The 70,081-nt window shown below is 40.4% G+C and overlaps 4 protein-coding genes across 5 annotated transcripts; 1 reads left to right on the top strand and 3 right to left on the bottom strand.

The window, feature by feature from the left end:
• Nucleotides 1-10,938: 10,938 nt before the first annotated feature.
• Nucleotides 10,939-14,984, bottom strand: LOC146638620 (uncharacterized). The gene is made up of 9 exons (XM_085370112.1): nucleotides 14,903-14,984; nucleotides 14,041-14,154; nucleotides 12,281-13,957; nucleotides 12,077-12,176; nucleotides 11,836-11,984; nucleotides 11,634-11,746; nucleotides 11,460-11,549; nucleotides 11,232-11,354; nucleotides 10,939-11,142 (listed from the first exon to the last, which is right to left on the bottom strand). Exons 1-9 carry the CDS (start codon nucleotides 14,982-14,984, stop codon nucleotides 10,939-10,941), a joined length of 2,652 nt encoding a protein of 883 aa, XP_085226238.1.
• Nucleotides 14,985-15,601: 617 nt separating this feature from the next.
• On the top strand, nucleotides 15,602-17,110 carry LOC146638619 (putative glutamine amidotransferase-like class 1 domain-containing protein 3B, mitochondrial). Its single transcript, XM_085370104.1, has 5 exons — nucleotides 15,602-15,649; nucleotides 16,121-16,233; nucleotides 16,367-16,538; nucleotides 16,625-16,826; nucleotides 16,918-17,110. Exons 2-5 carry the CDS (start codon nucleotides 16,126-16,128, stop codon nucleotides 17,108-17,110), a joined length of 675 nt encoding a protein of 224 aa, XP_085226230.1. The 5' UTR covers nucleotides 15,602-15,649; nucleotides 16,121-16,125.
• Nucleotides 17,111-22,104: 4,994 nt separating this feature from the next.
• On the bottom strand, nucleotides 22,105-23,500 carry LOC146638618 (uncharacterized). Its single transcript, XM_085370097.1, has 6 exons — nucleotides 23,371-23,500; nucleotides 22,909-23,161; nucleotides 22,738-22,829; nucleotides 22,490-22,629; nucleotides 22,291-22,395; nucleotides 22,105-22,191 (listed from the first exon to the last, which is right to left on the bottom strand). Exons 1-6 carry the CDS (start codon nucleotides 23,498-23,500, stop codon nucleotides 22,105-22,107), a joined length of 807 nt encoding a protein of 268 aa, XP_085226223.1.
• Nucleotides 23,501-26,682: 3,182 nt separating this feature from the next.
• On the bottom strand, nucleotides 26,683-33,051 carry LOC146638617 (uncharacterized). 2 transcript variants are annotated; one of them, XM_085370089.1, is made up of 7 exons: nucleotides 32,838-33,051; nucleotides 29,024-29,174; nucleotides 28,457-28,600; nucleotides 28,145-28,273; nucleotides 27,794-28,024; nucleotides 27,416-27,544; nucleotides 26,683-27,040 (listed from the first exon to the last, which is right to left on the bottom strand). In XM_085370089.1, the coding sequence occupies exons 1-7, from the start codon at nucleotides 32,993-32,995 to the stop codon at nucleotides 26,813-26,815; spliced, it is 1,170 nt and encodes a 389-aa protein (XP_085226215.1). In that variant the 5' UTR covers nucleotides 32,996-33,051; the 3' UTR covers nucleotides 26,683-26,812. The 2 variants fall into 2 exon arrangements, with proteins under 2 accessions (XP_085226215.1, XP_085226218.1); XM_085370092.1 differs by having other exon boundaries at nucleotides 27,416-27,541.
• Between the last annotated feature and the right edge of the window lie 37,030 nt (nucleotides 33,052-70,081).

The following is a 70,081-nucleotide window of genomic DNA, read 5'->3' as shown; positions in this document are numbered from 1 at the left end:
GTGCGCTGTTGATCCTGTGCTGCACAATAATGTTTAATATTTAGTATTTACTGTTATATTCACATAGATCATCGCGATGATGTTGTTTATTATATTGCTCTTTTTTTCCTGCTTGTTTTCTCTTTTTTCTTTTTCAACAGGTGATCCAGGTGATTGATATATGTATTTTTTGTCTGTAAAAAAAAAAGGTATACTATCCACACAAACATATTATAATATAATTAAGTATAAAATTATATATTATATATTATAATAATATAATTGTATACAATGTAAGGCCAGAAAAGACAAATACATTAAACCAACCTTAATAACAGGTTGGAAATGCGACACTGTCCAAATAAAGGGTCAATATCTTTGTTAAAGATGCAAAGAAAATAAAAGAAAGATTGTTTTAAAAGTCGAAATACGCCAAAGAAAATGTGATTAACACCATAAATCCAAGCAATCCAAAGAAAAGCATTTTAAATCTATTTTTTTCTTCAAATTTTTTCCTTCACTATTTTATTAATGAAGTGTGTTATACTTTTACTCTAGGTTCACTAGAGTTTAAGCTGAGGACAAAGGCATCGAGTCATTTTCGGATGCACCTTATGTAAACAATGCCTTCATGCATGCAGTCATTGTACACTTTTCTTGTCTTTTGTGGAAGCTCATCTTTCAGAAATTCCCTTGAAGGTATGCGCGTGCTGAAGATTGCATACCACACCTCGTTTTAAAACACAATTCTTCTTTTGTTCACTGTATTGTGCGAACTTCCTTGCGGGTAGTTGAACAGCCTCAGTTACTTAAATTTTCCTCACCTGTTGCTTAATGAAGGCTGAATAACAATTTAAATGTAGGTGACTGAAAATAGCTTTTACGTATTATCAGTAAACGTCATGTAATTTCTTAATTTAATCAAAAAGTTATTTATGTAATATTTGGCTTTGTGCTCTTTAAAAGAACACAAAGGTGCATTGTGCAGTCCCACAGTCTTCCTCTAAAGGAAATTTAGAACCTTGTTTTTGTTGAAGTAAAGTGTTGTTTTTATTCACGTCAAATAATCTTTCGGATACTGTGTCTCATCTTTGTATCTACGAGGAAACACTTGTCAAGGAAGGAGTGTACATACTCATGTCATCTCCTCTATCATTATCTCAAACATATATTGAGCAAAGCATCTTTTTGTTTAGAAAAAGAATGCAGACTCACAAAGAACAAAGACACTGTTGTACTAAATGAGTAAATTTGTTACCAGGAACTTATCAGGAACAGTTACTGTGAAATTCTTTCGCAGCTGTCACATCGCCATGGCCTGCAGTGCATCCGAACAGTATTCACGGCACTTCACTTGTTGTCAATTGTGTTTGTTATACATCTTCTCAAAGTCCTTGGGCCACAGGGATATCAGTGACAGTAAAGAACATCACTGGATTTCCTGTTGTCAGCATATACTCACCAGCCAGTTCATTAGGTACACCAGTACAGTTATAATAATAATAATAATGGATTGCATTTATATAGCGCATTTCGAGACCCTCAAAGTGCTTTATAATTCATTCACTCTCACGTACTGGTGGAGGCAAGCTACAGTTGTAGCCACAGCTGCCCTGGGGCAGACTGACAGAAGTGAGGCTGCCATATCGTGCCATCAGCCCCTCTGGCCATCACCAGTAGGCCATCACAAGACGAATTGCCAACTCTTGAGCCACGATCGCCTGATAGGCTGGTCTGAGTATTTCAGAAAGTGCTGATTTAGTGGGATTTTCCTACACAGTCACCTTTAACGCTAACAGGGAGCAGTCTGAAAAGGAAAAATATCCAGAGGCGAAAGTTCTCTGCATGAAAAAGCCTCGTTGATAGCGGAGATTAAAGGAGAATGGCCAAACTGCTTTGAGCTGATAGGAAGGCAACAGAAAATTTAATATATATATATATATATATATATATATATAAACTGTGCAGACTACCATATTTACATTTAGCAGGTTAAGGTGAAATAAATTAGATTTGGAAGCAACTTTTCCAATTTTCTTACTGACTAAATGTTAGAAGCATAACAGGAAGCTGAGGTTTGTCTTTATGGCCTCATAGTCTTTATACATTCCAGTATTCTCTTTTATGGTGCTGTTACTTCAGCTGCTGTTTTGTCTCATAATTTTTTATTGTAGGGAGAGATTCATAGATCATTATTTTTGAGCCATATGTGACTATTTTTTTAGCCATGTTATGATACATATATCCGTGTCGCCTCACACTATATTTTTCCTCATTTAGGGAGAACTTTTATTGAAAGAATCAAAAAGGTATTTCCCAAAATACACTGCGATCTGCAAAGCCTGTGGAAAATGTTGTACAGAGGCTTATCTGGTCACCACTTCTGGCAGCGTTGCACAGGAAACTGAGGTTACAGTTCACACAGACTTAAAAAAGGATGACAGAAGATTGGAAAATGTTGCCTTATCTGATGAGTTTCAACTTTTATGAAGACAAAGTAACAATCAGATGACTTGTGAAAAAAGACACATCACTGGCTTTTTTACAGTGCAATTACAAATAATCATGTAATGGTCAGTATAGTGGTTAGTTAGGAGAACGTGTCATATACAACAATTATCAGCATAACCAGTTACTGTTAATCGAAAACATTGCACCACACCAAGAAGAAATATTGTCCAGATACGAGTTTGACAGCAAGCCAAAGCTAACCACAAAATATGATAAGAAAATATTCTCAAGTGTCCCTTCCTTAGAAAGAAATGTAAAGTCTTGTTTTTATTCACGTCAAAGAATTAACCTCATCTCATCTCTGTATCTTCGAGGAAACACTTGTCAAGCTTGCTGTAAGGAGTGTTCATAAGGAGTCATCTCCTCCATCATTATCTCAAATACAGAAAATGAATGCAGACATACAATGAACAAAAGAAACTGTTGTAATAAATGAGTCAATTTCTTACCAGGAAGGAGCAGTTACATTAAAAAGCTTTCTGTTTCTGCTTTCTGTCTTTTTGTTAAAAATGTGACATCAAATTCATTCTACAAACAATACTACATAATCGTGAACGAGAATGAGTCTTTTTGCGTCAAATTCTTTCCAATAACCTATACATTATTATATTGCATTGTGTTGCACAGGATTGTTTGTAGTTTTAGGTGAAAAATGATTTTAATCCAATTTGGAATAAGGCTGTTACATGACAAACTGTGGAACATGTTACAGTACACATTTTGGATGCACAGTTTCTCTTTTCCACAGTTTCATTAGATAACATTACAGGAAATTACATCAAAATATATATTTTTAAATGCTGTTTTGGATGGTCTTCGTTTCAGACCCCCCCCCCCCTCCCCTATTAGAATACAGCTTAAAAAACAGAAAAGCTGGGAAGGCAGTGAAACAAAGATACATATTGAGCAGAATATTACGAATGTTTGCACATGCACATATAAATAGTTTGACACGATTACTGCTGTGTCCACACCTAGAGGTATCTGAGACTTTGGGTGGGAGCTTGCTCTCACTCTGCACTACAAATTTCCCATCATAAAACGAGTCAAGAGGGAGTGTTGCTGCTCAAACAAGGAGGAAAGTACTGTACGTTTCCTGGTTCCTTACCCCAAATTAGGTAACTGGTTGATTGTACAGTCACAAAGTTCCTATAGAGAGTAGATCACCGAGTATCGCTTGAGTTATTGTGCTAGGTAATTATTTACAAGTAAGGAAGTATTTAAAACAATTCTGATTTGATCTAAATTGCTGAGAAGCATTCAGGAAACAGCCGTGTTTTCCTCTAAACAACTACAACAGCTGGTTTCATTTCGTCATGTTTTTTCTTTGTGCTTCTTCGAGCACTTTCTTAGTTACATAATTTATATTTTTATCTACATGACATAACAAATGCATTGCTAATCATAATAGCGAAACTGCCGAATTTCCCGCCAAACCTTAGCTTAACATTTTCCTCATTCCAAGGGCATCAAAGGTTATTGCAGAGCATCCAGAAATCATTGGCAACACTTCCCTTATTCTACATTTTATCATGTTACAGCCTTATTGAAAAACTGATTAGACTTAGTATTATTATTATTATTATTTTTTTACATCAAAACTCTACAAGAGATTGCTTGACATTCTTTCAAATGCATTAAAAAAAAACAAAAAAAAAACAAAAAAAACCCCCGATTCCTGTAACTGCCAGTGAGACTTCTGCTCCGCTCAGCAAGTATTTTGGCCCACTCCTCATAAGCAAACTGGCCCAGTTGTTTCCGGTTTGAGGGGCGCCTTTTCCAGACTGCATGTTTCAGCTCCTTCCAAAAATGCTCAATAGGATTGAGGTCAGGGCTCATAGAAGGCCACTTTAAAATAGTCCAATGTTTCCCTCTTAGCCATCCTTCGGTGTTTTTTTTCGCTGTGTGTTTTGCGTCATTGTCCTTTTGTAAGACCCATGACCTGCGACTTAGACCAAGCTTTCTGACACTGGCCAGCACATTTCTCTCTAGAATCCCTTGATAGTCTTGAGATTTCATTGTACCCTGCACAGATTCAAGACACCCTGTTCCAGATGCAGCAAAGCAGCCCTAGAACATAACCGAGCTTCCCCCATTTTCACAGTTAAGACAGTGTTCTTTTCTTGATATGCTTCATTTTTCCGTCGGTGAACATAGAGCTGATGTGCCTTGGCAAAAAGTTCAATTTTTGTCTCATCTGTCCACAGGACATTTTCCCAGAAGCTTTGTGGCTTGTCAACATGTAGTTTGGCATATTCCAGTCTGGCTTTTTTATGATTTGTTTTCAACAATAGTGTCCTTGGTCGTCTCCCATGTAGGCCACTGTGGCTGAAACAACGACGGATGGTGCGATCTGACACTGATGTTCCATGAGCATGAAGTTCAGCTTGGATTTCTTTCTGGGCTCTTCTGGTACCATTCGGAATATCCGTCTCTTTGATCTGTTGTCAATTTTCCTCCTGCAGCCACATCCAGGGAGGTTGGCTACAGTCCCATGGATCTTAAATTTCTGAATGACATGTGCAACTGTAGTCACAGGAACATCTAGCTGCTTGGAGATGGTCTTATAGCCTTTACTTTCAACATGCTTGTCTATGATTTTCTTTCTAATCTCCTGAGACAACTCTTTCATTTGCTTCCTCTGGTCCATGTTGAGTGTGGTACACACCATGTCACCAAACAACACAGTGACTACCTGGAGTCCTATAGGCCCACTGACTGATTACAAGATTGCAGACACCTGTGATGCTGATTAGTGGACACACCTTGGATTAACATGTCCCTTTGGTCACATTATTTTCATTCCTTTCTAGGGGTACCATCATTTTTGTCCAGGCCTGTTTCATGCATTTACTTTTTAAATAATTCAGTTGAAGCATGGTTGGAAAGCAATGTCAAACTTTCATTGGTTAAGATTGGAATTTTTTGTTTATTATTACTTTTGTCAAATTAAAGTTATTTCTGTGACCATTGTGAGTTTTTCTTTCACTGACTGAAGGGTACCAACAATTTAGTCCACGTCTGTATATATTGAACTGTTGTTGTTGTTGTTACCTTTGCTTCACTGTAAATAAATCCACTGTCTTCTTCAAAGGAGCCCTGCATACGAGTCCTGTCTTTCCACATCAGCCCTGACAATCAGCTTAACATTTTACCCATTCTCAGAAGACTCCTCAAAGGCTACTATTTGCTCTCGTACATGCAATATGTTTCTTTGGTTTCTTTTGTGTCAGTGATGTTAGTCACCAGATACAGAAACACTATAAAGTCACTGCATTAAATTTAAATCATTAGATTTATGTTGCAAAACGACATATTTAACACAAAACACAAAACTTCCTAAACCTAACAAAGCAGTTTTCAGTGACTAAATAAGGCCATCACTTCATCTTTTTTTTTTTTAACAAAGTAAAAGACTTTGAGTGTCCAAGCCGGAGGCCAGACTTGAACTGATCGTACATCTCTGGTAAGATCTGAAAATGGGTGAAAAGCTATGCTCCCCATCCACCTGTTGGAGCTCGAGTTTTCTAAGACTTTGGGTGGGAGCTTGTGCTCACTCTGAGCTACAAAATTTCCCATCATAAAATGAGTCCAGGGGGAGTGTTGCTGCTCAAACTAGGAGGAAAGTGTAGTGAGGGAAAAGCCCGCTGACACCTGTACGTTTCCTGGTTCTTTTTTGGTAACTCGTTGATTATTCAGTCACAAAGTTCACATAAATATTAGATCACTGAGAATCACTTGAGTTAGTGTGCTAGTTAATTATTCACAATTAAGGAAGTATTTAAAACAATTCTGACTATCTAAATTGCTTAGAAACATTCAGGAAACAGCCGTGTTTTGAAGCACCTGAGCTTCAAAACTGAGCTCAGGTTCACCCTGTTTCCACTGATCGTCTATCAGATGTTTCTACGGGGACTGGAGTCCATTTGTGCTAAATTCAGTGGATACGACATGATTTGAAAAGGCACACACCTGTCTATGTAAGTTCTCATAGCTGACAGTGTATGTCAAAGCACAAACCAAGCCATGACGTCCAAGGAATTGTCTGTAGACGTCCAAGACAGGATTGTATTGAGGCACCGATCTAGAGAAAGGTACAGAAATACCAATCTAAGCAATCAGGGTAGAAGGGTCTAAGTCAGGGAGGGACAAAGGAGAACCTTCCAGAAGGACAACCATTTCTGGAACACTCAGGCCTGTATGTATAAAGTATGTATAAAGAGTTGCTTATTAATACACAAGTACACTTGAATTGCATTGCACTATTCTGAAAGTAGCATGTCCATACCTCTGTAAAAGAGGATACACATGCCGAGCTGGAACACGCCAGCTGTCCACAGCCAGGGGACATGACCGACAGAGAGCTCAGGGACCACACCTAGCAGGGGAGGGGACAGGCTAATACAGACGCAGATAATAAATTCATCGCCAAACTCACTGACACGGCATCATTACACCCCTGGTTCTGCTCTGCTTTCAGCTCAGCTTTCTTCTTCGCACCTGTTCCAGGAAGTTCCACTTTACCGTGAGTGATCACAGACAGCAGACGTCCAGAACCAAAGTAAAGACACACCAGACAGACAAGGAAGTAGTTAGCAGCTGTGGCATACAGGCCAAAACCTACCGCTGTCAGACCTGCGATCTGATGGGCGGAAGCTAAGGAGATACCAACAGCTATGAGAAAGAGAACTGCTTTCTTTGCTACAACAGCAGCAATGCCTATGATGAGCAAGGCCAAGATAAATGCCGCAAGGCCTGGGACAAAAGCGAATCTCAGCTGTGTGGGCTGTATGACCCTCTGCCCTCCCAGGATATACACCAGACCAGAGCCACACCACAGAGCAGAAACAGTGAGACACAGGGTGGAAAACAGGCGGCCGTGGGACAGACTGTGATGGATTCCTAAGAAAAAACAGGACAGGGTCAGGAGAAACACTTACAGCTACATGACAACATGCAATAATAAAACTCAAACCTAAACAAACCTGAGTAAGCCAGAAGCGCTGCAGTGATGAGAAGCAGAATTCCCAGTGCAGTGTGGGGGACCAAGTCTTTTTCAGGAGTGCTGCCATAACCATTCACCAAAAGCAGGAGTGAACCTGTAGGATAAAATCACTGGCTTTATCTTTATTTCTCATCTTTACCGCTTTATTTATTTATTTTTTTACTTAAAAAAAAATCTGTTTATTTTTGGTTAAGTAAAATGTTTTTTTTTCACATCTATTTTTTTAGTTTGTTTTTTAAAGTTAACTTAACCTTAAAAGGATCGTCATAAAATATTGTTTTATTATTATAAAACAATATTTTATGTTTATATAGCTTCAAAACTGAGCTCAGGTTCACCCTGTTTCCACTGATCGTCTATTAGATTTCTACGGGGGACTGGAGTCCATTTGTGCTAAATTCAGTGGATACGACATGATTTGAAAAGGCACACACCTGTCTATGTAAGTTCTCATAGCTGACAGTGTATGTCAAAGCACAAACAAAGCCATGACATCCGAGGAATTGTCTATAGACCTCCGAGACAGGATTGTAAGGATTGTATTGAGGCACCGACCTAGAGAAAGGTACAGAAATACCAATCTGAGGAATCAGGGTAGAAGGGTCTAAGTCAGGGAGGTAAGCAAGAACCCAGTGGTCACTCTGACAGCTCCTGCACTGCTCTGTGGACAAAGGGGAACCTTCCAGAAGGACAACCATTTCTGGAACACTCAGGCCTGTATGGTAAAGTGGCCAGATGAAGCCACTCCTCAGTAAAAAGCACATGACAACCCACGTAGACTTTGTCAAAGGGCACCATGAGAAACAAAGACTGAACTCTTTGGCCCAAAAGGCAAGCGTCATGTCTGGATGAAACCTGGCACCACTCATCACCTGGCCAATACCACCTCGACAGTGATGGTGGCAGCACCATGCTGTGGGGATGTTTCTGACATATTTAACCAAAAACACAATACTTCCTCCTTCCACAAATTTCACCAGCAGGGCACAACCTGCTGTCTCGTGATTGATAATCTATGCACTCTTAATGCAGTTTTATATGATGAGTGTCTTTTAGTGTCACAATATTACTGCTGCATCATAGCACTGAGGTTTTTTTTTTTTTGAGACTTTAGGGCCATCCACTCACTGTGTTTAAAAAGCCGTCCATCATCAAATAAATCCAGAGTGCCTGTTGATGCTCAGAAAAAGTGACCTGTATATTTCCTGGTTCCAGTATCAGGTAATAGGCTGTTTACATGGTGACAAAGTATGTATAAAGAGTTGCTTATTAATACACAAGTATCACTTGAATTGCATTGCACTATTCTAAAAGTATTTTAAAAAGAGATTTTATTTAGAATTTGCTTAGAAACAGGAGTGAGCTGTGTTTACCTCTAAACAAAAAACGGTTTCGTTTCTTCACGCTTCTTCTCATAAGACTATATTAGATGCATCATGACATTTTTTCCATTCCCAGGTTGACAATGAGTATTGTTTTGTTTCTTTCATGCAATGCATTCTTTTGTGTCAGTGATGTTTTTCAGCTACTGTCACCACGTTATGCTTATGAAAGACTGCTTGGCATTGAATATATAAATCATGAAGTTAATGTGAAACATTAGTATTGGGAAGGGAAATATTTGAACCAAAACTACAAAATCTTTGTAGTTTTTAGTGCCTAAATGTAACCAGGTAGATTTTGATGCCTTGACTTGATCAAGTTTGCGAACAGACAAACATTTCTCATGCAGAACACAGTCTGCTGTCTCCTGACTGATAACCTGGTGACTATGCACCCTTAATACCTTTTTAAAATATTTAAATATTTCTAATATTGTGTCCAGCTTTTAATTAAGGAGTAAAAACAGTGGTATACTTGGAACAGTTAACACGTTGATGTTTTCACTTCATTTAATTGACTGGATAAAATCAGCTTTTACAGACAGAAAACAATTTCACAAATGGTTGGATCCTCTTTTTTTTTGAATGTCTGAAATCCGTCCACCTACTCTAACTTGCCAGATGTTTGCTGATTATATATATTTATCTGTATACATTTGGATGCTAAAACAAAGAAGCTGCAGAATAACTTTAGGCACAATCGCAAAGTCACAATTTGTATTTAAAATACAAATCAAGTAAGCTGTGCCTTGAGTCAAAGCTTGTTTGGTAGATTTTAGACATATTAAGTGCAAGTTAACTACAGGTTAACTACAAGTTGTACCAAATTAAGATCTGAGGACTCTCTTTATACCTTTAAAGATAAGCTTAAACAGAAGAGCTACCTGTGCAGGCTTGCTTCTGTTTAGTTTCATCCATTCATGCCATTTTTATTTGTTGTATTTTATTTTATTTTGTAATTTACTTTGTGACTTTTAGTCTTCAAAACTGCAATGTAAATGAACTTTACATGTATCAAGCTTATTTTATTATCACAAACAAAAAATTTGGCTTGTGTGGCGTTCCATATATGTGATTCTGTGTTTGGTGACTCTCAAGGTTATTATAATTATTTAAAACTGTCCCCTGCTAAAGACTAAAATTAGCACTGAAACGAATAAAAACAAAAGTATAACTATACATTTTCAAACAATAAAAACTAAACTGAAACAAGCAAACTGCTCTGGAAACTGATAGTAAACCAACTTGAAAACAAAAAGCTAAAACGAAATAAAAATTCAAGCTGATTAGAAGTTCAAAACTCTAATAATTCTGATGGCTTCAACTTACCGAATTTCCCAGAGGAACACACCCGAGGGATTAATAAAGTTTTATCTTATCTTATCTTTATCTTATCTTAAATTCTCCCTTGGAAAAAACATTTGGTGACTGTTAAACGTTATGTAGTTATAAGTTATGTACGTTGCAGATGTAATAAATGCAAACAAACGTAACATTGCATTTGCAGGGGAATTGTGAAATGCATGGAATTTATATAAAAATCCACAGTATTCAGATTAGCCCTGTTAAGGACATACAGACATGCATACATGGCATATACACCATTATAGTAAGATTAGATATTTGTTACTCATTTCATTACTTATTGTTATGCTTTTTGTTATTTTTAATGATGCACATTAAAAATAGAATATTGATGAAATCTCATGACACAATCAGCTACTTTCATTATGAGCAAAAACCTACATGTCATTTTGAACATTATGACTTTTCAAAGAATAAAAGAAAACACAACTTTTTTCAATATAGTATTTTATGAATAGGGACATATGCATTTAGAATCAATCAAATGCAGTTTTATATTTCAACATGAAAAGTTAAAAGGTGCATTATTGTAATTTTGTAATTTTCAGACAAAAGGGAAACATAATAAATAACACTTTATTAAGTACATTACAAATCACCCAGTTAGTTCCACAATGTGATTTCCCTTATTTAATAACAGCTTTACACATCAGGTTTATTAGAAATGGCAGCATATTTTAAGCAAATGCATAGAAACTACGATCCATTCCCGAGGACTGGATTTTCTTCAAGTGAAGGCGGGCAGGGTGTTGAGTTTTCAGACTCTCTTCCCGAATCTTCGGTGCTTCCCACTTCTGAAATGTCTCTTTCTGTAAGTGGTAGCTCCATATCATACTGAAAGGCAGGATTGGTCTGCCCTTGTCTGTGCCGCCTCTGAACCTCCTCAAAGATTTGAAGAACCTTGAAAGCAGACAGAAATAGCAGGTTTCAAAGTAAACAACCACCAAATTACTACAACAGAGAGAATGACTGTGTCATCTTTATATTACCTTTGATTTTGGAATGAGACCGACTCTAAAGAAACCAATTTGTCCAGTTTCAATCTTGGTGCAGTCAACCACAGTAGATGCAATGTTCTCTGGGGAGGGTCCATCACATAACACTCCATCCACCTAAGAAACAAAACCACGTCCAGTTCAGTAAAAACAAAATAAAACTGAAAAAAATTAGGAATCAGCAGCTTGTTTAGTCTTCATTAACTAAATTATCATGATTACCTTGTTTCCCAGTTTGGCATACACTTGATTGTGGTGAGTTGTATCAGCTTCACCTGTGGGGTTGGCTGATGTTACTGCAATGGGCCCCACCTATAGGAATAAGTATTAGAAGTTTATATTCACTGATTTTGGTTCATTTTTGGACATGCAATGATCAATATTGATGTCCCTTACCAAACCAATGAGATGTGTGGCTACAGAACAGTCGGGGTTTCTGATAGCAATGCTTTGTGGAGTCCCAATGTGTTTGGCAGCATCTCCCAAACCAAAGATTTCCATCCACGGGCCTGTGTGAGAAAGCAAGAAACAAAAAATGATGATAATAAGAAAAATCCCACCAGCACACAGACACACTCACGCACAGTCTTACACTCACCTCTTGGTATAACCATGCTAATGGAAGATGGCCACGCAGCCTCCATGAAGTCCAGAAGCAGAGGGCTCAGCAGGTGTCGCACCGGCTCCAGCTGCTTGACAGAGGAGATCCACATGGACATGGGACGGTCCTCTGCCTGCTTCTTCACCCTGAAGCCAAACAAAATAGCGAGATTTAACAGGAATTAGACAGCTATAAATACACTTAGGGACAAGTGAAATACATGAAATAGGAAACTCACTTGTAAGCTTTGATTACAGCATCAGGTCTGTTGCAAGCAGCCACCAGCACATAGACGGTGTCAGTAGGCATTCCACATATGCCGCCATTTTTCATGATTTCTGCATGAAGAAAGAAGAGGGGGTGATAGTAAAATGAAACCCACATCCAGCATACTAACATCTGCTTATTTGAGAACTCAGCATCAATGTATTCTATGTCTTACCTGCAATCTGTAGGACAGATGTGGCTTTACGGGCTGGTAAATGTGGACAGACAGCTGCCCCTCCCCCTGCTCCAGTCAGCTTGATAATAGGGTTTCCTAAGGGGATCTGAGGAGACTTGAAGGTGCTGTTGAAAATGTGTGCCAAGAAAAAATAAAAACTGACAAGGCCAAAGATGATTGTGACTCCTATGTCATAGCCATAAGGCAGCGAGCCCATGGCGTCCAGCAGGAAGCTGATGAGTATGAGATGGAAGGTAAATGCGTAGACAAACCATGCGACGTTCATAAACAACGCTGCAGCTGTCACTAAAATGTTGAACACAAGGAAGGTAATGATCCCAACAGCAATGTTAAGACCTCTGGTCTCCCCATACAGGCCGCCATATCGTGTCAGCCCCCACACCGTCCACATCACCCCATAGAGAATAAAGACTGTGCTCTCAAAGGTTTTACCACGAGCAAAGGCTACTGCGCCGCACAGCAGCTCCAGTGCTCCGCCAGCCATGACCACCCAGGGTAGAATCAGCACAAAGAGAGGATTTTGGCTACCTACTGTGGCTGTGATTGCGAAAGTAGCCAGCACATTGGATGCATGGCCTAACACCTCTGCATCTGCATATTTAGAGTAGCCCAGGTAAGGTGTGTGCAATTCTTTGTCATGTGCCCTGAGAGTAACGCTCTGCATCCTGCCAACTAAAGCCTTGAAACAGCTCTGCCCTGTGGGAATCTTGGTACTAGAGGCCATGTTAAAGGTGGTAATCAAAAGCATGCAAGCAGAAGCCACAAATATAGCTGCCTGGACACCTTGAGTGCCTGCTTGGAAAAAGCCTTGAGGCTGGGCTGCAAGAGCAATAGAATAGGCGACAAAGAATAGCTGGTAGAAGCCCTCCAGCAGGTCCTTCTGAGTACTGAACAGAGCCAGTATGAAGAAAAGAACTGAGAAGACAACAGGAAAGGGAACAGGTGAGTAAGGCCGAATGGAATAAAATGACAGCAGGGCACTGTAACCCTCTGCAAACGCAAAGAGGGAAGTGAAGCCATAAAAAGTGGCAGCAAGCATGTCCATACCTCTGTAAAAGAGGATACACATGCCGAGCTGGAACACGCCAGCTGTCCACAGCCAGGGGACATGACCGACAGAGAGCTCAGGGACCACACCTAGCAGGGGGCAGGCTAATACAGACGCAGATAATAAATTCATCGCCAAACTCACTGACACGGCATCATTACACCCCTGGTTCTGCTCTGCTTTCAGCTCAGCTTTCTTCTTCGCACCTGTTCCAGGAAGTTCCACTTTACCGTGAGTGATCACAGACAGCAGACGTCCTGAACCAAAGTAAAGACACACCAGACAGACAAGGAAGTAGTTAGCAGCTGTGGCATACAGGCCAAAACCTACCGCTGTCAGACCTGCGATCTGATGGGCGGAAGCTAAGGAGATACCAACAGCTATGAGAAAGAGAACTGCTTTCTTTGCTACAACAGCAGCAATGCCTATGATGAGCAAGGCCAAGATAAATGCCGCAAGGCCTGGGACAAATGCGAATCTCAGCTGTGTGGGCTGTATGACCCTTTGCCCTCCCAGGATATACACCAGACCAGAGCCACACCACAGAGCAGAAACAGTGAGACACAGGGTGGAAAACAGGCGGCCGTGGGACAGACTGTGACGGATTCCTAAGAAAAAACAGGGCAGGGTCAGGAGAAACACTTACAGCTACATGACAACATGCAATAATAAAACTCAAACCTAAACAAACCTGAGTAAGCCAGAAGCGCTGCAGTGATGAGAAGCAGAATTCCCAGTGCAGTGTGGGGGACCAAGTCTTTTTCGGGAGTGCTGCCATAACCATTCACCAAAAGCAGGAGTGAACCTGTAGGATAAAATCACTGGCTTTATCTTTATTTCTCATCTTTACCGCTTTATTATTATTATTTTTTTGCTTAAAAAAAAATCTGTTTATTTTTGGTTAACAAAAATGTGTTTTTTTTTTCACATCTATTTTTAGTTTGTTTTTTAAAGTTAACTTAACAACCTTAAAAGGATCGTCATGAAATATTATTTTATTATTATTTATATTATTCTTTAATTATTAAATCATAATTAATAATGAATTCGTTTTTTATCATTATGAACTCTTATTTATTTACAGCAGACTGGATAGTTTAAAAAATAATGCTAAAAGTGATTTTCAGCTTTTCTAAGTGTGTGTAGTTGTTATTTCATCTAATATTTTTACTTACTTTGGTAAATAGGCTGTATTCAACAAGATTCTCAAAGAGGTTACATAGAATATAAAGACATAACATCTTTGCAAGTATCCTTGTGACTGAATTATTGTACCCACCTACTCTGTCTTCTGCACTATACTAACACTACTCCTTTTTCAGCCGTTCTTTCTGGCTTAAAATGTCTTGATATCGTTCACGACAGGCGGCTGTTCGAGGTCACTTACAGCAGTTTAAATAAATCACTTTATTAAAATGTCTTTTCACCTCATGTTAATGTGACAATATGAGTTATGATTAATATGAGCGCGCATTTCGCCATGATAGTCTACATGAAAAAAACAAAACAAACACAAAGCTGGTAACACTTCGGAAAGCAAATCACAAGCTTACCACCGCCGATGCTCAGGATGCCGACGGATATGTGCAGAGAGCCGCTTAGAGCCATGGCTGTAGTGTCTCCCTCTGTCGACATGAGGCTGTTTTATACACGTGGGCGTAACATCAGCAGACACTTGAGAGGACGAACCGTGTCTCACCGGGAAATAACACGGGCAGCGTCCATGGAATATCCAACAGGCATCTGTTGTGTGTCTAAAATGAATCACTTAGGTTACATTGCATAAAAATGTAAACATGTCATTATTTGGAAGTTTGCGCATGTAAAATACACAGATAAATACATAAGTTAACCTGAATCATCGAAAAGAGTATTATTAATAAATTAATAATTATTAACCATTCCCCCGCTGCAAAAAATCCAAATCAGGATAAGACAGATATTCCTATCACAACTCACACACTTCTTCCATTCCCGGTGGCTTTAAAATGCCACTTTTTTCAAAAGTTAGGCCAAAGAAGTTAACTTTAATGTCAATGCGGTAGTTTCGTGGCTTATCTTAACGTTTTCTTTTCATAGCTCAACATTTTATTACAACTTTATAACAACGCGGAATGACTCAGCGTTTTCCTCGTTGTCGGTAACGCGGATGATGTCAGTCTGTCGGGTTACAGAGTTATTGGGGGAGGAGACAGCGGGAGGGATTATAAAGAGTCTGCTTCTGAGTTCAGTCATCACACCTCTATTGGAAAACTCGACTCCGCACAGCTGAAGAACTAGCCGACCGAGAGCCGTTCAAGGTGAGAAAATCTTTGCTTGTACTGCCTAAGTTACGTTTTAGAGACAAACATTGATGAATGAAGGATAATTCCAAGTGATAGATTTCGTTTTGTCAGCCATTTGCTTTCAGTTTTCTTTGCAGACAACAAAGGCATTAATTAATTCATTCATTCATGACATGCAAAAAAGAAAAACTGTGTACAGACGAAACTAGCCTTTGATACAACTTCATTATTCATCAGATTAAACACCCGATTCTGTAACTCCAGTTTACTGGTGTCACAAGTGTTTACTGGCAGCAGCAGCAGCACACCTGGGACTTATGTCTCACCTGCTCATGTAAATATTTTATGTTAAGGCAGAACAGGTGGCACAGAAGCAGTAATTAGCCAACTAACTGGTTATTATATCAGACTGGGAAAGAAATAGTCCATAGTCCATGCTGACTGGTGTTCAGTTAAAGGAAGATTGTTTTGTGTGTGTTTTTATAGGAATCATGGCCAAGCGTGTTGCAGTCATTCTGTCAGGTTGTGGAGTGTATGACGGCACAGAGGTCCACGAGGCCTCTGCCGTCCTTGTCCACCTGAGTCGTGCAGGAGCAAAAGTAAGGGCGAGAAAAGGCTTGTTACACATTCATCTGTGTGCTTATCTGAACCCTGTCACATTTGGAAGTATTTGAACTCCTACAACATCCCTCAATCTTGCAGAGGCTAACCTCTTATTTCATGTGTATGCAGGTGCAGATGTTTGCTCCAAATGCAGATCAGATGCATGTTGTAAACCACTGCGAGGGGAAACCCACAGAAGAGAAGAGAAACATCCTGCAGGAAAGCGCCCGTATCGCCAGGGGTGAGGTGACGGATCTGGCAGAGCTAGATGTCTCAGCACTTGATGCTGCCATCATCCCAGGTGAGACACCACAGAATAAAACACACAAGCTGTTTCTTTCTGTTGTGCTAGTTGCACTTTTGTGATGTTCTCTTGTACCCATTTAGGGGGCTTCGGTGTGGCTAAGAACCTGAGTGACTGGGCAGTGAAGAATAAGGACTGTGCCATCCAGCCAAATGTAGAGAAGGTCATCAAGGCCTTCCACAAAGCTGGAAAGCCGCTGGGTATGTGCTGCATCGCGCCCATCCTGGCTGCAAAAATCCTGCCGGGCTGCGAGCTCACCGTGGGGCAGGACAAAGAGTGTGACAAGTGGGTGAAGTATTTTATTATCAGATGTTAATGTGGGTGCAAAACTACATCAGTCAGCCGCTCTGACAGTCCCTTTACTTCCTGTCATCAGGTGGCCATATGCTCAGACAGCAGGCGCCCTGAAGGATTTGGGCTGCAAACACGTGAACAAAGATGTGGAAGAAGTTCATGTTGATGCCAAAAACAAGCTGGTGACCACCTCTGCCTTCATGTGCAACGCTCCCATTCACAAAGTCTATGATGGAATAGGTGTCATGGTTAAAGAAACGCTGAAACTGGCTTAACAAGAGTTTAATCACATTATTGATCCATGAGGTGCTTTCTTCTTTCCTTTTTTCTATCAAGCTTATCAAGCTCTTTTACCTATTTCCTACTTTTGTTTTGACCTGATGTGAAACTTTGAATGCAATAAAATTTCAATAAAAGATTATCTAACAAAGACAACACAATTCAGTTGTTTTTCCTTATTTATACGTCATTCAATAATGTCCTGACATACACATAATACAATAATCCATAATGTTCAAACCTATTGTGTTAGAAACTGTCTGGTTTATTACACCAAGGGGTTTACTGGATGAAAACATTGGAGATTTGCATTTGTAGGCAAAAGTCTGTCCGTACCTTTAAGCAAAATAACAGATAAGTAACTATTTTCGTGGCCAGCTAAACCTTTTTTGTTATTTTGTTGGAATTATTCACGCACTTTTTCTGTGTTGTTTCAATTGGCTTGTTTGCTCGAGGTTCCCCATACAACCTTTTTCATACGACTACACATGGAGTAAGAAATATGTATACCTACCAAAATCCTTGCATTGTTTAATGATGATTTAGTTAATGGAAAGGAGCCCTCTGTCACCAGTAACATTTTAACAGTATTGTCTCACTGCCTGTCAAATATCCGGTTCAACTGTTGTCGCTGGGAAACACTGGGGAACTGAAATGGGGTGTAATGGGTTGAATGCTGGCGGGTGTGTAGACTGCCACCTGCCATCTTTCCTAGAGTGAGTTAGACTGCTTTACACACTTGTCTATTTGCTTCTGGGTCTGGCAAACTAACTGGACTTTTATCATTTATTGTTCATTCAATCCATTTTCCTAATCTCTCATTATACTTTGCATCTCCAAGAGCTGGAGCTCATGTGAGCAGATATGTGACAAAAGACAGTTTGCACCCTGGACAGGTTGCCGGGGAAACTTCATGTGTCAACATGGTTATTTAAACTGCCCTGACTTCCTCATGCAGAACCACAGTTCCTCTCTTGATATCCTATCGTATGCTTTCTCTAGATCTATAAAGACTTCTCATTCTCTAAGATTGCATAAAACAGTCTGGTTAAAACGCCATTACCTCCACAGGTATCATCTGGACCAGCCACCTTTCCACTCTTTATCCTCTTCATAGCTGCTAGAATTCCTCATTATCAGTCCTCTGCACTTCCTGATTCACTGTCTTCCACTTGTCCTCCTCTCTTTATCATTTACTTCATTCGTGAGCTGCTCAGAGCACTCCTCTGATCTTCTCAACACACTCTCTTCATCTGCAATGAGGTTTTACCTGTAACTGGTAACTGTGTGTTGTTGTCACTGCAGTGTCAAATATTCTGACAGATCTCCAAAAATATCTCAGAACGACTTGTGTGGAACATTTAGGAAAACAATTAAACACTTCCTTACAATATTTACAATATTAGCATCAGTTCTTGTCATTTTAAGAAGAGGATATTTCATGCAAGAATGCTGATAAAGGCAAAGTTAGCGGTCTACACTGTCATCGTGATCTCTCAGGGTGATCTCATTTAGTAGCCAACGGTCTGCGCCGAGCATGAGCTGCTTTCTGAGTTTACCAGAGAGACACGGGGTCTTGTCTGTCACTGAAAGCTGTGTGGCAAATTAGCGAGATGATGCGTTGGCAAAAATGGGCTCATGGGAATTAAAAGTTCTTTGGGTGCTCTAACAGTGCCCCAATGAATAAACGAGGATGCAGTCGGTTCATTTCGAGTTACCTACCAAGAACGGCACAAATTAGCGGCTCAGAAACGAGCACTGAGCGAGGGAGGGAAAGGATGAGATTGATGTAAACTAAAATAATACAGTGTAAGCCCGTGATTCTATCAGGCAGATGAACGAGAGGAGGATGGAGAAGAGTCAACGTGTCGTCTGTTAGAAACTTCTTGGGACTGTGAGACTGAGGGCTAGTGCAGAATTTATCCAAATTTATCCTTCATTACAAATTATTTCACCTTGTATACCTGAAATCTGTGTTTAACAGTGACTTGCATTTTGTAAGAGCAGCAAATTATTATTTGCTGTTAGATCTCAACCCCTCCCTGTGTTAATAAAGATTACTGTGCCACCTGCGTAAATGCGCGCATTGTTCGTTTTTTCGGTGAGGTTGCAGGTACTTATTAAACTCGGACACACTAACAAAGTCACATTCATTTAAGTGCTTTAGAAATGTTAGTATGGTGTTAGTGTGTGGCTCTGGTAGAAATGAAACCACGAAAATCGAGAAAAGACGCACAAACACGTTGTAATTGTGCACCGATTTCCGAGCGGACATGCAACTCGAAAAACTGCAAATGTTTAGTTTTGTTCAGTTGTGCTCGGCAGTAGTAAAACAGTATCAATACTGAGAAAGGGACTCAACTCTAAACACTCTGTGAAGAGTTACAGGACAGAGTCAAGGTTTTAGCACTGCGCTCACAGCTTCGAGCCATCCACCCATCACGTTACCCACTTTTTATTGGAAACATGTCCTCATATATATATATTTTTTTGTTTGTTTCACACATGGTACAGCAGTAATGCATTCCCATACATAACCTTCCTTTCAATTAAAGTAACACTGTTTCCATGCATGAAAAGGAGCAGGAAGAAGAATAAATTCTTATTGATACCTGCCCCCTATCTGTGATAATACAAGTAGGCAACCAAAATTACACTATGACAATTTTCTGCACATTACAAAACAAAACAAAGCAAACAGAACAATATACTCAACAATGAGCAATACCACTAAATATCAAACTAAAAGGATCATTTTTCTACAATTAAATTCTATTCTTTTCAACTTCTTCATATTGGTTTATCATTTTATTCTTATAGCAGATTTTAAATTGAGAAACATTTATACAACACTTAAGATGATCAGTGAGAGAATTCCAGTTTCTTATGCCTATGACTGTTGGACACATTTGCCTTTGTGTGGTTCGAGCAAACCGGTGCTTAAAATAAAACTTCCTTCTGCCGTCCCCATTTTCTGAACACAATACAAATAAACTTTGTAACTTAAGAGGTAGTGTTTTTATATATATATATATATATATATATATATATATATATATATAAAAAATTTGGACCACATTAGGGAAAAAATTGAAATTGAAAATTGAAAAATTGAAAAATGTAGTGATCACGTTGTGCAGATGAGTCAGAGAAATAACTCGATCTGCTGGTTTATTGTGTCATTGTGTTGTATTGTGTCACAACATACCCTCCCTTTACTGCAAGAGGGTGTAGTGTAACCATCGGTATCCTTGCGCGGGTACTTCCAGCTCTGCCCGAAGCTTCGTAAAACAGCTTCAACAGGGAAGTCAACACAATTACAGTCTAACTTCGATACGAGGAAGGGTCAGGAGCTGACGGTAAATACTGGTCAGGTCAACGGTTACACTGTTACACAGATTTCACGGTGGTATGGTTTGTAACAAAACTATTCTGGATGAATCCTGCGCTGGACCTGCGTCAGATATTTCTCTAACTCTGACATTAACTCTGTGAAAAGCGCTACAAAACAGAATTCACCAAGAAGAGAGAGACAGTGTCAGACTTAGAGAGAGCTGAGTTCCACCCCACAGGAACGAATAAAAAAGAAAGATTCATGCAGGGAGGAGTGAGGTGTATTGTACGAAGATGGTCAGATAGACCACTTTATGCACAGTTGTAGTTAATAATGTGAACTACTGTAGTGAAATAATGTTTGAAACAAATTAAAACTCAAACATACCGTACCTGCTCACAAACAACACTGCACTTCTGCAGATTACACAAGAACTGGACTGAGCATCAACCACTACAGGTGCAGTGATGAGTCCAAATTTGAAGTTTTGGATAAAGCTGTCAGTAATGTGTACAGAGGAGGTTATGAAAGAGGTACAACAGTGAGAGTCTACAGCCATCTGTAAAACACGGTGGAGGCTCTGTCATGGTTTGGGTTGCATTTCAGCCAGTAGTGCTGGAGATCTTGCAAAACACTGATTCATTTTTCAGTATGAAAATGATCCCAAATACACAGCTGTAAAAGGGTACCCGGAAAAGCCCTATGCAACACTATCATCAGCCATGGATTGGCCTCCCCAGAGTCCAGACCTCAACAAGCAGTGTGGGATTATAATGACAGAGAATGGAACAAAAAGGCAGCCGACATTCAGAGAAGAGCTTTGAGTGTCCTTCAAGAAATCTAGATAGCTATTCCTGAAAACTACTTAAAGAATTTACAAGAAATCTGCCTACAAGAGTTCAGGCTGTTTTGAAGAATAAAGGTGATCACACCAAATATTTAGTTTCAAGCTTGTTAGAATATAAAATATAATTCCATTTGTATTACCTATTAGCCATTTTGCTAGGAAAATATACAGAACCGAGGGTTGGCTCAAGCATTTTGCACAGTACTGTTTATAATAACAGCTGTATGAGCATCTCTGTTTATGATGAGAATTGAACAGGAAAATGCAAAAATTTAAGAGTCAATAAGTTTAATTTCACAAAGTAGACTTCACTCTGCTTTGTGCATTAAATAAGAATGTAACAGCGCTTTGTGTAAAAAAAAAAGAAAGAAAAGTTTTTACTGTTGAACTCGGTCTAAATTTATAACAAATCTGTTACACCAAGCAAACATCCTGAATTGGCTTTTGGCATATTGTAGATTTTTCGTCATTAATATGATATAAAGATTTTAGTTGGAAAGCAAAATCGCCGTGAGTCTCTTTTGTTTGTATGCAATTTGTCATTTATTTCAAATTTTACAAACCAGTTTATGGCACAAAACAGTTTCTACACATTCAATTATTTAATTAATTCATGATATAGAGTTAAAGGAATTTAAACACAGCAAGTTATGTCAAAAAATGACAGAAATGTGATAAATATATCAATAATCTGAAATTTGATTTGATTATAAAACTTAAACATTTGCTTTAACAACACATTATATTTCTGTAACATATATTAACTCCTGGTCTTGCAAATTGGACTGTAGTCACATGAATACTTATATTCATGTGCTTTTGTTGGAGAAATGATTGAATGCGTCTGTCCCGCTGACCAACTTTGTTGCATGAAACTTCCTTGGACGATCAGGATCCTAAGAAACAGAAGTAAAATAAGTAAGTAAAACAGTAAAACAGAAAAATACAAGAGGAAACTCTGATTCTTTCAAAACAGGGAAAAACGTCGGCCTTACCTCTGTGGGGTAAGCACAGGTGGGAACGTAACGGATCACAAACCCACAGCGTCTCTTTTGTGATGTGTTGGCATCACTTGCATGCACAAGGAGTCCATCATGAATCTATATGTTAAAGAAACAAAAGGTCATTCATTCAACATACAATGTCTTTATCCTCATTTACAGCCTTTTAAGTTAAGAATAAAACCGAACTCACAGACATCTGTCCAGCTAACAGAGGGCATAACACAGCTTCCTCCACCTGCACCAGCTCCTCTGGGATCTCCTGGTTCACTGACAGCATGTTCCCAGGGCGGAGGGCTTGGCGATGGGGCAACATGCCTGAGCAGTGGCTGCCTACAGGAGGCAAAGCTCAACACTGTGAGTAAGACTGCTGATTTTAGAAAGCACATTTTATAGCAAGTTGTATAAAAGAAAAACAAAACACTAAAGCAGATGAAATACCTGGGATAACCCGCAGGGCACCGTTTTCTTTTAGTGAGTCATCCAAAGCAAGCCACACAGAAAGAACAGGGCCGCCAGTGATACCCCAGTACCTGAACAAACAATTAGAGTTAGGCAAAGGAAAGCAAAACAAACACGTGTTTGCTTCTTTGTCTGTTGAGTAAAATTTACCTCATGTCCTGATGCCAGGCCACGTATGGAAGTTCATCTTTTTCAGCGTGCCCATTGCTTTGGGCAATTGTTTCCTCCTTGGCTGGTTTGACCGATGCTGGGTATTTGCAGATGAAGCGGGAATCCAGCAGGATCACATCTGGGCCCAAGACGGCTGTGATCACTTGCAGGATGTGAGGGTGCTTGGTCAGCTTCATCACCCATGGATACTGGAGGTGAGCATTGTGAAGGCTGTACTGCGTGTACTCAGTACCTGGATATATGTATAAACATAACACAGCTTTCCTTAGAAAAAACAGGGCAAAATTTAGTCTACTAGTTTTAATTACTTTTATGCATATTCGTACTTTTAGAAGATAAATTCAACTCATTAATGATCTGTTGCTACTTTTTCCTCAACTGTCTTTTCTGCACTAGCATTGTCTTGTTACCCATCTCTCTTCATCGCTGTGTGCTACTTACCAAATTCCATCTCCAACTTAGAAAAGGCATCTCTTGCTTCCCTCAGCTCTGTCTCATTCAGCACAGGCAGTGCCGAGAGGAAGCCCTGCTGGTTGTAGCTCTCTCGCAGTTTCTCTGTGGATGCAGTCATCTCTGCAGGACTTGTCTCACAGACGATGGCTAAGGCTTTTTCAGAATTTATAATGTAGAAGCTGTTTGTTGAGGTGGTATTTAAGGGGTAGAGAAGATATAGAAAAGTTGGTAAGGCAAAACAGTTCCTGTTTTCCTTCGTGTTTTCAGCGACATAAAAATAAAAAAGTCCTGCCCACTTGCCATGATGGGTGAAAATAAACCATATAAACAATGTTTGTTCTGTGGACTAAAGCAAATTAAGAAAACACCCTACAGAGATGCAAAACTGACTTATTTTTCTGGAGTGGCAAAACCACAGTAAAAAACAAGTAAAATAAGAAATGTATAACTTGGTGAAATGTGGAGAATATACCACAGGGAATACAGCTGTTATTATTAACCATAACTGCTGGAGTAAATGTGTTAATAGCATCACACCTGTGCACTGTTCAGTCTTCAGTTGGTGTCTCTCCAAGTCTGGATCCTGGATGCTCTCCAATGCTTCTGCTGCACAGATTTATATAGTGTACAACCCACCTTCCAAGGACCTCCTCTCTGTGTCATCGTAAAACGTCTTTGATTTGAAATTGTGCCACACAATGATTGTCACATTCCATCCTTTTGAGGTCAATGAATACCAGAGCAGTGAACGATTTTACCATCAGGAAAAATTAATTGTATCTTAAAGGTGTGACATGTTGTGAAACAAAAACCTTTCAAGCAACATGAATTCATTGACTAAATGCCCTCGCTCATCACAACCTTTTGTTCAACACGTTCTTTTCCTTGTCAGGAATTTACAGAATGAGGAACCGATGAGAAAAAGACATACTTCATATTGTGCATAATGATGGTGTGAAGATGTTTTATTTTTCTCTGTCCTTTCCTATTATATCAGTGGTGCTGTGTAAAAGTTTTGAACCAAGCCTCTTCCGTCCTTAAACAATAGGTAAAAATCCATGAAAGACTTGAGACAAGATTTCAAGAATACATCTGGTGCTTCAGTTAAACCATCTGCTCTTCACTGAAGCCTCATCAGAAATGGTCTCTGTGAAGGGTGGCTGTCAAGAAGCTATTCATAATGAAGGGAAAGAGGGAGAAAAGGGTAAGATATCCCGAATTATATAAGAACTGGACTGACAGCTATGCCCATATGTAAACTTCTGAGCACATCTGTGGGCAGCAGGTCAAGATAGACGTAAAACAGTGAGTTTCTACAGCAATCTGTAACACACGGTGAAGGCTCCGTCATGGTTTGGGGCTGCATTTCAGCCACTGGTGTTTGGGCTCTTGTCCAGATTGATGTCACTGATGTCAGTACCTCTTTTGATCCACCGTAAAACACCATCTGGAAAGCACCTGGTTGCGAACGGCTTAATTATTCACCATGGCAAAAAATCCCAAACACAGTGCCAATGCAATAAAAGCATAACCTTGTAACCATAACCATAACTTGTGTCATTATATTTCAATGATAAAAGCTGATAAAAAGACCAAACTAGAGTCAAGGTCTTGTGGGAAAATTAATAACAATATATTTTATTCATAAACTGGAAAACAGGGATAAATGAGCAGCGTAGAAGCAACCCATCAGTTTGAGGATGCAGATCGGTTTCAGTGTGACAAAGAGCAGCTTCCACAGTGACTTCCTTCTATCACTTTGGTGCTGACAAGCAATTGTCCTTTTAAATATATCTGTGAAAATCAATTAATCAGTGACCAAATAAACGTAACGACCCTTTAATACAAAGACAGGCAACCTTTCACAGTCTGTTACAAAAACCTAGAAGTATGCAGTGGAAAATCTTGTTTAGGAAAACCCCTCCAGTCACTCTTTCTGGTTTCAGTGACGACAAAGACCACTTAGCAGTAAAAACGTGCAGCAGCCCTAACTGCTTCCTTCAGACTGCAAAGATATTAATCTCTGAGGAAAAAACCCCACTCAACCTTCCTTGTACAACTTTCTGAAATTGCAAATAGGTTTGATGGTTCAGTGCAATGCGTCCACTGAAGAACCACATAAACGGCACAGCTGTGTTGGTATTCTGAATCAATGCGAATACATGTATTAAAATTGATCATCAAATCATGCTTTATTTTATAATGTTTACTAATTGGCTAATAACTGCTTTGTATATTAGCCAATTAGTATCTATGAACATTACACAGATAGCTTAATAAAGCCACAACTGTCATTTATGAATCCATATGAGAATAAATAATTTGTAATGCATATATAAGCATTATTATGATGACTAGTATGACGCTAAACCTTATGTTAATAACATAACATAACACCTTGTCTGTGTTTGTGAGATGTCAGGAATGATCATTGATCAGTAAAAGCATGAATGTACTACAAAACCACCAACACCATGGTATATGCAATATATGCCATTTAAACAATCTTTAATTACACAAACTAATAAAAATATAATTGTTAGTGATATTAATTATCTGTATCTTTAATTAAACATTATAGATATTAAATGACCTTTTACAAAAAAGGGTTACACAAAAGTGTTGCAATGAAGTGAAAGATTCAAAAGGCAACTTAAATATGTTAATCCTAATAAAAGCATATTTACACTTTATCGGAAACATGAAACGATGCAAGTGTGATGAACTACACTCATAAATCATGCCTGATTTTGACTAAACTATCTATACAGGCACATCTTCAATCAATATCAGTCCCGCATTGCTAAATTATTAAGTTATAAGTTAAGTTATGTGGGTAAGTGATCGAGTTAGCACAGCTGAAAACTGTCATGTTAAGTAACAACGTCATTATAGTTTCAAAATATTCCTTAAAAATAAAAGAAAGAACCTTCTTCTGAAACTTGTCTGGTTATGTTTGCTCTAAGTGATGATGTCATATGTACAGCAGTGTGTAGCTACTTCCTTTCACAAACCAGCACATTCGTGCACAAACAGTGAAGCTGTCAGCTGAGGATCTGTGAGGTGTTTGTTTAGCTCAAACTACAGTTTTTGGTTCACTCATCTTCTCGCTCAGTTCTGGTCTCCTACTTCTCTTTCTGTTCTTTTTGTTTCAGTTTCTCTTCGGCTGTGAAGGGAATATTTCATAAGGTTGTTCTTTTTACACTATAAGGAAACTTCAAACTTGCAGCAGTGAGAGTTATGTACACACTGGCAAATGTTTGTGCTGAAGTGCTTAAAAAATTACATGAAGAGTTTTACTTTGTCTAATGATGCTTTTCCAGACGAGACTTAGTACTCAAGATCCTTTGCGAGCTGCTGACACATTTAGTGAGTCTGATGTTACCAGGCACTCATTTTCTGTAAACATGGCTCACTTTCCCTCTAAGTGTCACACTGACTCTTTGTCCCTGTTTGGGTGCTTTGGGCAGAGTGGGTGGTGCTGTTTCCTTTTCTCTCCATTTTGTGGTCTCTTGTCGCCCCCTAGCAGCTGCTGCTCATTATTACAGCGGTGGATGAGCACAGGGTTTTTGTTTTCAGACGTCTTCTGTAACAGCAGCCTCTGCAGCATCTGTTTGTCCGACCGCTCCCGTCTGAAGTCATCCTCATATATCTTAAGCTGATGAGAAAAACACACGAGATTCCAGTGACAAACACATCTTTAAGACATTCAGGTCGAAGCTGAAAGGGGTTTAATCCGTATATTGTTTTATTTGGAGCAGCTGTGGATTAATCATATATGCCTACTACAATATGTTTAAACATATTACATAAATAAAAATATGGCATTAAAGTCTCTAGTTTGACACTATAAGCCAAAAGAAATAACCAGTCACTGCATGAATTTTCTGTTTGTTCACATTTATTTTGCAAGGTTTGCATCAAGATCAGACAGCAGGCAGGTTTCATAATCTTTGCTTAAGGGATTTAAGTATGAATGTGGGTGTGTTTGCCTGTGTGAGTGTGTACTCTTGTGCATAGACAAAAACACTACCTGTTCTTGCAGTAGTGCCACCTGTTGGCGCATCTCCTCTCTCTTCTTCCTCAGCCTTCGGTTCTCCTGCAGCGTGTGCTTGTGGTCGTTGTGCTCTGTCTGATATTCTGCCTCATATATCTCAGTCTGCTGACACAAGACAAAAACACGGCAGCGAGCCATCGTTAAAGCCGTATTTTGCAATCTGCGGACGCTTATTATTATGAATGTCTGCGCGGCACAGAGCCACCACTTGGTGGTGCCGTTCACCGCTTCATTGAAGTCTCTTTCAGCATTAAGCAAATCTTTCCCTGGCAACAGTGAGTCGACATCAATTCTGCTCTCCTCTCATTAGAAACAGACACATTTCTGGAAGCTGTGCAGAAGAGAGCAGCCCACCTGACATCTCAGTGCCTCCAGCTGCTCTTTTAAATCATGCACTTCTTGCTTGGAGTTTTCCAGCACTCCCAGTGGGGAACTGCTGGCCTGGCCTTTTCGCTGATACTCAGCCTCTGGGCTGGTAGAAGCTGGGAAAAAGGAGGGTGAAGGGTTTTGCGCAGAGCCGCAAGACAGGTCAGGATGACTTCCGGGGCCCAGAGCTGGACCTCGCATCACAGTAGTAAAGCTTCCCTTTGATGGAAAAAAAAAAGACAAAGAGATGAGCAACACTGTGATCATACAACTGAAAAAAAGAAAAGAAAATGCACAATGCGATCAGGTACAGGTGAGACCCTCTGACAGGAGCAATACCGGTTTGGCAGGTGTGAAGTCTCTCCCTGGGTGGTGCAACCTGCTCTCTAGCAGCCTGATATATTCTTGCAGCTCTTGGTTCTTCTTTAGCTCCTGCATCAATGCTTGCTCATAGTACTCCTTTGCACTCTGCAATCCCAAATATAGCAATAAATATCACACATGCAAACCACATCTATTATCGATGGCTATTTAAAACAGCTGCAAGATAACTGTTTAGGAATCCCCTCGTCTACGACACCCACTTCTCAGTATATAAGCAAATGCCCGGAATAAGTTGTGCGGTGGTGGTGTGTTAGCGCTTGCATTTACCTGCTGATGTTCAACTTTGAGGAGCAGTCTGTTGTTTAGCTGTTTGATTGCGCTGTTCTCCAGCTCCAAAGCCTCCAGCCTGTGCTGTAGACGCAGCGTGGCACTGCGGTACACCTGGTCCCAGTCCTCGTTCAGCTTCATCAGCTGTGACACATCATCATGACCATCATCATCACACAACAGTCATTACTGCCAAGGCCTCCACTGCAGTAATCAATAGCTTCGTTCATTTAATCTTTACTGCCGTCACTCTGTCTGTCGTCACAACAATGCTGGCATCACAAACTGAAGCCGGGCACTTCATTCTTACTCTAAATGCATTAGTTACCCCCCCCCCCTCGGTTTCCTTTTTTTATTAAGAAGCAACTAATTAAAATCAGGAAGCCCTGGTTGTATAATAGTGAAAAATTGAACTCAAATGATGGTTCTTCACAGCTTTGCAGCAATTTTCACACAACACCCACAGTTCTCCTCTGGTTTTCAGAGAGAACTAAATGTAATTGCCAACATCAGCAATAAAATGCGGGCCAGTGGAGAATATGTGCCGGTTTTAATGCGATGCTGTACCTCCTTGTTGACTCTGCGGAGCTCAGTGTTCTTGTTGAGCAGCAGCAGCTTTTCCTGGTCAGTCGAGGTGACTGTCAGACTCTCTGTGATCAGAGTCACCTGCTCCTCTGTGGACAGCAGCCTGTCAGCCACGGGACTCTCCTCCTGCACCCTGCACACCGACACACAGATGCTGTTTACACATGCATACATACCAGAGGAGGATATGGAGTTTGCCTTAAATAAAATCACGATCAAGAACATCAGAAAAGGATTTCCATTAATAAGCCAGCACATGTACACTTAAAAAAAAGTCAAGGTACTTTTGAACGCCCACTCCCGTAGAGTGCACTTACAGGGAATCGAATAGGAGCCATTATGCACACCCACGCACACACACACACACACACACACACACACACACACACACACACACACACACACACACACACACACACACACAAATGCATAGTCACATTATGTACTCAAAATACTCAGGCACACACACACACACAGAGCGATGTTCTTCTCAGTGTCTCTCCTGGCATATCAAAGTTTGTTTACTATCCGATGTATCTGCGCATTGATAGCCCATGGAAACAACGTGGGTGATGATCCCTGGAAAATGCACTTTTCTATTGAACTGCACGCAGGAACGAAAAATATTTGCAAGGTCTAATTAGTCAAACTAGCTTCCTTTCTACCAGCTCTGATAGGAGCTCTACTTAAAAAGAAACAGCTAAGCAGTCAAAAGGGGGAGAAGAAGCCCGAGGGTGGGGAGGTGGGGTATCTGCTCACAGAGGAACACACAAAACAGTGAACGCAGGCCGCAGGGCTTCTTAACACAAAAATACTGCCGCAACCTCACAGAGCTAAGTACTACAAAGAATAACAATTTGCGATCATACCTCATTCCCCTCAAGGCTAAACTCCTCCGCAAACACATGCTTTCATCCACTTATGTTCAGTGTCCTGCTATGTGAAAATCTGTGTTACACAATTTCAGAAAGCAGCAAGGCAATAGCCACAAATAGGAACATGGAAGTCTAAACATGAGCAAAATGGCACAATGGGTTAACTTTTGAAGCTATTACTATTATTACTATTGCTACAAAGACTCTTTTTATATATAAATGTGATGTAATCTGTTAAAATAAATAAACCATACATCCATTTTCTTCCATTATCCATTTCAGGGTTGCTGAAGCTAGTGCTGTGCAATACTGCACACATGGTATCAATCTGATACCAAGTAAATACAGGGCCAGTGTTGCTGATACAGTACTGATACCTGTGAAGACGGCGTATGCAGGAGAGAGCAGTGTAGTTCTCTTCTCGTGTCTAGTCTGTTCCTTGGTTTCGTCTCTGCCTTGTCATCAGTGCCTCTTGTTTTCGTCTGTCTCCGAGTTTTGTTATCCTTTATCTCCCTGGTCATGTCCCCGTGTTTGTCTGATTTCCCTCTGCTTTCATGTTTATTCATCTGTGGTCCAGTACTATGTGAAATTCATGTGTCTCGGTCTTGATCGAGTGTGCTGTTTCCTGTTTTACTTTGGTAGCCTCCTGCCTGTGTACTGTCTCCCTTTGTTCTTTGCCGTGTTCTCCCTCATGATGTATGAGTTTACATCCATGCGTACATCCCTACAGTAGTTTAGTTAGTCGTTGTTTTTTAAGTGTTGAGTAAAGCTGTGATTTTTACTTTACTTTTGTCTTCCTAGTTCTGCATTTGGGTGACAGAAACTGGGATTTCTGGAGATTTTGGTGATCTGGAATGCAAATGTACCTTTCTCTAAAGCACTTTGGGTTGGCTTCTCTTGTTTAAAGCTGTAAATCTGCTATAGGCCATAAATAACATGTGTTATGTTTGTGGTATATTTCTTTTAATTTCCAAAAAATGATTATCTGGTTCGATCTGCCCACCTCTAGCTGAAGCCTATCTCAGCTGTCAGAGGTTGAGAGGGCGTAGTCAGGGCTGATAGAGATAGGACAGTGGGAATCCCCCCAAACCTGGCTACCAGGAAGTCAAAGTACATGTAAAAAGGCCCCAGCTACCAGATTCAAACCCTACTTGGACCTACTACTAACCTTTATTTAAATAGATAACTTTGCTGTCAGGTAAATCAGCTTCTCTAATGGGACTATACATTCTGTGTCCTCTCGTGATTATAGGAACAGTATTAAGGGAAGTTTTTTTTTTTTTTTATTATTTTCATTCTATGTCCAGTGTTACTAATTTTGGGCACCAGCAACATTTTAGTTTAGCTTAGCAACGACAAAACAAACCTCAAAAGTTCCTCCAAATACACCAGTGCCCTGTATAACCTCTCTTAGTAACCAAAGTTCATTTAAAAACTATGCTTTTCTAAGAACTGCTGAAAGCTCTGGATAACAAAATAAATGTTGTTAACAACACTCAGAACAGTGACTTTTCCCTTGTTCTCTGAAAAGGTGATATTTTCAAAAAACATTGAGGAAATTCTGCAAAAGTTCCTTTGGTACGTTTAAAATGCTCAAAGCCTGTTCTGAGATTTGAAACGGTTATTATACAAAAAGCAAGTGTATCCATGGTTAAAACTGCTTGTCTAATTTTACACTGTGCCATCTGTCATATTTCTGGGCTCAACGAGAGCACAAAGGGCTTTAGCACAGACTGTTTATGGTCACTAATAGGGAAATCAGCTACAATGAACCCTCTGCTCTGCAGTTTGGGAGGTGCAGTATGAGGGCAGAAGCTGTAAAGAAACACAATGAAATGAAACAGAGCCTAACTTTAGTGGCCACTGCGGCATTAAATACAAATGCACCCATGCCAAAAACCCTGTCTTGGCAAGCTAACACTGTGTATTCAGCCATCCCACTGAAGCAACTATGCTCCATGTCTCCCTGATACAGAGCTTTTTCTCTTCCAGCTTTGACAGTCGATACACACTCCGTGACCCAGTTTCACTAAGTTTTCAATCATATGCCATCTCGGAAGGACACCAAAATGCTACTGCCTTCTGCGGCAATATGGTAATTTACTGTCATGGCATATAATAAAGAGGTAGACAGAAAAAAATCTTTCCTTCTTGCTGGTAACCCTGACAAATATCACTCTACTTGTGCGTGGGGTGGCCACAGTTAAAGCCCCACAGGAGGAGGCGGACGAGGCTGATTTTAAGACTCATCATATGGGTAAATACTGTGATAAAGTGTACCCACCCCCCATTGAGAAGAAAGAATATTAGTCACACGCATATGTTTTATATGTACCATGAAATAAGTGTAAGAAACATAAAAGACACTTAAATGATACTTTTTTAAAGTTTGATTTCTTGACATTAAGCAAGAAATGACATTTTGGTGGTATTTCTATTTAAACCAAGTCTTGCGAAACAGTGAACTGAAGCCTACGTTTTTTTGGTGATCTCATGGGAAACTCCGCAGTTACTCTTTATTCCTCCTCTCGCTGAGGGGAACTTCCTCGTAAAACTACACAAATATCTTTAAAAACATGTCACTTAAAAGGTTTTTATCTACAATGGGACTTTGAGTCTTTTTAAAGCATTTCTAAAATTTATTGTATACCTTGGGGTCTGAAACTATGTACTTTTTTTAGGTGGACAGAAACTCAGCACCCCTTGGACACTATAGGTAGCCATCTATGCAATCCTGCCTACATAAATCTTACCATGAGTGGATTTGAGGCTGTGATTGATAAGATAAGATAAGATAACCTTTATTAGTCCCACATGTGGGAAATTTGTTGATTATGATTTACCGCATATTTTCCTGTTTTTGTTTCTATTTCATAAGTAGAAATACACACACACGCACTCACACACACTTACACACTCACCATAACTCTTCTTCAGCTGATTTGGGTTCCTGTTGGCTCTGAGGAAGGCTGCTGTCACTTTTAGGTGAAGCATCTTTCTGTCCTCCTGTTGGTTCTCCTTCTGCTGCTGAAGATGATAACGAGGAGGAAGATGACAAAGACAGCAGATCTCCATCCATTATAAATCGAATATGTAAATCGTCATGAAGTCCTCAAACTAGTTGTTCTTCATACAGCCTCCCCGGCGCGTGTGGTGGAAAGTAAATACTGTCGTCTAGTATTGATACGTAGTGAAAAGAGGAAGTAGCCGAGACCATGAGCCACATGATGCAACGAATAGGAAGTGACAAGCTGTTCCAGCTCTTTGCTGAGGAGGGTCTGTCCCACCGTACTTTAGCTGTTGAAAGTATTGTAACCCCCCACATGTGACCACACATTATTCAAATGTTTTCTCAGTTGGCCTTTTTGGTTTAGATCATTTGGAGAATTTGGGAAACTCCAGTTAGTGTCGATTGTGTGAGTCTGTGCATGTGGGTCAGTGTTGGGGACTGCGTGCCCGTTAGCTGAGCTGTTTCTGAATAAGCAATTCAGAAAAGAGCTACCGTAATAGGTGAGGAGCTGAATAGATATGCATAATTTATGCATGATTATGTATTGTAGGACATGTAATTGATAATAATGGTAATGCATACATTTATTCATAACGCATAATGACAGAGTCAGGCTGATTGCATTCACCAGTCTGCTCATTACTGGGACTGAGGGAAATTGGCTGCAACAGGTTAATTAGTAAATCACAAGTTCATCCAAGGGACAATCAAGTAAATTAAAGGATTTTTGTTAATTATGTTCCTCTTAGTCAGGCTAAGCTGTCTTTTATTAACACTAAGGAAATTAATTTGACAACCTAGTTTGCTACACACTGTTTCCCATCGTGTCCGAGAGATTCGAGGCCAGTCGTGGTAAAAAAATGAATTCCTGAGAAACATTTTACGTACATACCAAACTGCAAATATAGTATTTTAGCATTTTAAGCATTCAAAGGTCAATGGAAATAAATCTCCTGATCTTTTACCGTTAACTCATTAACTGATGACTACTTCCCAACTTCCTTTTTCCTTGTGACCAATAAATATTTTGTAACCACAAGAACAGTAGTGGCTCAAAGAGAGGCAGTTTCAGACTGTTTGTGTGACATTTTGGTCAAAGGCAATAAATCTCAGCAGCAACTTTTTGGCTAGAATGGGTCCCCCAAACATTTCATACACACACACCGTGGTTCAGTATGAAAACTGTAAACTACTCTTTTAAGATAATTTGGATACATTTAGATGAGTCTGTGCTTGAATAACTGCACAGCTCGTGGGATTCTCACTCAGTGTTTGTTTAGAGCTAGATATAGAGATATATATATATACACATACAACACATGCCAGATCTGTGCCAGCTTGCTCGAGGATTCTGACTATAGTGTCTGACCCGTTTGTACACAGATTGCCTTCCTGTCCACACGGTAAGTTATTTCCTTGTAAAGCATGACTTTATAGCTGATGGTTAAGGTCTGGGCGCCTGATAACTCTTTAATGTTTTTAATACCTTTTCAAATGTCAATTTCCGGTCTCATTAGTACTCATTTCAACTCATTTCAAAAAACAGAAAAAAGTTTAACACGGGACCCAACCACTTTGCGTCACCAGTAGTTATTTTGGCCATTGTCACTCGAATGTTGTGGCTGTAGACCGCTGATAGCCGTTTCCATGGTGAATACCCCATAACTTCTGTGGCATTTTTTATTGTTGCACTTAAAAAAAATACCAAAACCAGGAAACAGGAAATAACACTTCATACATCACAAGTTATTGTTCAACATTTTACTGTTACAAACATCTGTCTTTGTATATGTCGCAGTAAGTAATTCTGTTTAGCTGACTTTACGTTTAGTGACTATGCTGACATGAACCTAAACTATTGTTTCATTCCTAAACCTTTTAAACTACTTGTCTTAGTGTTACTTTGGTTTTAGTCATTACACGTGTAACTCAACCTAAGTATGGACCGGAATACTTAATTGTGCGATATGACCAAAATCTCATATCCCGATATAAGACATCTATCGTCCTGATAACGATATAAATCACAAAAATTTTACATTTTCTGTACATTCTGAGAATCGCGGGCAGCTCGACTTGCGTAAAGTGTTTCCAGCTGGGCGTCGTGTATCTGGAGTCGAGTGTTTTAACCAAAGCATGAAACTATACATTTTTAGACATAAGTTGTAACGGCCGCCGTTTTCTTTGTGAGTATTTATTACACGGCGTGCTGCGGGGAAAAGCCTGTTCTAACGTTTGAATCTAAGGTTTATTTTTTAGCACCTGGCAGCTCTTTTTTGCTTCTCATCCGTAAGTACTCTGCATACTCTTTTACATGATTACGTTTATTTTGAAAAGTCTCAACAGGATCTTGAGCTTTATTGTGAAAGGTTTATGTGGAAGATAAACAAGCGGACACGCGATGGTTTTACCGTAGTTGTTGCTAACCACAACAGTCGCTTGTCCGTTGGTAGTGTGGTTATATTAAATATAAGAGAAAGAGAGAACTTTAAGAAATTAATATAGCCACTACCGTGACCATCAAAACGATGAAAAAATATTGCAGTAAACAGTTTATTTTGCAACACCACGAAACAAACGATAGCATAAAATGAAACGATAGACGTTTTTATATCGTTATCGAACAGCCCTACTTAATTGTAGCTACAGAAGCATGAAAACCTGCACAACACTGTTCAGATAAACCTGGAGATGGACAGCAGCACAGATGGGAAAAGATTTTGAGCCAAACGACTCGTCTAGAGCTGTCATTTAAATACAAACGTTGGCAGGATGGACTCTGGTCCAGCTCCTTTAAACATGATGGGATTACATGGAGTGATCCCCTCATGTTGCTCAAAGCATCATTGTGCAGGGTTATGTGGCCACTAGTTGGGCCCATAAATTTCTTTACATGTGTAGATTGCACAAAGTAAAATAAATAAAATAAAAGTCTACCAACATAAATGGTACTACAGCTATCCTGCTATGACCAAAATGATTATCTGTCATATTTAATCACACATATGTATACATATATACACACATTTGGAGGTAAAGACCCTACAATTATTGAAGGAAACGGCAAAAATCATACTACTTGCTAAGCAAGCCCTTGGAGACAGCAGAAAGGAAAAACTCCCTTAACAGGAACTTCTTATTAAAAAGGAAAGTGTCAGTCTCCAGAATCCAAACTGGGAGCTGGTTATTCTCTTGTGTAGCAACCCGTGTATTCCTAGAGGATAACAAAAGCCCCTGCAAACAGCTTTTGGGTGGTTTACAGTATAAGCAGCCCTTTTAGCATTTGATGTGTTACCCTGATATAAAAGGGGGAGAGCAAGAAAATATGTCAGTGGTGCCCAGTAGCTCTGATTTGCTCCAGTGATTCCATTCACATGTCTGTGCCATCTATCATGAACTCCAGTCAGAGTATTGCTGTGCCAAGCAGAGGTTTCGCTGGGAGGCCAAACGAGGGAGAAGCGGTGCGGTGCCATTTATTGACCCACGCCACTATCAAAGCCAAGGACAAATGGGCTGCTACTCCACGATGGGATTGATTTTTAGTCTAACAAGAGATCGTAGAGAGGAACAGAGAGTGTCCCATAGAGTGAGGACGACCGAGGAGTGGATAGCTCTCCTGCTATGCGGCGGCCTCTATATGCATGTATGTGTGGGCTGAATTCTTTATAACCTGTAGAAAAAAGTCTGGCTCTAAAAATGGACTGGAACGAATTGGGCTCTTTAGCAATATGTCTCTCTAAAATATCCACTTTATAACCATAACAATTGCTTCACCTGTTTAATCACTCATTTAGTCTCCAGCTATCAAAATAAATGAGCTCTGATGTGTATGTCTCAGCAGCATGACTCTGGGGAGTGGAAAGGCTAAAAGTCCAGGAGAACTTCTGCTTAAATGTGGCAATTTGGTGTTGTCACAGTTCAATAGAAGGGGGAATGACACGTTGGGACGACGTCCCCCAGGCTGCCTGTTATTTATTTATTTTTCTTGGTTTTGTGTTGGAGGTGGGAGGAGCGGTATCGGAGAGTCCAGGGAGAAGAGAGACCTGACATCACTTCTGTGATTGCTATGGCAGGGTTCCGTCTTTAGTTCCCTCCTCACTATTTTCTAAATTATTTTATTTACATATTTTTTAATTACTAAGCTCCTTTGTGTTGTTCTTTATCTATTTTTTCCAATTTATTGAGCTCCCCTCTTGTCTGCATTTTTCTTACCTTATTTAAATATTTGTTTTGTTATATAGCATTTTAATTACTGAGCAAACTGTCAAGGTTGTGTTTAATATCTTGTTTGCTGTTAAAGAAATGTCCAAACATTGGAAAACAAAAAGTATATCTTATCTCATCTTGCCAAGCATGAGCACTGCTTAGTATGTGGTTCCACTTTGCGTTGTATTATTTTATCTTTATTATCCTGTATAAATTTTTCCTTAACTTACCTTATCAAAGCACTCACAACACTACTTTCCCCCCCTCCTTATATTTTTTCACAGTAATATTATTTTAATTAATTCAATTTGAATTCAATTTAAGATTATCAGTGTGGTATTCATTATTTGACTGAACTATGAGCCAGTTCCAGTTCAACCTGGAATACTGCATTCACTCACACTGATGCACACTCATTAAATGAACCAAAACAATGATTAATGAGTTTGGTCTACTGGCTTTGTGATGCAACCATAAGGTAGCTCTTAAATATTGAGAGTGAATTCTTTACAGAGCCACAAAAAACAGTTTTATCTAACAAAGTTACTTCATATGGGCGACACAATGTCACATCAATTTCATTTGCAACACAGAAAGCATTACCACTGATTAATGTGCTTCCCATTAAAACCGAAAGAAGCAACGGCAGACGGGGATATGGCATAAATCATTTGGATTCATCAAAGAAAAAGACATGTTAGCATGCCGATTTGAAACAGTTTAGGGTCATAATACAAATGGCTTTTTAATTAGGCATCAGATGCATCGCATGCTAGCTTTTCCCCGTTTATTACGCAGACGTGAAAAGAAAACCTCGCAAATGGGAAAGAAGTCGACGTTTAAAAGCTCCAGCCAAATTTTCCTCTGTTATGATTTTCAAAAACTCTTCTCTAATGCCAGGGTAACAATCTCCTGCAGAGGGTTGCATCAGCAAACACAAACCGGCGCCGTCATTCTGAACTGATATCGAGCACACAGATTGATGCACCTTGCGTTAAACAGTCCGCACAGGCCTTTGAAGAGTTACAGACGTGAAAAAATAACAAACGGCTGCAGGGTCAGAGACGAAAGAAATCAAGTGTTGTTGTTAAAGATAAAGCTTGAGGTTTGAATCGGGTGGGCAGGACATCGCTCTCTGTCAGTCTAACAGCTGACAGAGAGAAATTGGCTCTTGTGTGTTTTGTGCTCTCTACTTTGCAGAACAATGAAGGTTGAATTTAAAATTTTAAAACACCAACGGTAAGAAAAAAAGCTCTATTTTCACCTGTTTGAGTCAAAGTTTGTGAGAATGAACTATAAAGGTGTCAATCTCCTCAGCACAACCTGACAGACTTCCTGTTGAGCCACACACAGAGCAGGAAAATTGGACAGTATTGAGAGGTGGACTATGAATGATTGCTTATGGGTTGTTTTTTCTTTCTACACTTTTCATGGCAAAAAGCCGAATGACACCATTCTCTCCCTGCAAAGCCTTCGAGTTGTTTGTTTTCTCTTGGGGATTTTCTTACTGCAGATCCAGAATACACTCTGATGCAATTCGCAAAGCCCTGCTCGCTACAGAAAGGCCAGCACACAGAGTTCAGCAAAGTTTAAATGTGACACTTGCTATTAATTTGGCCAGTTAATCACAAATGCTCACTATTCTCCATTAACTAAGCTTTTAATGCCCCCATTAAGAATTAATGTCAGCCTATTTTGCACTTCAACATGGGTGAGCTCATTAGAGACAATCGCTGAACATGGCTCTTCTCTGGCCGGCCATGACATAATACATTAAAGCCCTGCGTTCACAGTCTAGATTATAGTGTTGGCGAGTAAATCTAATCTGGTTCATTTAAGTCTGTAGCACAGGCAGGTCTATCGTTATATCCCTGTGCAGTTTAGCCCTCGGTTTCAGCTTCCACCATGCTCTTTTCTTTCCTTTCATTTGTCCTCTCTCTGTCCTCTCTTTTCTTTTTCTCCTCCAGCACGACAGAGCACTTTACATATCTAGTCTAGACCAATTCCAGGTAGCCTTGACCCCTATTTATCAGCTGCAGGAATTATAACAGGTGTCAAAACGATAGGGCAGTGCGGAGTTCCTCGGTTGCTTACACTGTGAATCACAATCACAGCACGATCTGAGAATTACAGAGAAATGCTGCCTGGATCTCTTTTCGTTTAATTAGAAATGCTTGGGAGCCGAAGTCGAGCTGCCTATCATGCCGACTTGTGATTGGAGAGGAAGGCAGCCCTCAGTCACAACATCCATCAGCGCTAGAAAGTGTCGAGTGTGTGCTTACAATAAATATTGTAAAGGTGAAAGGGTGTGCATAGGTGTGAGGGCAGCAGAACTTTGCAATATCACAGCAGGCTGCTTCCAAAAGATTTCATTTTCCACATCTCCCAGCACCCTAATCTAGGCGCAGGGTAGAGCTGCAGAGCCGAATTCACCGAGAGAAAGAAGGATTATATGGAACATGCAAAACGTTGTACCTGAAAGGATGTCAGGGGAAGGAATCTAGCAGAAATAGACTTTTGTAAAGATGAATTGCTGCACCACGAGGTACATTTGGCCCATTTCACTCCACCGCGTTCTGCTATACTCTGCCATTTAGAAAGTATGGTGATAAAACACTCCAATCATGATCTCATGCAAATTTGAGCTTTAATTCTGTACTTCCCCTGTAATACTTGTACGGGGAGCGGGGGGGTGTCAAAGAACACAGCTGATCTGACTCAGACAGTTTGAATCTAACACCAGGCGATAATAAGCCCGGCTGGGACAATCAGTCACTGTCACTCACGTGCTTATAACTGGACCATAATGTGACCGAGCCAAGACAGTAAGTACTCTCATAACTCTATACTGCTGTTGCTTCTGCTTAGCCAATCTCACAGCACTGTGAGGTGACTGTATATGACATTTCATACATCTTGGCCAGCCCCTTATTGTATTACAATTGCTTAGCTGTATGAATGAGCATACAGAGCAGCACATACTTGCTGAGAAAACAGAAATTCTCATTATAGTTATTTCAAAACAGCATGTGGTCATTACGGGGCCGGAGAGAAGCAAATAGAAATTCCACGACCTGTGAAATATGTATTTATAAGCCACACCTTGATTATGCGAAAAGCTCTGTGTGTACGTGCGTGTTGGCTAACGGAAAATGAACTGAGGTGAAATGTGTGCTGAAGGGGGCGGGGAGGCAGAGAGTCTGTAGGCTCTGGATCGGCCTGACAGAATCAATGGGGTCAATTAACATAAGGAGAGTACAGAAAGCAAACACAATATCAGATCTATCTGCAATCCACTGCGTGTTTCTTCTTTGTGTGTATGTGTGTGTGTGTGCGTGCTCTGACAGGCACATCAGAATGCAGCAACAGTCTGCATAACATATGCACTGGAGGAGAAAGTGAAAAAAGGTCATTTCCCCTTACTGGCTTAGAACAAGTCTGAGGTGAAATGTAAAAGAAAAAAAAAAAGAAAAAGAAAGAAAGAAAGAAAGTATTTCTAAAACTCATAATGCTGAGCTTGTGGAAAAAAGAAGAAGAGTTTTTTTCTTGTTGAAATAATTTATTATCTGCATCTTTATGTGGTGGACTGAAATCCAGATTGGTAGATGATAAAGAGATTAAGAAAAAACACATTACTTTATATAAGACTAAAAAAGGTGAATAAAGCCCTGATTGTTCAGTGCTAATTTTACTTCATAATCATTCTGTATTTTGCTTTTTGACTTCCCTAGGAATTCTTGTTTTTTCCTGTTCCCCAGTAGCTCCATGTCAACGCACCATTCAACTACCAACCCTGCTTATCCCGCTAACTGAACTCAAAGTGCCCGCCAGGCTTTCTGCTGTACAAGCCTCCTTCAGCTCATCCTATCCTTCCTAGCCTCACTACCTCTACTAGCCCCAGCTCACCATGAGCTGCCAGCTAGCTTAATATTGTTGAAAGTTCTTCTAAAAGCAAGAAGTTGTTGTATTTAGGCACTCTGTTTTAAACATGTGTCTAGAGCACATGTGTCAAAGTCAAGGCCCGCGGGCCACATCCGGCCCGGCGTACATTTATATCCGGCCCGCGAGATCATTTTATATAGATTTATTATTATTGTTATGCATGGCCCGGCGATATGAAGCGCTAATAACACACAAACTACAGATAATGCAGCGCTGCAGCCTCCTTGCCGAACGCTAGGCTACCTGGGAACATTCCTGCGTCAATTAAGTCAAACTTCTGTTACCTAGCCCCTCACAATGGCAAAGAGAAAAGCTGATTCTGAAAACAGAGCCTTTCAGCACCAGCGCAGGAGGCTGAATATATGTTTACAAACATTGCTGGTAAACTCGTATCTTATTTGTGGAGCTAATGTGGCTGTAATTAAAGAATTTAATTTAAGACGGCACTACGAGTCAAAACATAAGCTGAAAAACTGAAATGCAGAGCAGAAACTACAGAGAGTAGAAGAGCTAAAGAAGAATCTGACATTTCAACAGAAGATTTTCACCAGAGCAAAATCACAAAGTGAAACCGTTGTGAAAGCAAGTTTTATTGTAGCAGAGGAGACAGCCAAATCAGCCCGGTACCACTCTGAAGAGCTGCACGATGAAGGTGTACGGCATCTTGTGTCCAGACAAAATGCAGATTTTGGCAAATGTGAGCCTGATTTAAGAACACAGTTGTGTGTTCTTAAATTACATACTCTCTTGCTGTGGATGAAAGTACATACATGATGGACATTGCACAGCTGACCATCTTCATCCATGAAGAGGAAATATTGGAAATTAAATCGATGCACGGGACAACGACAGGAAAAGACATTTTTGAAAACGTATTTCAAAGTGTAACCGACATGAAACTGCCCTGGGACAACAGATGGAGCGCTGGTGTTGTGCAGGATGTAGGATCTAGTAAAGATGCAGGAGGAGAAATGTACCAGTGAGTTAACAGCAGATCACTGCATCACACACCAGGAAACGCTGTGTGGTAAAGTCCTAAAAATGGAGCATGTAATGACACCCCTGGTCTAGAGAAAGACACATGGTGTCTAATCAGATACTTACTTTGGCGTTACCTCTGCCTCCAGTGACACTGTGAGCAATCTTGGAGTCATTTATGATCAGGATTCGTAAACAGAGAGGTTCTTATATTTTCTATACAACATGGCTTTTATACAACTTGCCTCCTTACCCATTCACACCAGCACTTTCTTTTTTATATGCTTTTCCTGTGTAAGTGCTTTCTATCTAACATTGACACATCTGAACAACTTGGGGTTAGTATGCAGACTGGAGCACATGGGGACTGGACCGCCAATGTTCCAATTAGTAGGTGAACTGCTCTACCGCCTGAGCCACAGCCACCTTATATGCCCTGTAGCACGCACATTAAACAAACATATTAGGCCTGCCTTCATTCAGTTGCGCAATGTTGCTAAAATTACAAACATCACTCTCAGAATGAAGTTGAAAATCTAGTTCACGTGTTCTCGGCTCAACTATTGAAATTCATTACTATCAGGTTGCTCTAAAGGCTCGCTGAAGAGTCTTCAGTTGACCCAAAATGCTGCAGTAAGAGTACAGACAGGGTCTAGAAAGTCACTAGACTACATGCTTACTTATGGTTCCTACACAAGCCTCACGAACTACACAATCCTAGTTTGTTGTGCTGCACAACAAACATTAATTACATTTTTAAGGAGGTGTAGTCCTAGAGTGGTCTGATGTATTGGGTTAATTCCCCTTGCCTCTCAAAACCTGTACAAATTGTAGTCTCCAAAACTAAAATATCTGTGAGAACCCAAACAACCCTCGACTGTGATGATTAACTTTGACTTTCTTAAATCGGTAGGTTGTCCCCTTAAGGCCCGGCTGGACTGAACCAGTTCAATAAACCGAGATGTGTTAAATCGATAACAACCTTCAGTCAGTCATGTGGAAGAAACTGTAAAAGCAGCCATTTTGTGTATATCCATGGGTCTCATCGCATTAACACTTTTGAAGGTAACCTGGCGGAGAATGAGATAATGATACTCTGAGACAAATACCTGCTTTGGACCCGTTATAGTAAATGGTGGCATTATGCTTCCCAGGTTCCAGACAGTTAGTTCTGCCTTTGCCTTCTTCTCATTTGCTCAAATCCAATAGCACTATTTATGCGGGGTGCTGGGAAATGATAAATAATAGGATGCTGCCTAATAAATATGAAATCCCTGGATCATTAGCTGGATTAGATTGAAGGGGAAAGTGCATAATCAGCCTATGGTTGCACTACAGGCGGGCAGTCATCGATATCATGGCATCAGCTCCCCAAAGAGTCAGACAGAGATAGAGCGACAGTTAGAGACGGTTAGGGGTATAAGAGAGAGAAAAAAGGCCGTCTGAAAGGATTAATTCAGTAATAGAGAGCAGCTAGAAGCCATTACAGAATATGAGCATCTATTTAGTATTCAAATAGGCACTGTTATTACCATGGAAGAGCAGTTCTTTAGTCTTGGACCTTGAAGAACGCTGCAGGATGTGAAGCGGGGAATAGCTGGAGATTAAAAGATAAAAGTTCCCTGTCAGTAATACTACACAACAGCGAGAGGAGGTAAAACAGTGGAGATGAAGACATGATTTTGTGTTTTTAAATATACTGTGCTGACATCACTTCACACCCAGCACTGCTTTTGACTTTTAGCCTCCAACTAAGGCTCAGAGATGGTGGAGAAGTGGTTCCATAGAATCCTGCAGCGGGCCATCCCTCCAGCCCGCTGACAGGCCAGTCGATGTGTTTAATCAACCAAAGACACGCTGTAGCGAAACAGGCCTTGCATCAAAGAAGTGCTGACACATTAATTCACCTCTCCTCCAGACATAACAGCACACTGCCTGAACTGGGGCAGCTGAGTGCACGCTCACATTTACAGTCATTATTACAGAGATGGAAAAATAACCTGAAAGGCAAAAATAATACTGAACAGGAAGCGAGGGTGCTCACCAACAGAAGATCAATACGGTATTCAAGTACTGCTGTGTTTTAACATCACATAGAGATGAACTCACACCATCAGTTTTGTACCAAAAGTGCAAATGTTGCACTACAACTGACTGTGTTGTTTAGAAATGATTTTTATTTGCATTTTTCTCCCAAGATCTAGTCATGAAATCTATACTGTTTTCAGTATCTTTAGTTTCACGTCTTTCATTATAAATACAAAGTGGGACTACAAATAAATACAAAACTACTGCCCCAATTTGCAGTTTTTTTACAGTGTTGCTGAGCACAGAGTAAACAAGAGTCTTCTGGATAAATACACAACACAAACACCTGTTTGCTGTTGTCTGCATTTCCTCATTAATACTGCAGAATCTCAAGGGGGCGTGCTGGGGAATTTCCATATTTGTAGAAGCTTAAGACCGTTAGCAGAAACACCACAGCGCTCTGTCATGCCAAGTTGTGTTTGTGCCATGATGAGCGCAGTTCAGCAGCTCCAGTTGTGTTTTATCTGCCTTCACGTTAGATTAGCAAAGGTGGGTTGCTGAATTTGTCAGCAGAGATGGGTGTCATCAAAGTGATGCTTTGCATGCTGTCAAAACTAAGCTCTTAAGTAAAGCACTGGTGTGTTGCTGATTTCTGTTGAGATTTTTGACATTTGACATTTCTTTAGTCATTCAGTCATCGCATATTACAGAAACTACACAAAACAATGAATATAAGCTCCATAGCTAAAGCATTGCTTATATTCATGTCTGACTTGGAATCTTATCATTGAAGGTACCCTACCTTTCAAGCAGGCAAAGGAAATAACATCAACAAACAGATAAGAAACCATATTTTCACCTGTTTTTGGTAGTGTTTGCCCTTTGTGCCTTTCTGTCTGTAAACTCAATAGCTTGAAAAGTTTTGAATCGGATTGTGATCAAACTGTGTTGGGCTGTAGGGTGGGTTCATGTTAACAGTCCATTAAGATTTGACTCATTTCCACCAGAGTCTTCAAGGTCAGCGTAATGACTTATTGGCCAAAAATGGACAAAAAGTCTTATAAGACAGACACGATGCTTACAAGTGTGGTGTGTGTTGTCAACATACAGAAGGTATCGTATACAGATTTCAAATATCATGTCACATTTGACCTCTGACCTCTCTTTCAAGGTTAATAGACTGATCTTGATAATAATGTTTTATAGAGCTATTTAAAATTATGCTTTTTACTGCCATTGTTAGTAATGACAGCAAATAGGCAGCACATAGGGGACAAAATATGTGGATTCCAAATATCACATTAATTTGAACCTCTGACCCTAACCCTACATGGTCAAATATGGTCAAATTGCCTTTCTCTTTGAAAATGCCAAAAATTTACTACCTTTGTTTGTTTTGGCAACATTCAGGAAATGATGTAGGTATATGTAGATTTTTTATATCACACTATATTTCATATCTACATTTGACAGCTTTTACTTTCTTTTAAGTTGACCCCAAAGGACTTTTAGGACTTTTTACAGTAACATGTTAAAATCGTTTAAATGATAGCAATATGACAATTTCAACACATCTACAATATTCCTGAATAAGTCATATTTTTTCTGAACACAAAAATAAACTTGTACAATAATATTCTTTTATATACTTAAACACTGCCCAGAGAGTGAGCTACCTTGGTGGAGGTTTGTGGTCTCAAAGTGTTTTTTGCCAAAAATATTGGTGTGTCACTTGGATATTACTCTCAGCTTAAATCCCAGTCAAAGTGCTATAAAAATAAATGTTAAGCTGCAATAAAAATAGATATCTGGAGCTGTTAAATGAGCCCTAACAGTTAAAAATATAATCAGAGAATTACTACAATTAATTAAGCTGACATGAGAAGAATATATCTTCACCAACTTTTTAGCAGTGTATGGAATATATAGCAAAAAAGCTTGATAGGCTGCAATGCTGACTGTGAAGTTCCTCTCATCTCCTAATTCCCATTTACATTTGGAAGCCCTTCACCAAATCATAAAGTTGACATATTACTCCTCAATGCACAGGCTCCATTTCACTTCCACTGTCTCCTTCTGGGGTTGTAAAAATGAGCAATAGGCAGTGTCATTCATGGGACAGTGACTTCTCCCAAGCAGCTTTCTTTAAGTAATAAAAGTCTTGAAATCTCTGAAGTAAATCTGCACTTACACCCTCATACAGCCCCTTTAAGCCTTATCTCAGGTCTAATTCACTTTACAGTAAGGTTATCATTCATCACATGAAAAGTGCTCACCTGCCATCAGGACTAACCTGGGGTGTAAGCATTTCACTAAAGGACACGCGTGTCAGAGGCCCGGGGGATCAAACTCCCAACAGCGTGACTAGCATGAAATCCACTCTACCACATGAGCCACGGATGTCACGTTGTGTAAAATGATGTACAAGTATGAGCGACCAGATGTCCCTCTTTAAATGATGGCTGTACAGCATTTTTACGCCTTGTCCTGCGGTCCCCGTCTCTGCAGGACATGCACTTTCCTAAGTCTGGCTTTTAATCAATGCATGTAAGGGAAACTTTACAGTCAAATGAAGGTTAGCCTGTCTCGCGTTATGGCCATTAGTGAATGTTACACATTAACAGAAAGTCTTAAGCTTAAGTAAATAGGTAAATATGATGGAAACTACCACAAAGAAAATGAAGCAGCCAGTATATTCTAACAAACAGAGTTTTTGTCTTTTTTGCTAGACTCACTTTTCAACTTCGCTGAGGGGGAAAATATAATGCGAAGCAACACACAGTATGTGTCATAATTGGCTAAAATTGTCAAGTATAACTCAAAATAATAGGTATACCAATTTTTGGATGCATCCCTGCTGAAACCCAAAGACTGTTACTAGATGCAACAGCAGGTGAAATAACAGTGAGATAACAGAGAATACAGGACGGCATAAAGACTCGCATGAGACCATATTTAAAAACTTTTATTCTTATTGTGTTTACTTAGCAAAAGAGTTGGAAAAGTTACATTCAAATACAATACATCTGACTACTTCCCAGCATTGTATCCCACATTTAGTTTGTTGGGATGTGGTGGCCCAACAAACTAAGGCTTTACAGATCTTTGTCACACACTCATATTCCATCACATATACCTATCACAAGGTTTATTTCAGGTAAAACTCTGAATGCCATCATAGGAAATTGGTTCTCTAAAGCATCTCTCTCTTGATCCTGTGACACAGGCCTTCTTTTATATCTGCATTTCACACAAGCCTTTATTTTTTGTTTCATATACTCAAAGAGACTTCAGCAAATGCAGTTTTTTCTTTGAGGATATGTCCTGTAAGATTACATTTCCTCTTACATCATCCTTTTCCATCTGGTCTCTACCCTCCTCACAAAAAAGAAAAAAAATATGAGATGATGGAGCCCTCTAGGTTTCCTTATGCATTTCACTGCCCCTCTGCCTCAGCCCGGCATCGTTAGCTCACTGCAGGCCTAATTGGGCTGCGTCTAATAACAGCAGTCCCCAGGGTGTGCTCTAATGAACAGAGAATATAATTAATGCCACGGTGACGGATATTGGCTCTTGGCCCTCAGGCAGGACCTGCTCAGCATTCAACTTCTTCACCAACCTGTCTCTCTCAGTCTCACCATTCAGTCCACTGAGTCACATCCACCAGAGCCTATTCACCCAGGTTTCACCGAAAGGGCTCCGCTCCAGAGTTAACTGTTCTGAAAAAGCTACAGATGCATTAACTTCCATTTCCATATTAATCCCATTGTAAACAGCTTTTCGATTTGCAGGGCTTACTGTGAATTTTAAACATGTTTGTGTGTGTGCGTGCGATAAGCCGGTTGTGAATGCGCGATTGCGTTTGTGGGTGCCGGTGCTGTGTCAGTGCTGTGTGTCAATGGAGCGTCCAGGTGAATCCAACGAAAAAAAAAAAAAAAGAGTGAACAGCCAGCTGCTCTGCCAGTCACTGAGCACGCCTACGGGCATCCATCTAGCTGCCTGCGACTCTGTCACGCCTCACAGGAAGACGCTGATTGATTCACCCTCGATCCTGCCCTTTCTCCTCTCTTGCGACGTCTCTCGTTTTTGCCCGCCCTCCTCCATCTGTCTACCATTTGCTCCATCCTTCTAAGTCTTTTCTCCCATATGTACAGTTTAATTTCACTCTTCCTGCATAGCCTCTTCACTTACATGGTCACACATGTTTGGGCTACATGATTTTACTTTTGGGTGGGGGGGCTCAGGAGGAACACTTGAAAGTAAAGTAGGGTTGAAAAAGCAAATTCTTTACGGCACAATATCACCCCTTGGTGGTAGCTTGCCGCAACTACACCAACACAGGTACAAGTACTTCCACTGGCCAGGCATTTGTCCAGAGTAAGCTGTTTAATGAGCCTCCGGGAAGGAACTAAATGAGATGAGAGCCGAGGTATTAGGTGGAAGGAGAAGGAGATAGAAGGAGAGAAAAAAAGGTTGGCAGGATTGAGAGCTGCAGTAAGTGGGGGTAAAAAAAAAATGATAAGGTGTCACTTCAGTTGGCTTGGTGTTAAGCTAGGCTAGTAAGTAAGGCTTTGGCAGGGTTAAAGCAATACGTGCACACTGAGAGTCACCACAATAATGACCATGCCAGAAACTGACGGACAAATGACTGCACAGATCCGTGTATGACTGTTTCTAGGTGACGGCATACCTTTTGTTTTTTTTGTTTTTACGTGTGTTCAGGACATATTTGTTTGTCTGCGGTTGCTTTTGCCCTGCTTCTCCTTGACTGACAGGTCATTAATGCACATGGAAGCCCACATATCTATCTGGCTGACAGAGTAAAACCAAACCATTATGTTAAAACCATTAGCAGGAGGCAGATTTCATGACACGCATGGTTTCCACGCCAGATGACTAAAATAGCTATAAATGGATTAAATTAAATATGCACAGATCCTGACTGACACAGACAAAAAATGCTGTAATACTGTGGGACGATAATAACGTCTTTGTTTTAATAAAAAATGAAGATTTCCTCTCCCTGTTGCGTGCTATCATGGGTATTTGTGTGTGCACCGGCGCTGAGTAGGACAATTATGCTATAAAAGCGCTCATTCGACATCTTAACATCACAGTGCATTGCACTCCATTGCACTGACCTTGGCTGTAATTGCAGCAGGACCTTTTCTTTTATGCATTGGACACCAGGATAGAGAAATTAAATGTCAACCAAGCCTGAGGGAGGAAGAAGCAAGGTATTGCACTGTATCGGATTGGAAGCCATCCAAAATGTCCGACATTCAGTCCCACTGTTCTCTCTGCTTCCCTCAAGAGAGCTCCAGTCTTGTACACACACACACACACACACACCATCAAGTACTTGGAAAGATGTCAGAAACAGTAAAACCGTACACTGAAATAGATACTAATGGAATTCTATGAGAGTCTATTTAACTGAGTACACACATCTATTCAGTCAAGCAGACAAGCACAGAACTGCAAGACAACTGCATAAACAGAGTACACTCTACACACACACACACACACACACACACGCAGCCACACACACACCTGTCCCTAAACTATATAGAAGACAGAGGGATGGAGAGTATTCACATTTGGAGGGGAAATAGAGCATGTGGTGACAGCAGAGTGGTGGGAGCGTCCAGAGGGAGTCAGTGATGTGCAGCTGAGAGGAACCGCTTTGAGTCAAGGTTTCTCGGAGTCACAGGGGGAGGAGCACAACACCAGGCTTTTAAAAATATTTTTTTACGATTCAAAAAGTGCTCACTTACTTTTTTTCCCCCCTTTTGGGTACACATCATCGTCACACTTCAAGCGTTTAGGGACCAGAAATGGAGTAAAATATGATTCTTTCCTTAGATTAAGCACATTTCGAATATGCCAGCATACACTTAACTCTCATTTAGATAATGCAAAACAAAGTCATTTATTTTATATTACCATCCTCTCTGTGTCTATTTGTCATGCCACATGCAGAACATCACACATTTTTTGTCGTTAATCTTGTTCTACTTCATTCTTTTCCCAGTCCCATTTGGGATCACCATTACAAAAAACAGGCACTATTTGATATTCACTTGAAACTGATCACTCTTAGACTGCTCTTCAGGAAGTGGTGCAGCTGAAAGCTCCAGACCCCACGGCGGCCGTAGGGTGGTGAGGTGGTGGGTAGAAGAATATCTGAGAGGATAAATGGGCAGTTCAGCAAGGTACTGCGAAACGAGGTTGTGGATTGCCTTAAAGGTGAGGAGCAGAATCTTGAAATCAACACGATATTTAACTAGAACCGAATGGAGCTTCTGAAGGATGGGTGTGATTTAACTAAAGCAGAACAAGAATGGCAGTACTGTTAGGTGAGAGAGATGGACGGAGGCAATTAAAGTTCTGAAAACAGAAGTATGAGGACCTAGTGATGTTACTAATTTAAACTGATAATAGTTCTCTTTGCAAAAACACTATTTAATAGCATAACTTTTTAGATTTAGCTCAAAAGTAATTTATTTTAATAATTTATTTAAAGTAAGAGGACATTGGATAAATGAATGAAACAAAATGTTATCTTGGCTTGGTAAAAACTTTAAAAAGATCACTGTAAACGATGTGTAATATGCTCTTTTGCTATTATCACTACTTGGCAAAACACCACATGAGACTCAGTGGTTAGAAAGGCTCTTTCAAGGCTCCTCATCACATGTAAATGTCAAAATTCTGGGTATTATTCACAGACTGGTATTATATGATGAGTCATCATCCATATCTGAAGTGGGGAACTGAGTTTGCCCTTAAATTCCCACCAGACCTCTGAAGAAAGTTAATTCCATTGAACATGGCACTAGTTCATATTTCCACCATGCAAAGGCAGCAAACATTCATAATACCCCAGTGCAAACTTCCAATCCCTTATATAAGATCTCCAGCTGCATGAACACGCTTTAACGGAACAAACAGAAGCAGCCTTTTCATGAACGGCTTTAACAAAAACTGTCTGAACATACTGTTCTCGTGACAGTTTGACGCCTTGTCCTGCTGGGTGAGTCAGGTGCGCTTTTTAAATAAGCTGCGATTAGTATGCCATCGCTATTAAACATTCTGGGCACACGGTGTAGCAGCGGAGTATTTTGTTTGTGCGATTTTCCTTTTATCTTGAAATGTACTAAATTCCAATATTAAATTATTAAATTCCAGAGTGAAACTCAAGTCAGTTTGGCACACTTCGATGGCCCCAGCTTGTAATCACTTTATATTCAAAAGGTGTATGAAGGCAGGGAATATCTTTCACCAAAATCACCCCTTACTTTAACCCTCTCTAGCAGAGCATATTATGTGCAATTTACTATTTAGGACAGGAAATAAAAGTGATATGCATGAGTACTGCAAGCACATGGCTAAGTGTAACTTGTGAAAGGTCTGTAATATGTAAACATATTTTTCCACATGTGTATGCAGCTGTAATGCGGTTGTCTCATGAGTCTGAATGAACATTTTCCAATAGATATACAGTAATGTAAACAAGGTTTTCACAGGACTCTGCAAATCTGTGAAAAATAAAGTACACCCTATGGTTGGATGTGTCTGTGAAGCTTCTCAGTCATCCAGGTCATCGTAGTCAAAGGAGCTTGCAAAGAAAGGCGTCTGGACTTCTTTAAGTTGCTTGAAGACGTTTCACCTCTCATCCAAGAAGCTTCTTCAGTTCTAAGGTCAAATGGTGGGGAGTCCCAGATTTACACCTAGTGGGAGTGTCCCCCCACAGAGGGACAAAAGGACCCCCTGATGATCCAGGGTTTTGGGTGAGCTCATTGTGAAACCTGGCCCCACCTTATCATGCGAATTTCTGAGGTCAGATGGCCCAGGATGTGAGTCGGTGTTAAGGCGTCTGGGGAGGGAACTCAAAACTGGATTATAGATGGCAGACAGTTGGTGTCTTAAACCACCGCCTCTGTTCAAATTGGATTGGATGTGGAACCACCTTAAGCGGCAATAACTTGAACTAATTATTGTCTGTGTAACTTTGTCTCTCACATCAGAGACATTTTGTCCCAATCTTCTTTAGATCACCTCACATTTGACTCCAGAACAGTCTGGCTCACAGAGGAATTGATGGCTGACTCAGTGCCTGCAAGATGCTCAGGTTCCTGTGGCTGCAAAACAAGCTCAAATCATCACCCCTCCACTAAATACGCTTGACAGCTGGTAAGAGGCATTTGTGCTGATAATCTGTGGTTAGGTTTTGCCAGATGTGGGACTGTGCATTATTGTCCAACATGTCCACTTCAGTCCGTCCAAAGGCCAATATGGCAGAAGTTCTATGGTTTGTTTCAGAGCAAGTTTGCAAACCTAAGCAGAGCTGCCATTTTTTCCCCTCTTGTCACCCCTTCAGACATACTCGTTCATTCTTTTTGTAATTCTATTGTCATAAGCTTTAAGATTTAACGTGTTAACTGAGGCCTGTGAAGCTGGCACAGTCTGACCTTGGGGTGAATTTGCTGGGATGTCCACTCCTAGGAAGTTTGCAGCACAGTGTTAAGACACACCTGAATGCTCCAGACAAGCAAACTGCCAAAACCTCTGCCTTTATACAGGTACTTGGTGATGATCAATTAATGAAGCACATTTCCCATTTCCTATGGAATTAATGAATGCATAGTTATTTGAAAACTTCCTGTAAAAGGTTTGCAAATTTCTACATCTATTTAATTTCAATTTTCTGTGTTCAGACATTTAGTAAGTAAATGTGATACACATGTAACAATATGAATGGAAACAGCATTTTTAATCAGTTTGCCACATTTATCAAACCCAATTTACTATTAAACATCCAGATTGCACATTTAAACTCTACCAAACACAAGTAATCCTTCACACTGTATCAATCAGCAAAACTGTGTTTTAACATTTGATAAACTGCTGCTCTTACATTACATTAAACATAAATATGTAGCATTTTTTGCTAATGTAATCCACTTGTTTTGGGCTCTAATAACATGTCAGATTCATTTAAGGTCAGGTTTATACGTTCAGAAGTAGATGCACTGCATGCTACATGCTCTCTGGACAGTGGAGCACTAAGGGATACCCACTTTTGGTAGATAAAGTACTCCAATGAGTTTTTCCTAGATAATGCGATAACATAACAAGTAACTTTTAAGTGGAAGTGATTTTGTAATGCAATTTAAAAGTCATGTTCAATGGAAAACAGTTTTGTAAAGTCATTTAATTCTAATTACAGGGCCTTGAAAAAGTCCTGTGTCAGTATTTTTCTCCACTGTTCCCCAAGGTCAGGAGTGGGTGCCTTTCTTGGATGTGGTAGGCATTTCTTAGGCTCCTTCTCCAGAATTGAACCCTAAATCTGTGTTACCCACAATCACCATGGTACGCACAAGATGTTCCATCGAAAGCTAATGGGGTGGACATTCGAATAAGATGTCCCTGGAGGGATTCCTTAGATAGGTTTTGGTCATAGATACCTGCAGGTCAGTCCTTATATGCATGTTAGCTCCAGAATTGTTATCCAAATAACCAAGGAGTGATCAAAGGAACCATAACTGATTTAATGAGCCATTCACAGCTTCACTGAGGCAGTTGCATGTACTTACACCAGCATGGATTAATCTGAGATAAGCATATACTACTGACAGGATCAATTAGGAAACCTCTTGGCTATCTTGGTCTGGCTGGGGAAAAAACAGCTCAGGCTGTGGTCTCTCCAGACTTCCTCCCCAAAACATGCATGTGGGTTAAATAGCAATTGTAAAATGGGTTCGGCGGGTTCAGGTTCCCTGAATTGTGGAAGAATAGTGACTGTGAAGCCTTGTAGCAGTGTTTTTTTTAAGTAAAAGAAAAATGCAGCATTTTAAGACCTCCCTTTCAGTCTTTTTAGAGCTGGGGGACGAATTATGTTATCCAGTCTGTACTTATGTCCTAATGAAAATGTTCTTTTCCTCTTTCTTATTGTGCATGCTGTTCTTTTTCAGATGCAGCTAATGGAAGACAAACAACTTTTTGATTAAGCTCAGTGACCTTTCATGCAAAATAACAGAAATGTGTGCTGCTTTAATGTGAACGACATTAATATTCCACATGTGTTATAGACACTGTGGAAACCCTGATTGTGAGTATAATTACGGTGATCATATCAGATTATAGTGTTTGCTGTGCTTGATTTCAGTTTGCATTAATTGCACCGCGGCAGCATATCAGACATACATATAAATCCTGAGTGCCTAAGTAGTTCAACCTAATATACATTTCTAAATATGTACAAATTGAATATATGTATATAAGTTTATTATAATATGCTAATCTGGGGCCAGGGGTGAAGAACGACAGCTCGAGGAGAGTGGGGTATGGGTGGGTAAAAGGATCGAAAAGTGGGTGAGTAGTGGGGAGATAAAAACAAAGACACATATTGCTGCACATACCAGTCCTGAGTGACACTGGAGAACTACAGTCTTCAGAACAAGAATGAACACAAAATTAGCACATATTATCATAATCCTTCCCTGTTTTCAATGTTTTATGACTTCAGCCTGAATTACTCTCTTTTCTCATTTAGGTCTTATTACTCAAATCCAGTGTCACTGCAAGTCTTTGCTTCCACAGTGAACTGTGGGGCCACATGTGTAAGTCTGCCCCATTTGTTTTTCTATTCAGGCTGATAAGAGCTACATAGAAGTAGTCGTTTGACAAATACAAAAAAAATAAATAAATAACTACATGTAACAAATTCCATATACATAACATTCATTAAAGGGGGAGCAACCCAGCGAGGAATTAGAGGATTACAGGAGAGACTGAGGACGCTGCTCTGCTCTGAGGTGAGTCACAGCGACTTATTGAGTAGCTGACAATCCCGACTCTGCTGATAAACGATGAATACCTGAAAACACGACTGGATTACGGATGAGGAGATGTGGAGCGTGTGTGGCCATGCGCATCCAGGTGTGAACAGCTAAGTGCAGCTAGGTACAGCAGTCTCAGAAATGGAGGGAGGAATTAAGGACTATTCAGACTCATTGTCCCCAGCTTCCCTATGACTACTGCAAAAGTTCTGCTAGAAAACCAGCTCCCAAGACAAACTCACTTTCCGGCATCTTATCCGACTTACCACCAGATGGACCACTGCTATCAGTTCACGGCTCCTCTATTTGAGTATATATATATGAGATTATCTACCACTGTTGCTAGTCCATCCTTATGCTTACTTGAACAGAGGATTAGTTATGGACTAACTGTGATTAGCACCGAAGCCCACGATTAAACAAATCCACGCATACCGAGGTTTTGCACCTGTTACCTACACGAGTCCCCCAGCACTACAACAATGTTGCCAGATGAGGAGCCTTCCAGCACCCCTCCCAAGGACTCCAAGAAGGCCACATATATTTACTGCTTTTATTTACAACCTAATCACAAACTACAATTAGAGCTGGCGCCTGACCTGAAGCTGCAGGGAACGGTTCAGGGAGGAGGATATTATTATTACTTGTAATTAAATGCTTGTGTGATATATTAGTTAAAAAAAATATTACCCGGACCTTCCCATGTGAATATAATACCCCATATCTCTCTAACAGTAGCTACTCCTCTACTATGGCCAAATTTTATTCAATCAGAAAAAATTATTATGGCTTCACATCGAGGCTTATGTTTAGGAATAATCCCCAACACATAAATAATATTGTTTATGGCCATATTTGAAATGTTTTGTCTCACTACTTACTCATTTTCAATGCAATCGATATCCATTTCTCGTGTAAAATGCTAGTTAGAACTCATTGCTAAAGTCTGTCTAAGCCCTATATATATTTATATGGGGAAGCATAGAGTTTTGAGGTCCTGGGTTCCTGTGAAACACAGACCCTCTCCTGAAAGCCTTGTGAGTGGGGAGGCAGAATGAAGGTGGTAACAACCTCCTGCTCCTGCTGCCTGGCAACGCCTCTTCACTGGAGGACGAAAAGTGCTTCATTGTTTTTCTGCCATTCACAGCAGCTGTCTCAAGGTCCCTGTGTCTACAGGAGAAGAGGACTCCTTACTTTTTTCTGTTTTTCTATTTGTGCATCTGTGTTTGTGTCAATCTGTGTCTGAGGACGAGTCCAAGAAGCCATGTGCTGAATAAAACAAAGACAGCGGACCCCAGTGGGTAAAGGGTGATGTAAGGTCTCAATTAAAGCGTGCCACAGTTCCTCTGCTCACTTTGGTCTTCTGCCTCTCTGGGAATATTTTTTTTTTTAGAGTTTGAGACATATGTTTCAATCATTAAGACAGAGAAAGGCAGGGAAAAGTAGAAAAAATATAGAAAGGCACAATGGAGGAGGGGATGAAGACCCAGCCCAGTGAGGACAGAAAAAGCCCGTCGCTGTCACAATTTCAATATCCAGTCACGTAATGCTACCTCGCTCACGCTGCTGCTTAGCTCCAACTTGGCTGCAGATCAATAAAATGTCACCTATCACCAGAAGCGTGGTTTCTCATACTAACCTCGAGGACAACATGCCGCATCTTTAGCTCAACCACCCGCCGTATTTACACACACATTCTGTCAAACCTCCTTTCCCTCCCAAAGGCATTAAAGGTTTTAAACCAATGTTCTCCTACTCTTCTCCTTTTCTCACACAGCAAGGCCTTCGCTGAGGAAAGCTTCCCTTTCCTCACAATAATGAATGTTCTATGAAATCAGAGGGAGGGTTATTCTGTTTGATAATAAATACCAAGCATACACACCAAGGAATAAAGATGCATAGTGGCGAGTTTGCACACAATCCGACAGAGGCAAAGCAGTGAAGTGAGGGCAGACTCTTCTGTACTTTAAACCAATTGCACCAACAGCTTCAGAGCAGATAAAATGAGGTCTGGGGAAAAGAAATAAAAACACAACTCCATTTTTAAACCTTTAATATAAGTGCCCGAGTCTTCCTTTGACTCTCAAGGCCTGTAAATTGGGGAGCCTTATCTTCTTTCAGCGCCCTGTCACTCTTTTGTGCTCGTTTTGGTTGGCCTCAGAAAAACTCTTGTCTCTGATAATGGCGCTCAGTGTCAGAGTCTTTCACCTCCTATAAAGTTCTATCTTATCTTATCTTAAAAGGAGCATTATTACTCATTCATGGTGGCTGGAAGAACTGGGAGCTGTACAGCATATGCCATAGGTACCGTTCTGTGCAAGTGTAGTTAGCAGCAAACAATAAAGCTTGATGTATGCTCAAAATATTGCAAGACAACAAACTTGGGTTAGCGTGTTTATGATGAATTTTGGCTCAATAAAGCAAGGGTGCAATAGCCAAATGAATTTTTTTTTTTACTTGCTAGTTAAATAGCCACTTATAGCTCATGCTGTAAACACCGTTAGGCTGATTTATGTGGAGCTGCTTTATCAGAGCACAACAGGCCAACCAAGCACAATGGCAAAGATGGTGGGAATTAATATTTCCACGCCCCGTGCAAGTTGCTCTGAACTGGACTACTTGTAACACCGTAAAGATATGTCTACTTTTATTGCACTTCTCCTCAGATTTGATTTTTTTTTTAATGAAAAGTAGTTAATTGCAATACATCTAAGCTAATTTTTCAAACAAACATAAACTCAGATCTAGAAATAAGGCTCTCGTCTGTAATCCAAACAAAACTGCAGGATCTGTAAATAGTTTCGGCACATTGTGTAATGATTAAAGGTCACTGTTTTCGCTCTTGCAATCTCAGTTAATTGACTGCAGCTTTCCACCAGAATGGTTTAATTTGTGCTAATTACAATATGGAGGGAAAAAATAGAAGAAAGAAAAACAAATACCCTAAAAGTGGTTGATAAAATGTATAGCCTTTCTTCCCTTATACTGATAGTATTTTTTTTTAAATAATGCCTTGTAGTGATCATTTGCCTTGGTTGACTAAAGTGTATCACATAATTAAATCATGGTAAGGGCTTGTTAAATCTATAATATCAGTGAAATTGAGGGGTGATGTTAGCCTTAATCGACTTGCAGACTCGGACGATAAACAGTTTTAACAAATGACTGATGGCATGTCCTCGCTGCATTGGATATCTTAAATAAGAGGCACTTCTGCAGGAATCTCTTTATGGAGGAGAATCTATCCCACACACACTCTTTTGTACCTGGGGAGATGAAGATTAAACCCAAATGAATCTCTTGGCAAAGAGTCAGAGGACCATTAAAACCTCCAGCAAAGTTCAAGTTCTTATAATGAACTAAACACTTTTTTTTGACCTGCTTTATAATCACAGTTTATAAATGTGCCACAGGAAGCAATTACTCTGTGCAGCTAAAGCCTGATTTAGATGAGGAGATCACAGTGGGAAGTCTACTTTAGTTTGAAGCACTACAGCAACGATCTACTGGCATACTGTACACACCGAGGGAATATCTGGTCTTCTGTTTCGACTAAGTAACATGCTGCTGTTTGTATGTCGTCAGGCAATTCAATTAAACGAACCACAGAAAAATGTTGTAAATATTTGAAGGGGAAAAATGTAGTGAGCTCAAAGAATTGTTTAAAAAAGTTAAAATGTTTCATTATTCCTACTTATTACCTCTGAAGAGAGAAAGCACTTTAAAGCCTTCATAGTTTTGACAAAACCGCCATCTAACCTTTTTAAATATTCCCTTTTTAGTCTGCAGACCAGACAGCAAACCTGAAAACAGACAAATTATGGATAATGCCTCCATCCCATAATGAAACATAAAAGCTTTTCACTGATTTATGGGTGCAGTTAAAGGGAAAGCAACTTTTTAGGCTGCCATCAGAAAGTAATGTTCTGAATAATGATATATGCTGCTGGCTTTAAGCACACGTTCTGCTACATCCGAATCAGATAAATTGAGAATGAAATTACAAAAGACCATCACGGAGTTGGTGCCTCGGGCATGCAAGTTAATCATCACAAACTGCTCATCAAACAATGTGTTGTTGCTGTGTGGGTCATCGCTGCAGCTGGGATCATAGAAAAAGAAGCCGGAGCAGAAATGTTGTTGGTTTTAGCTGACCAAAAGAAATTATGAATCAAATGCTTGCATCATGAATTCGTTGTAAAAGAAGGGGCTACATGCAACTACTCTATATAGACACAAGTATTGGGCCACACCTCTTTATCTTTGAGGTCACAGGTGTATAAAATCAAGCAGCTACCATGCAGTTCACAAACATTTGTGAAAGAATGGGTCAATCTAAAGAGCTACTGTAATAGGACGCAACTTCCTGTGACACGTCTTCACTCCTACACTACATTGCCAAAAGTATTCACGCACCCTTCCAAATCATCGGATACAGGCGTTCCAATCACTCCCACGGCCACAGGTGTATAAAATCAAGCACCTAAGCATTCAGACTGCTTCCACAAACATTTGTGAAAGAATGGGTCGCTCTCAGGAGCTCAGTGAACTTCAGTGTGGTACCATGACAAGATGTCACCTGTGCAACAAGTTCAGTCATGATATCACTACTAAATATTCAAAAGTCAGTTGTTAGTGGAATTATGACAAAGTGAATGGGAATGACAGCAACTCAGCCACAAAGTGGTAGGCCATGTGAAATCATAGAGCTGGGTTAGTGGCGTCATGGTCCAGGTTGACTGCCCGTTTCCACCTCTGGGCGGAGCCATTCCATTCAGCGTTCTGTCCACACCTGTCAGCAATTAGGCTGCCTGTATTTAAGACCAGTGATCTCATCACCAGATCTATAGCTAACCTGTTTTAGTGTTGGCCGCCAAAGCTCTCACAGTTACTAGTCCCACTTACCTTGTTTGTTTTTTTCTTTTTCCAGTAATCTTGTTCACCTACTAACAATACTCATCTTTATTTGAACGCTGGTCTTCTCAGGAGCTTCACTGTAACAGTCCATGCTCTACTCCTCTCTTCATTCCATCTGCCTGCCTCCCTGCCATGGCTACTGGGATTCATGCAATCACGACATCTGACAGGAAACTCACCCGGACCTCTCTGACTGCTTTCCCCACCACGTTGTTCTCCACCTGCGAACGAGTAAGAGACTGAAAGTCACCTGACTTACTTACCTGACACCTCTTTGGAACTCTCCTGACATTTCTCTCCTCTCGTTGCAGTGACTCTGAGCACCTTCTCCAAACCACGACCCATTTCACCTTTAGCCCCCGTTCGTGGACTCTTTAATCTGTATAGTTTCATCGCTCTACGTCTGGCTCACAGTTCATGTTTGAATTATAGTGCCTCCGTCCGTGTCCGCGTTTGGGTTCATTCTCCTGGCCCTGACAAGCAGATGCTGAAGCACATAGTGTGCAGAGGTTACCAACTTTCTACAGAGTTAATCGCTGCAGCCCTCCAAACTTCATGTGGTCTTCAGCTCAAGAACAGTGCATAGAGAGCTTCATTAAATGGGTTTCCAAGGGGTAGTAGCTGTTGTAGGTTTTAGCAATATTGGCTTATCTCAACTGGCACCCTGTTACAGCCATAATCTAATAATCAGGCCCCATCTTATCTTAAAAACCTTCTAATAACATATCACCCCAATAGAGTACTTTATTCTATTCAGACTTACAAAGTCAAGAATTGTAAGATGAGGTTGACTGACATATTGTTTGTATATCAAACAATGCCTAGCTTTAAAGCAGCTGGCTTGACTTGGGTGTGGATACAAAAATAAAAGTAACAGTAAGTTTAAAAAAAAAAATAATAATAATAATAATTTGATCAAGGTTCACAAACACAGCACAAAACAGCTGAACAAAAGACCACGGAAGTTGAATAAAACATAAGACAACGCAATAGCGGTGGAAAAAAAATTTGTCACAAAACACAAATGAAATATGCTTAAAAGAAGCAGAGGTTTCATTAGTGTTGTGAGGGAGAAAAATATGCAGTAATGTGTGTTCTTATTGCATGATTCATATAATACTGTAGATACAGCTAATAGCTGCGGTTACTTCCGCAGCTGTTCCTACATTACTGTGTGCCCAAAAACACTTTCATTTTATTTTGTTCAACCTTTGTGTTGTGTTGTATTATGATTTGTGTACTTTTGCAGCATTTTTCTATCTGCTGGAATCTTAAGTTGCAGTGCAGTTGACTGCAAAGAGCCACCACAGTATGTCCTGGTTAAATAAATAAACGTGTGGAAAAAAAAAAAAAAATCATGACTGCCAGATAATGGAGCGTGCGCACATATATATATTTTATCCTTACTGTAAACATGCAAATGTTTAGTAACAAGATTTGCTGGTCTTTGAGGGATCTGTGGAATAAGTTTTTCAAAAAAACAAATACAAAAAAAAAAAGACGCAACATTACAATAAGCTACCAGAAAAAACAGTAATACTGAAATCTGTGGAGAACACGCGCGCGCACTTGCACAAACACCGATTACACAAGGACAAGCAATAAAAACCAGCTCCTAAAAGCCTAGGAAAAGCCCATACACACATACAGTACAGGGATATGCATGCACCTGGCAATAGCAACATTTATCCTTACATTTTTATACCTGTTTATCCATTCAGGGTCACAGAAGTAGCATCATAAAGTCTGATCGCACCCATTAAGTCTCCATTAAAAATATGCCCAATAAATCATGTTGCTGATTTTCTTTCCTTTTTGCTTTTATTTGACTGCATCAAAATTGATTTGATTAATATTTTATTATGATCTAATAAAATTAGTCGATTTTCCTTCAGTTAACCTGAACTGTTTATCACCAGTGCCCCCACTGATGTCCTGATGCCAGTTTATATCAGACTGACAGCAAAGAAGAGTCTTTTCACAGCACAGCTTGTCACAGGTGAGGTGATGAGTGCCTTAGGTGACCATTCATCTTGGAAACTCTCTCATTGGGGCAGGTGTCAAGTGGTTCAACAAGTGATGGAAAGCTTCTCTTTGCGACCTCTCTTTTAAACTGCTGTACAAACAATGTCCTCCACGGTGGTGCTTGCTGACTGTATTAGGTCTGAATTAGCAGCTAGAGGGAAAATAGTTCAAGGGCTGGCATTTTTAAAACTGTTGGCTAAACTTGAACTTTCTTTATCCTAGTGTGCCTGGTGTTTTTTTTTCTTTTTTCTTCTCACATTACATAACCAGTTGCATGTGAGGTAGGTGGTTTCTCATACTATTCTTACTTAAAATCAAAATTCCAGGGTCACAGACATAATTTAAAACGTTTGGTCATTAAAAACAATGCAAACAGTAGTGGTAAAAATAAGCAGCAAGTGTCAAATATTTTTGTGTCTTTCACAATGTAGTGCAGCCCAAGAATTCATTGATGGGGTGCAAGTGAAAACACAAGGACATTAAACTGTCTTTAGCCTGCCAGCTCCTGAGTACAGGACTTTACAAGTCTCTGTAAAGTGCATCTGTGCCCACACAGATAATGGTTTGAGCAATTCAATGCACCTTAATGTCACGTTTGCTGCCTCGGCAACCTCATCCCAGACAGCTACCCTGCTTAAAAACAAATAGTACTACCAATAGTGACAGCTGGTTTTAAAAATATTAACCACTGTTGTGTGGTACATGTAAAAACGAGCAACAAACCAACAATATCTAGACCTGATTACAGGTTTTACAAGTCATACAGTCCAAAACAAATTTAAAAATTGCACATTACAGCTTACAGTCATATGAAGAAGAAAGTTTTTATAGTACAAGTAGTATCTTTACTGCTTCCATAGGATTTAAGAGGGTCCTTTCAGGCAATGCCAATCATATCCCAGGAGTCTCTCTCTCTCTCTCAGTCAACTTCCTGAAGGCCTGAGTCATGGAGTGCACACATGATTATGGCCTAATGATGTTCACCTGAAAGGAGTTCTCCAATCACCCACTGATAGTGGGTTGAACCATCTGATGAGAGCTGAGGGGTGTAGTGGGCTGAATTTTCAGTTTGATTTGACTTAGTTTGGATATTGTTTAGCTGGGGGGTGTTTTGTAATCGGATATTTGTGAGGTGTGTCAAAATAACCACAGTATTTCACTGTATAGGTTTTTGTAGCTGGGCTGTGTCGGAGGGGGGGACTTTTTACATTTTATTGGTGATGGTATGACCAGCATCTATTTAAGGAGGAGTTTGTGAGGCTCGAGCGGGTATTTCTAGATGTGTTGCTGGTGAGCATGACAAAACCTCTGTACCAGAAAAAAGAGAGAATATATTCAAATCTTTGAAAAACTGTTGAAGGCTCGTGTGGTTTTTTTTTTTTTTTTTTTTTTTTTTCCCCCCCCCCCCCCCCCCATTTGATCCCCTTCACATTGCCTTGCTACCGCTACACAGTCCAATTAGAAAAAGGTTAAACAAGTATGACTTGTATGGAACTGTTGCCAGATTTGCATCAAAACAAAATCACAAGACTTTAGGAACAATGGACAGATGAGCTCAAAGCAGTAAAAACCAAATCAGCACAAACATCTCATACATCTGTCAAGCACTTGTTTTGCAGCCACAGGACACGGGCACTGACTTAAGAGAACTGTGCATGAACTAATTCCCCCAAATCTCAATGAACAGAAGAAACATTTGTTGCGAAATCAGTTTTACCCCGGTTCTTTTCATTCCTCGAGCGTCCAGAGATGGCACCGGACTCCGTAGTCATTTTCACAAAATCTTTATTCATCTTTACTCATCTTCATTTATCTTCATTTAAGCACTTCTAGAAGGGAAGACGAGGCCGGTGTCCCTCTGCAAAAAGTCTTCACCCCTTTGTTAGTTACAGCCAGCTTTATAGAAGTGACCCCATCATAAAACCCCCTACGGTGTGCTGCAAACTCTGTCTGTGTCTATGTGCACGAGCACATGAATGCCTACATGTGCGCGTTCCCTCGTGTCTATGTGAGTGCTTGTGTGTGCCTGTGTACGCATACCTGCGTGTAGGCGTGAGTGCACATGAGTGAGTGTGCATGTGGATGTGTGTGCGTGACAGTTAAAACACTGTGGATGTAGGTAACTCCCAAGTCATAAAACCCCTCTCCCTTCCAAACCACAGTTATCCAGTTAGAAATGTTGAACCTAGAATCTTCTGATCCGTAGTCAGACGCATTATCCATTGCGCCACTGGCCCCCCTACCCCCTAGAAATGTTGAGACCCCCACCCTAAGACTTCCTCTGGGGAATTTCCACTCAGTGGGGGAGGTCTCCTACACTCTACTCCTAAGTTCACGACACAATCAGCCTTTATTATATTGAGGGCCGTGTCAGTGTCTCTACAACACTTCTACATTATATTTTAACACATTTCTAAACTCTAAATCAGCTAAATATTCTACACATTGTAAAGAAAAGTGGGTCAAAATTCCTCCACAGTGATGTGAAAGACTAATAAAGTCAAGCAGAAAATGACTTCTACTAGTTCCATACATCCATTGATCCCTCTTATCCAGTTCAAGGTTGTGCTGGAGCCTATCTAGGCTAACACAGAGACAGACAATCATTCACATCTACAGCCAATTTAGAATCACCACTTAATTAACCTAACACATCTTTGCTCTGTGGGAAGAAGCAAAAGTAGAGAGAGAGAAACGACCGAGCTCTGTCGCAATATCAAGACGGAAAGGCCCTAGACAACCCATGGATTTAAACTCAGGAAACTTCTTGCTGTGAGGCAATGGTGCCAACCGCCACACCACTGTGGTGCCTTATTTAGCTATCAGTCACAATCACACTGGTTAAGTATCTTGGCCAAGGATACTTTGGCATGCAAACTAGAGGAATCAAATTCCTTGGAATCATTAGTCCGCTTGCCTATTAAACCTTATCGGTTGTTGCACATGTGATACAATGAGCTGATTTCCGTTCATGTGTTGGAGGAGGAAATATTAGAGTAGTTTACAGCATGGATATGGACATTACTTTTATTTTTGTTGCACAGAAGGACAAGAGCGTAATGATAAAGTGAAAACTGTATCCAGAACAGAAAAAACTGTAATATGCTGCTAACACAACTTCAACTCTTTGCAAGTATCTGCAGAGAGAGCTGATAATGGTAAGCTAGCCAAAAACCCAGAGTGATGCTGAAGCTGAGGGAATTCCAATCCCAGCCAAGGACTGGGGTCAAGTGAGCCGTCATTTGTGAGCTGCAGTGAAGCCAGTCGCCGCTGAACTTCATCAGGTGACAAACAGATAAGCAGTCAGGCCGCAGCCTTCGTTTCTACCTGCACATGTTTCTATTGTTCATACCTAAATACTAAGAAAAAGATCACGTGTGTCCTCATCAGGACAGGGATTTGTGTTGGTGTGTGGGACTGTAGCCTCAGGTCTATATTGTTAATGGTAATTATGAGCTATTGTGTTTCAAATAATTTTACAGAATAAGATCAAAGTAATGTTATGAGTAGCATCATGAATTTTTTCCTCCTTGGCGTAATTAAGTAATGTACTGCATCACTTTTAATAAGTGTTCTGTGTAATATGTGTACCACATTAGCCACAGCCACAGCCACTAACAACTCCAACATCATTGTGAAGTTTGCGGACGACACTACAGTGGTGGGTCTTATCACCAACGGTGATGAGACGGCTTACAGGGAGGAGGTCAGCGCCCTGACCCACTGGTGTCAAGACAACCATCTCACCCTCAACGTCGCAAAGACAAAGGAGCTGATAGTGGACTTCCGGAGGTGCAGAGAAGTACACACCCCCATCACCATCAACGGCGCTGCTGTGGAGAGAGTGAGCAGCTTCCGGTTCCTTGGAGTACATCTGGCTGAGGATCTTACGTGGTCAGTACACACAAACAAAACAGTGAAGAAGGCGCAGCAGCGCCTCTTCTTTCTCAGGAGACTGAAAAGATTCGGCATGAGCCCCCGCATCCTCAGGACCTTCTATCACTGTGCCATTGAGAGCATCCTCACTGGATGCATCACCACCTGGTATGGCAACAGCACCGCCTACAACTGCAAAGCTCTCCAGCGAGTAGTGCGGTGCTCTGAACGGATAATTGGAGGTGAGCTTCCCTCCCTCCAAGACATCTACAGGAAGCGCTGCCTGAGGAAAGCGGGGAGGATCATCAAGGACTCCAGTCACCCCAGCCATAAACTGTTCAGACTGCTTCCATCAGGAAGGAGGTTCTGCAGCATCCGGTCCTGTACCAGCAGACTGAGAGACAGCTTCTTCCATCAGGCCATCAGACTGCTGAACACGTCATAGACACCTCAGCTTCACTACTGGAACTTTAACATTATGCACTACACACTGTATATAAATGCCACTTGTTTTGCACATATTCAACTCTGTATATTTTATATATTTTATTATTACTATTATTATTATTATTATTTTTTTACTATTTAATTTGTAAAAATGTGTGCACACACACACACACACACACACACACACACACACACACACACACACACACACACACACACACACACACACACACACGTAGGAAAATATTTAGTATACACATCCAGAAATGCATACACTATTATATATTGTACATATATTTATTAGTTTCAGGTTGGCCATTCTTGTATTTTGCTCGTTTGTGTTGTTGTGTTTGCACATCTCTGTTGCTTGTGGGGCTCGCACACAAGAATTTCACTCGCATGTGCTGTGCCAGTGTGCCTGCACATGTGATGTGACAATAAAAAGTGATTTGATTTGATTTGACATTACTTTTTGTGAGTAATGAGCCAACACTGATCAAAACAAGGAGGGAAAACACCTCCAATATCCAAAAACATTTGACGTCACAGCATGAAATTCATGCACAAATGTAATGTCTTTGATATGCTGCTTAGTGATGGTGATTACTCTCAAAGCAGAGCTAGCAAGGACCCAATGAGAATCAATAAGAGAACTGATAACAAATCAAACCTATAAGTGACATTGATAATGGAATCAGAATCACTAGATACTTATCAATTCTCACCAGTTCCTATAAACATAACTCACTCAGTGTGCATGAGGTTCCAGATAAACTCATATCTCATCTCTTCTTGATATCTACGTGTAATAAAATTAAACTCACAGTTTGCTCATTTCACTCTAAAAGTGATTTTATGCCCACTGAGGAACAGTTTCAGGACTGAGTTGGGCTTGAACACCATAATGCTTTAAAATATCTGCGTGTTTGCTATGTTTTTTTTTCCACTGTCCAATCCAGTGAACACTGTGCGTTATATACACAGACATTTCAGCTTTTCTTTTTTGTATTTCTTGCTAAGAAGGTACATTTAAGAATCGATTTGTACAACATAATTCAATCGAATGAAATCTATTGGCCACAAAAACAATGTCCCTTCATAGAGCACATGTTTTTTTCATTTAATTTGATACTGTTTCAGAGAGCTGTTAACAACTTACTATAGTTCCTAAACTGATTTTGTGTCATGCAGAGATTTCTTGCTCCACTGACAATTGTACTATTGCAAAACAGTCATTGGTATGCTACTCACCACTGATTCTTAAACTCCCGATGCTTGTATCCTCATGAAGTCACCCACCAACTGCCATCATTTTGATATATAAGCTACAGTCACTGAGCCGCACTTACACTGAAGAAACGAGAAAACACCAAAATAGCTGCAGGGTTCGCCATCTACGTTATTGTGTATATAAAAAGAGACATTTTTATTGTGCATCAATGCAGTACTGTATTTTGTTTCCACATTACCGAACAGATATTCTGTAGGGATTATAGATTGAATGTAGATTCATTATGTAAGTTCAAAAGAGTGAATCCGAGTTAAAATGTATGTGTTGTGTTGCTGTGTCTGCATACGGTATGTTGTATGCTGTGTTCCAGAAATTGCTTGGGGCTTCTGGTAATGAGATGACAGATGCTGAGAGTCCAGGAGTGAAGATAGACTGAGTCTCTCAAATGCTAAGTAATAAGACATGAGTTTGAATGTCTTTTTTATATATATTTTTTTCCTGTCACTGAGTCACTCTACATGTGGGAGATATAGTCTCTGTGTTGGAGCTGTCCTCTACATTACCAAACACACCAGACTGAAGTTTGACTAAAGTGCAAGAAGAAGTGGTGGTGTCGTGCATGGGGTTTTAGACAGTACTCCTGTTACATAGCAATTTGAGTGAATATCTCAGGCAGCAGAAACCCAAGAAAGAGGAGGGAGACGAGGAACCATAATGGAAGGACAGGCCCCTGCACGGTATGTACCACCGGCAGATAGAGGAGGTGGCTGATATCCAGAAATCCTACCAGTGGCTGGACAAAGCTGGACTGAAAGACAGCACAGAGGCACTAATCATGGCAGCACAAGAACAAGCTCTGAGCACAAGATCCATAGAGGCTGGGGTCTATCACACCAGGCAAGACCCCAGGTGCAGGCTGTGTAAAGATGCCCCAGAGACAATCCAGCACATAACAGCAGGGTGCAAGATGCTAGCAGGCAAGGCATACATGGAACGCCATAACCAAGTGGCCGGCATAGTGTACAGGAACATCTGTGCCGAGTATAACCTGGAAGTCCCGAGGTCAAAATGGGAGATGCCCCCAAGGGTGGTGGAGAATGACCGAGCTAAGATCCTGTGGGACTTCCAGATACAGACGGACAAAATGGTGGTGGCTAACCAACCGGACATAGTGGTGGTAGACAAACAGAAGAAGACGGCCGTAGTGATCGATGTAGCGGTTCCGAATGACAGCAATATCAGGAAGAAGGAACACGAGAAGCTGGAGAAATACCAAGGGCTCAGAGAAGAGCTCGAGAGGATGTGGAGGGTGAAGGTAACGGTGGTCCCCGTGGTAATCGGAGCACTAGGTGCGGTGACTCCCAAGCTAGGCGAGTGGCTCCAGCAGATCCCAGGAACAACATCGGAGATCTCTGTCCAGAAGAGCGCAGTCCTGGGAACAGCTAAGATACTGCGCAGGACCCTCAAGCTCCCAGGCCTCTGGTAGAGGACCCGAGCTTGAAGGATAAACCGCCCGCAGGGGCGTGCTGGGTGTTTTTTTTTTGTTTTTTTTTATGTGTGTGTGTGTGTGTGTGTGTGTGTGTGTGTGTGTGTGTGTGTGTACACACACACACACACACACACACACATATATATAAAATACAATAAGTTATTTGATAACAATCTGTTATTTGATCTGATAATCAACAACCTCCACAGTTTCCCAGACTCCCCCAGTCAGGAGAACAGTTTGAAGAGTTGTGAAAAGTCTGCCCCATTAGGTTTAGTTGATTTAAAAAATATATCGGAGGTTTGCGAGTTTGTAGATGGGCATGAGTTCAGTAAAGAAGATCTATAATCACTAATCTGCCTAGTTTCCAGGGTATTTTTTTACATCACTTACCCTTTCCCAAGCTGTCAACCTGAGCGGTGACATTACTGCCCTAATCCAATCATCTTCTTTCCAGCGTTCTTCAAGCTAATCAGCCTCCACTCAGCATGCTTTCAATCTCACTGCTCTTCTGCCTTTTAGACCCTCATTGGTGCAAAACAGCTCCTCTTTGCCTCACCCTGGTTACTCAGAGCTCCATCTAATCCTCCATCTTCATCTTCACCAGCGTCGAAATTCCACGGGGTCCTGTCCTAATCCCCATCACTGGCACCTGTAAAATCCCACAAACCCCAATGAAGCTCCTCATAATTACATTTTTGAAAACGGTCCAAAAGTTGGGATTGAAGATGAACTGAAGTTGAGACAAGCCAACACTTTGGGGTCCCAGTATTAGCATTAGTGAAATTACTTGATATTTTCCTGCTACTGTATATCTTCACAGGCTTCACAATGAAAAGTCAGGCTCCAGTCCCCGTGACCAAAGATGAATAGTGAACTAATGGTCTTACTTTTTCACTGTCAATCAAGCTAACTGGATCAATTTCCTATCCCTCCCATACCTCACACAATACGGTTAAATTTCAGCTAAATGTGTATTTTGCTCAAATTTAATCAAATACTGTGACCATATGTCTCAGCTGCAGGCATGTCAATTATGCTGATCTACAGATGCAAAAACAAAAATATCAAGGTACATTTCGACTGACACCGTTTAAAATCTGCGATGTCCCCTGCAGTTTTGTCACATCAGCCTCTGTACTGCTCCTTTATACTCTGTGTTCATGTACTGT

This window comes from Diplotaxodon limnothrissa, linkage group LG2 (genome assembly GCF_057381915.1).
Source record: "Diplotaxodon limnothrissa isolate DT_005_m linkage group LG2, D_limnothrissa_male_GT1.1, whole genome shotgun sequence".
NCBI lineage: Eukaryota > Metazoa > Chordata > Actinopteri > Cichliformes > Cichlidae > Diplotaxodon > Diplotaxodon limnothrissa.
The sequence above is the reverse complement of the archived record's forward strand: the minus strand, read 5'-3'. Positions and strand labels throughout refer to the sequence as shown.

What these genes read in the sequence shown, in the direction of transcription:
- LOC146638617 (XM_085370089.1), bottom strand. Translation starts at nt 32,995, where the DNA reads ATGGATGGAGATCTGCTGTCTTTGTCATCTTCCTCCTCGTTATCATCT. An exon ending in TGGAGGCACTGAGATGTCAG is followed by an intron (nt 27,545 to 27,793) that starts GTGGGCTGCTCT and finishes GTCTTGTGTCAG; the next exon opens with CAGACTGAGATATATGAGGC. An exon ending in TGGCACTACTGCAAGAACAG is followed by an intron (nt 27,041 to 27,415) that starts GTAGTGTTTTTG and finishes TTTTCTCATCAG; the next exon opens with CTTAAGATATATGAGGATGA.
- LOC146638619 (XM_085370104.1), top strand. Translation starts at nt 16,126, where the DNA reads ATGGCCAAGCGTGTTGCAGTCATTCTGTCAGGTTGTGGAGTGTATGAC. An exon ending in TGAGTCGTGCAGGAGCAAAA is followed by an intron (nt 16,234 to 16,366) that starts GTAAGGGCGAGA and finishes ATGTGTATGCAG; the next exon opens with GTGCAGATGTTTGCTCCAAA. An exon ending in CAGGACAAAGAGTGTGACAA is followed by an intron (nt 16,827 to 16,917) that starts GTGGGTGAAGTA and finishes TCCTGTCATCAG; the next exon opens with GTGGCCATATGCTCAGACAG.
- LOC146638620 (XM_085370112.1), bottom strand. Translation starts at nt 14,984, where the DNA reads ATGTCGACAGAGGGAGACACTACAGCCATGGCTCTAAGCGGCTCTCTG. An exon ending in ATCTGTCCTACAGATTGCAG is followed by an intron (nt 12,177 to 12,280) that starts GTAAGACATAGA and finishes TTCTTCATGCAG; the next exon opens with AAATCATGAAAAATGGCGGC. An exon ending in GTCTCATTCCAAAATCAAAG is followed by an intron (nt 11,143 to 11,231) that starts GTAATATAAAGA and finishes TCTGCTTTCAAG; the next exon opens with GTTCTTCAAATCTTTGAGGA.
- LOC146638618 (XM_085370097.1), bottom strand. Translation starts at nt 23,500, where the DNA reads ATGACTGCATCCACAGAGAAACTGCGAGAGAGCTACAACCAGCAGGGC. An exon ending in TAAGTTGGAGATGGAATTTG is followed by an intron (nt 23,162 to 23,370) that starts GTAAGTAGCACA and finishes ACATATATCCAG; the next exon opens with GTACTGAGTACACGCAGTAC. An exon ending in TGCCCTGCGGGTTATCCCAG is followed by an intron (nt 22,630 to 22,737) that starts GTATTTCATCTG and finishes TGCCTCCTGTAG; the next exon opens with GCAGCCACTGCTCAGGCATG.